Source organism: Parasteatoda tepidariorum, chromosome 4, assembly GCF_982258835.1.
Source record: "Parasteatoda tepidariorum strain Cologne lab strain chromosome 4, Ptep-v5.0, whole genome shotgun sequence".
Taxonomy (NCBI): domain Eukaryota; kingdom Metazoa; phylum Arthropoda; class Arachnida; order Araneae; family Theridiidae; genus Parasteatoda; species Parasteatoda tepidariorum.
Genome location: NC_141758.1, coordinates 112,991,382 through 113,063,470, shown reverse-complemented (window position 1 = coordinate 113,063,470; position 72,089 = coordinate 112,991,382). Strand labels below are relative to the sequence as shown.

General features: G+C 31.9%; 1 protein-coding gene and 1 long non-coding RNA gene across 3 annotated transcripts; one reads left to right on the top strand and one right to left on the bottom strand.

The window, feature by feature from the left end:
- Nucleotides 1–16,660: 16,660 nt before the first annotated feature.
- On the bottom strand, nucleotides 16,661–37,069 carry LOC107442030 (uncharacterized). Of its 2 annotated transcripts, XR_015433292.1 has the most exons (6): nucleotides 36,957–37,069; nucleotides 21,314–21,474; nucleotides 20,841–21,238; nucleotides 20,365–20,765; nucleotides 17,397–20,289; nucleotides 16,661–17,326 (listed from the first exon to the last, which is right to left on the bottom strand). It is a non-coding gene; the product is annotated as an uncharacterized LOC107442030 (long non-coding RNA). The 2 variants fall into 2 exon arrangements; XR_015433291.1 differs by lacking the exon at nucleotides 36,957–37,069 and having other exon boundaries at nucleotides 21,314–25,970.
- A 4,181-nt stretch (nucleotides 37,070–41,250) lies between these two features.
- LOC147812573 (uncharacterized) lies at nucleotides 41,251–57,262 on the top strand. The gene is made up of 6 exons (XM_087162357.1): nucleotides 41,251–41,375; nucleotides 49,204–49,268; nucleotides 52,444–52,551; nucleotides 54,602–54,646; nucleotides 57,016–57,051; nucleotides 57,101–57,262. Exons 1-6 carry the CDS (start codon nucleotides 41,276–41,278, stop codon nucleotides 57,260–57,262), a joined length of 516 nt encoding a protein of 171 aa, XP_087018483.1. The 5' UTR covers nucleotides 41,251–41,275.
- The last annotated feature ends 14,827 nt before the right edge of the window (nucleotides 57,263–72,089 follow it).

Genomic DNA, 72,089 nt, shown 5'->3' with positions numbered 1-72,089 from the left:
CTATCAAACACAAATTATAACCGTTTCTAATGATGACCTATAACTTTTTTTTCCAAACCGTTCAGTTTCATCCAACGAATAAAGTTTTTTTTTTTTTTTCTAATCTCAATATTTTTTTGATTGACATTTAGATAGATTTGTGTCATATAACGTTTCATTCTTTGCTCTTAAATTATATATGGAAAGCCAAAATTTAAATTTTCGACTTCAGTCAAAACAAAAATTATTAAATTATGTATACAGTCAAACCCCGCTATAGTGAACCTTCAAGGGACCTACATTTCGGTTCATTATAACCGGAACTTCACTATAACCGTTCCGCAAACAGTTTTAACTAATAGTTTCTAACATCCCCTTTTTTTATTACATATCATTTAAGTAAATGACCCATAAAATGAAACACAAAAATGAATGAAAAATAATACGCAGTAACAGAAGTGTGTTAACTTTTATTTTTTATAACGCTTCATCTTGTATACAAAGAAAAATCAGTAATCTTTAGCTGATGAGCAATCCTCAACATCAGAAACGGAACCACTTCAAAACTCTCCGATAGTTTTTCCTGAATTTATGGAATTCCGGTTTTTAAATCTGCCTAACCATCCATTCGAGCACATAAAAATAGTCTCACTAAATCGCTTAGAAAATTTATCGGCTTTGACTTGAAGCATTTGTCGAGATACTGGAAGATGGCGGCTTCCCTGAATGCTGAACTCATTCAATAATGAAGCAAACAAGAAAAAATGCTTATTGCTACATTCCATGCTACAGATGGTATTTTAAAAATCGGTATCTGTATTTAATTTGAAGTAAAAATTTCAAAATTATTGCAAAAAAAATTGAAGAAAATAAATCAGTCGAAAACAGAAGAAAGTTCATAACACCCAACTTCTTTTTTTTTTGGTTCACTATATCCACAAAAAATAACATTATAAGTGGGTAGCAAGACACGGGAGCGAACATTTCATTTACTTTATCCGGGAGTTCACTATAAACAGTGTTCACAATAGCGGGATTTAACTGTATTAAGAGCGATAAATTTCAAACACACAAAAATAAATTGAAATTAAAATATCACCGGAAGTCCTGAAAACTTATATAAATTTAGATATTAATATGACTCATAATTTTGGTTAAAATAAAATAGTAACAATATAACTTTAAACATAATGTTTCTCTAATCTACTTTCCAACTATTTGTTTAATAAAGATACTACGTAAGAAAAATATGTCATCTTTTATTCATATAAAAAAAGAGCTATAATTTTTCTTTCGCTTACTAAGCAAATATTTCTTTTTTTTCCCTACTACTTACAAAAGTGGTAAAAAAAAGGGTAGTTACTGCGGAATACCTTTAACGGATCTTTTGTTAAGGTAAGAAATTGTAGGGTAGAACCGAAACGGTTAAGAGTCATTTTTTTTCTTCTCCTCAGGTACTTTTCCAGGTTTTAAGACGCTATTTAATTAACTCAAGGGACATTTGGGAATAGAGAACCCTTTTTTTTCACGTATTTTTTTTCGTCCAAATTCCAAGGAATCAATGGGCTGGTTTTCTTTTTTATTGGAGAAAGTTAAGTGAATGGTAGTCAAATGCGATTACTTTCAATACCTTGGAATCAAAATTACTTCTAAATTAAATCTTTAAATCCTGTTTTTCGAATAGAGGTGATTTTTAAGACCGGTTTAAAAGTATATTAACTGATAATTCATTCGATTTTATATTTATCTTTTAAAGGACATGGATTTTGCATGAATGAACACATTTTGAGATAACTCTCGATTTTCTTAAAACTCATAATAAAATAATTTTAATTCCTGTGTTTTGTTTCAAATATAGTTGATTATAAGACCAGTTTAAAAGTATTTCAACTGATAGTTCATTCGATTTTATATTTATCTTTTGAAGGTTATAGATTTTACATGAATGAACACGTTTTGAGATAACTCTTGATTTTTTTAAAACTTATAAAAAAATTAAAATCTTGTTCTTCGAATATAGGAGACCAGTTTAAAATTGATATTATTTTGGTTGTGGATTGTATATAAATGTAAAAAGTTTCGGGACAGCTAGCGTGTCTCTCAGATTTCATTATGTTATAATTTTTCATTTAATGAGTTAAGTTAAAGCTTAAAAAAACACTCTCTTACAACAGCAATATCGCATAAGCTATCAAAAATTAAACACATCCTCCGATATTTCCGTATTCAATTTTTGAGATACAGCTGTTGTTAATGCCACAGAGATGGAATTGATTTTACTGCACCAAAACCAAATGTAATTACGTTGTCAACAAAGTCTGACCTAAAATAACACAAAAATGTATACTAGAAACAGCTAGGTTAAAGCTGATAAGAAGTGTGTTCTCTAATATTTATCAAAATTGCCTTTTCACTAAATGCTAACCTTTGTTGTTGTTTTTTAATTCTGTTTAACGAATTTTTTATTTTCATAGTATTAGTTCAAACATTTATGAAGTCTGCTTTTTCACTAATCTTTGTTCATTATAAATAATATTATATAATAATTTTAGCAAGATAAGATAAAATAGTGCTAGGCTTAACAGATATGACGGTTTCATAATAATTTGAGTTCTCTTTTTTCATGATCAATGTGCATCGGTTTATGTTAATTAAGCGCATTCAACAGTTGATGTAACATTTTAAAGAAATCTGGTACAACAGCAAAAACATACAGATCACATTTAACTAAACAAAATAATACCCCATTTTAAAATTCTCATATTCCCGTTTGCCACACAATAACCAACAAATTGAAAATGAATAATTACATAAACTAATTAATAATTCACGAAAGAGGCTTCACTTAAACTTAGAACTCAATTGATAGAATCAAATGCAGCCATCGTTTTTGGAAGATTTTAAAAAAAAAATTGATAAAAATAAGTACTTTCTTGTAATTTAATTTGTAATTAATCATATACTAAATATATACCTTAAAAGAAACATGAGTGTACCTTTTTTACAATTAATATTTCATATGTGTTCATTTTTAATGCATTAAATCATTTCGTATCTAAATAAATGTTATAGAATAAAGCTCTTTAATCAAGAAATAAATATGTGAATATACAAATAATACATTTTTATCTTTTCAGTTCTTTACTTTGGAAAAAAAGAAATAATTCTTATTTGTTTAATAAACATTAATAAAGTAAAAACGAATATTTTTATCAATTTCTTTTATGCTATATTTATTTTACATTTCGTATTATGGAATAAAATATTGAATTAACTATTTAAGCTCTTATACGCAGTGTTTTCTGTTTCCTTTACAACAAATTCTACAACATTAAAACAATAACAATTAAAATTAAACTAATTATACTAATATTTTTCAACTCATTGTGATAATTTTTTTTTCAAAAAAGAGATCTTTACAGTTTCAGGTGAAGCTTTTTTTTCAGAATTGTGGTTAAATGTAATGCATTTAAATATGTTATTTTTATTTCGAATTTAAAGTAAAAGAAGTAGTACAACGTTCTTCCCTGTTGTTCAAAAAAAAAAAAAAATTATTTTATTCAATTTATTCAGCTGCAATATATGAGTATGGAACACTTTTCATTTAATAAAATATTTTAACTATTTTATTTCATATTATAACCAGTGTTGCAGAGACGTCCCAATTTTGATTTTACGACTATCAATGCTTAACATTGTTATCTTGTACTGCACCCCAGAAAATGAAAACATTCCTGGATCAAGCATTGAGAAAAACTAGCCTTCACGGCTGTAAATAACCCGCAATTACGTAACATGGTGAGGAAAACCACGAAATCCTCCTACGTCAATGGACTTAATTTTACGTCAGCACTGTGATCGGTGCGAGCCGGGTGCCGAATTTATATCGACAAGTCATCGCTAAGTTTCGAACGCTCTATCCCCTGAGCCACCACAGCTCAACGTCTATCTTTTTATTTTATTTTATTTTATAACCCTTAGTTGAACAGCCCATCCAATTTTGAGTTTACGACAGCTAATATTCAACTCTGTAGCCTTGTACTTTTGAACCTAATCCAGAAGACAAGGGAACTGCTGGATCAAGTATTGAGTGAAATTTCACCTTCGTGGAGGACTCTTTGATGGATCTAACCCTTAGAGTTACATCGCGAGAAAAACCACGAAGAACTCCTACGTTTAGCCTGATTGCAAGGGGACTCTAACCTGATCCTTCACTGAGGATATTTCACGTCAGCACTATAGTCTGTACCAGGCGAGAGCAGAATTCGAATTGACCAGTCATTGCTGAAATTGAGACTTATGTCCTAACTCGGAGGTGAGGACTCTATCCCCTGAGCCCCCGACTCTCTTATTTTAATGATTGTTTTTATATCTTCAGAAAATAAAACATAGATTTCTAACATTTGTTTTGCATCTCCACTCACTTGAGAAGACAGAAAGAAAAAAAAATTAGCATACCATTACAGAGATTTAAAAAAAAAATTTCTCGTAATTAGAAATAAAAATATATTTTTTTAACCCATTTTAAATTTTTTAATATATATTATTACATTACTTTTCTATAGATTTATGAAAATTTACCTAATAACTGATAGATCATTAATATTAAAAACTTTTTTATGCTGATAAAAATGAAGCATGCTTTAAAATTTTAGGGCTCGAATTAAAATAAACGTATCACTTTTTAGTTAAAATTATGTATTTCACTAAATATTATGAAAACTGTAGAAATAAGTGATGTTACGTATGAATGTAACCGGGTTAACCTGCAAAACATCTGTTCTATTTTTTAGTTCAGATAGAACTGTGTGTGGCATGTTTCAAAATCAAATCAGAGTTAACATTTGTTGCACAACATTGTAAACATTTGTAAATGAACAAAAGAAAATCCGAAAAAAATATTTATTGATAAGATCTCTTTTAAATTATGAACAAAGAAAATACGAAAAATATACGAATAAATTGGCTTAGTTATTATTTAATACTTATTTATTCAACATGTTAAAAAGTGAACAGAAATTTAAGTACTTGGAAGTTCTTTTTAATTTCTTTAAAAAATGCATATAATATAAAAATCCGCATCGTTTTATGTTCAAAGTACCGATAAGTTCAAAATGAAGAATAGCAGACATATGAAAAAAAAGGGAAGGGGAAATAATAATAAAAAAAAAATAACAAACAACTGGGAAAGAAAAGAAAAAGGATAATTTTATATATATATATATATATATATATATATATATATATATATATATATATATATATATATATATATATATATATATATATATATATATATATATATATATATATATATATATATATATATATAGTTCAAAATGTAAAGAAAAATACAGAAAAATGAAAAAGGAGAAAAAGAAAAATATTCATTCAAGAAATCTATTAACAGTAGAATGGCCCTTAAGTATTTTTTAACAAACATTGTTTTGAAAATCAAGAACAATTAGATTTGCTTGATTTTAAGAACCACTTAATGAATGAAGTAACATAATTAAATTAAGTTAGTAGCGCAAGACACTAAGAAACGCCATGAAAAATTAAGTCTTTAAAGTGCATGTTTCAAAACTAAAAAAAAAAAAAGAAAGCTATTGTTATTTATGTTTGCTAAAAAGTAACAGTTATCAAAATTTGACTAACTAAATTTCCGAAGGAAAGAGCGTAACTAGCACGGATACGTTCATGAAACGCTTCTATGTAATTAAATAAATAAAAAAAACTTTTTTATTTAAGTACGTAGAAACATATTGAATTAAAGTTTTGCCTCAAATAAGATTATATTTCCATTTAACGTTCAGAAAGAAGACATAAAAAAACTTATGAAACCAGTTTAGAGGATTCAATTATCATTATGAAAAGTATTTTATAAAAATTTTATAAGATTATTTTCTTAAAATATACTTATTTTATATTAGAAAGCTTTTTTTTAAACAAAACCTCGCTTTTGGAAAAAAAATCTGCAAATAACGTGAGCAAGACGTCATTGATTGTTAAAAAATGAAGCAATATCATTGGCTGTTAAAATTAAATTATGGTTTGAATGTGGGAAGAGGGGTAATGTAAGAGAGGCTCATTGGTAACTGTTATTAGTATTTTGGCTAAGAAATAGGATTTCATGTGAATTCCTTTCTTATTCTAATTCGTTGAATGTAAGCGTTTGTGAAAAAGGTCAGTTCATAAACTGTGACTTATCAAATTTAATGTAACGCACCGACCACAGGTTTAGACTAATAAATTTTAGGACAAACCACCAAACAAACGGTAACCAATAATATTTAATGTAGTTTACAAGTAGAAAGCTCGAAAAAACTAAATCCTCAAAAAATGGGGAGAAAAGAATTAAAGCCAACTGTCTGCGAAAATAGACCCATAAACCATGTTTCAATGACGTAATACCAAAGACGATTTCCTCACCCGCAAGAAATTTCATATCAGAGACGAGATGCAATGAAAGCTGCAAAAATAATATACATTATACTGACATTTTAATTAAGAAAATTTCGCATTCAATAAAGTAAAACTTTTGTGAAATAAAGTTCGAAAATAATAACGAAAATAACTGAGTCATTGTAACAATACACTGAAAGTATAACTGTTACAAAAACAGTTATAAAAACAGATTAAAATATAAAGCTCTATTCATTTGTGATTTTTTTTCTTAAACAATATATATATAAATTTCAACCTACCACGACAAATTAATAATTAAAAATTATTTAAATGATTTGTTTGTTAGCTGTTAGCATACTTAACTCTTAAATGTTTAATTATTTAAAAAATCTTTGCAACTTTACTTGTTCATTTACTACCACTTTTTAAAATCTTTTTTTCAGCGACCGTACAAGTTGGCAGGTGTCAGAAGGCGAAACGCAGAATAAAACTACGCCACTGGATTCATCTGAAGCTTTTAAAAAAATGACTCATGAAGTTTAAAAGCATGATCGGTTTCGCATTTTATGTGATGCATGTTTTCCTAACATTACGATAAAAACAATATAGTTTCTTCAATCTTGAATATATTACTAATAGTTAAGAATAAACTATAGTGAGAGAAAAAAAAATTACTTTCGATAGCACTTCCCTTATTTTATCCCCATCTAACTGACAAGAAGGATAAAATCCGCTTAATAATGGTCGGCCAGTGACAGAAAGGGATTTTCCCTGCTTTCTTTATGTCTCCTTTTCTTCATACGTGGAGGGAGTTTTTTTCCTTCTGGAAAACCAGGGGGGGGGAGGTGAGAGAAACATTAAATGTGTACTCTTCTGAAAATGACAGCGGGGAAGAGGATCTTACTTAATGCAGAGAAAAAAAGTATTATTTTCATTTCAGAATTATAAAGAATTTTCGGGCCATCAAAAGTGACTTTATGGGCACACTATTAAAGTAAATTTCAATGTAATGTATGTTGTACAATGTACTTCTGCCAGAAGATAGGGACCGTGAGAAACAAAAAATTATACCAGCTCAAAATATAGAATATATCATCAAATATATCATAGATCAAAAATATAGAAGCTTTTTATGGAAAGTAGAAGAGAGAGGAAATTAATTTAATTAAATAATTTAATTTAATTAAGTAGTTTAACAGCCAACCCAATTTTTGGGTTGACGATCATTAATATTTAACTCGGTAGCTTTATAATTTTGAATCCAATCCAGAAGACAAGGGATCTCCTGGATTAAGTATAGGGAGAAATCTTGCCTTCGTGGATGACTATTTTTGATGGAACTAACCCGCATTTGCGTTTCATAGAGAAGGAAACCACGAAAGCCTCAAACAGTAAGCCTGATCGTAAAGGGACTCTGACCCATGATCCGTCTACCACTAAGGATAATTTACGTCCACACAGTGGTGGGTGCGAGCCAGGTGCAGTATTCGTATCGACCCGCCATCATCGCTGGGATTCAAATCCGGTTTACTTCATTGGGAGGCGAACACTCTAACCTCATAGCCACCAAGACTAAACATCTATCTTTTAACGTATTGGTCATGAACTTTTTATGATGGGACTCACCCGTATTTGCGTTACAGGGAAAGGAAAACCACAAAAACCTTCCACGGTGAGCCTGACTGCAAGAGAACTCTAACGCATGATCCGTCTACCACTGAGGTTGATGCGAACCGGATGCGGAAATCGAATCGACCAGCTGTTGATGGGATCGAATCCGAGGCGACCTCATCAGGAGGCATGCGCTCTATCCCCTGAGCCACCGCGACTCATTCGAAATTATCGTGATTTATTGAGCAAACAAATCTAATTCTTAAGATACGATATTGGACATCAATGCTTGCAACAAGTTCCTATAGAGTGATGCATACTCTTCGATTTGGCTTTTAACGCTTTTATGAAAACTAAAGTCTGAATCTCGTGGTTTAGGTGAGATATGACAGAAACACAACATCAGAAATGTTAAGATAGGCAATTAATTCTTAAATCTGTACTGCACAATCTTCTTTTTTTCAGTCATCAATATATTCAATGAAAATTAATATTTGATACAGTTAAAAGCATTCAGTTATAAAGAATATTTAAACATAGTGTACTTCGTCTTATTTTTTCCAATACTCCCCCCCCCCCTCTATTTTTGGCAAATCGCCCGAGAATATAATATTGTGTTGTGAAAATAGTAGTATGAAAGGCAAATCGCCCGAGAATATAATATTGTGTTGTGAAAATAGTAGTATGAAAGGCAAATCGTTAATTCGATGCGCATTCAATAGATGGCGCTGTACCAACTGCTTTTTATATTCTTTTTGTGACTATAAATGGATGCCTCTTGTCTAGCATCTACCCCTTCATTACTTATTTTAACAGAAGTATTTTTTTTATTTTTAAAAAAAGACTGTTTGCCATACGAAATAGATAAATAAAATAATAAAAATTTTAAGCTTGACAATAATAATGATGCTTTAATTGGAACATTTTAGAAGCGAGTCTAAAAATTTTGAAGTAATGATGATAAAACGACGATTAAAGCCAGTGGGTGATTTTGAGAAGATTTGACTTTTCAATTTTTTTAAACCATGTTTTATCCTGCTTGATTAAAGATTTACAATGAAGAGAGTTAATGAATGCACAAGAACATTCATTAATAAAATAGAAATAAATTTATAATTGAGTTAAATAGAATGTGAGCTTAAAAGCCATTCCGGGTTCTTATACCAATAAACTTCACGCACCCAATCTATAAAAACTAATTTTGTCGGTTCAACTAGTTCAAAACTAGTTTCAAATGTAAATACAAGTGAACAACAGGAAAATTTTAAAAAATTACCATTTAACATTATTTCATTCTTAAAAAAAAATTTTATAATTAAAAATATTATAATATTTATATAATAAAAATTATTATTCAAAACTATTTCATTCTCAATCAAAATTGCATTTTTATTTTTCAAAAAAACACAATATTTTATCATGAATCATTATTTAAATTAAACATTGTTTACCCTACATTAAAAATTTCTAGCATACATTAAAAACCGCTATGTATAAATTATAAGCATTTTAACCGCTTCCCCGACTATCCCGAGTCAACTCGACTATGTATATGTTGCAAATATTTATTATGCCGAGAAAACTCGGGCGTAGCAGAATCTGTCAGTATGTTTCGTTTTATCACGTTTTTACTTACACAAAATTTATTAAATAACCTGTAGTGTTTGGAAGTTTGCCAAATTTTGTTTGGGAGTTTTCCTGTCTGACTGCACGTGTGTTTTGTGCCATTGTATATACCAGGGGTGGCCAACCTGCGGCTCGCGAGGAACATGCGGCTCTTTGAAGGATTATTTGTGGCTCTCGATAAATGTACACGAGTTCCCTTTTCATTTTTGTCCTATTATATTATAAAAAAGTATTATCGTTCCGTATGTGTTTCAAAATGTCTTTTAAATTACTGAGAACAAATATGGAAGACTAATTGCAACTTCGTTGAATTCAATGTGAGTTTTCCCTTTCCAATATAATTGTGAGACAAAAAGCATCTGGAGAATTAGAATTAATAGAGATGCAGGAAGATCAAGTTCTACAATGAAAATATAAGTCGACGTCGATTACTGAAGTTTGAAAATTTGAATCAGAATCGAAGTATCCTGAAATAAAAGAGGCCGCTTGCCGAATTATTTCAATATTCGGAACAACGTACTATGTGAATCATTTTATTCTTCTTTAAAATTCGTGAAATCCAAACACCGATCAGTATTAACTAACCACCATCTCAAAGAATTACTGAGAAGTGCTGTCACCCATTATTCACAAAATTTTAAAGAATTATCAAGAGAAGTAAAATAAATGCGTTTAATATTTAAATTCAATACACATATTTTGTACTTTTACTTAATATAAATTTATATAAAAAAAGAAATTTTTAATACCTTTTTGCATACCTTTCAAATACGTATTTATTTGTGGCTCGCGAAAAATTGCAAGTTTTCAAAAATGTCTCGACTATCAAGGAGCTTGGCCACCCCTGGTATATAAAATGGCTGCTGAATTTACAAAGCAAAAAGAGTTTAAAAAAATGGAGCACCACTTTGGGTTATCCCTTCTATTAAGAACTATCAAATCCCTATATCCCATCTATTAAGAACTAATATTTAACTTTTTTCATTTGCCCAAAATAACTCGGGATATAGTAAACTGTTGGTAAATTAAATGATTTTTACACATAAAAATAAAAGTTCAACTTATAACTTCTATATTATGATTTGTTTAAGTTCCTTGTATTTATTGATGAAATAAAAAAAATATGTTGATTTTTTAGAATTTTTCTCCCAGAAAAAATTGGTAAAAGAAGCGGTTAAGTACATTTAGCTAATCTTTGTAAACGTATTAAAAAGACAAGAACAATATAATTAAATAATACAGCAAAAAAAAAAAGATTTTATTCTTATGCATTAATAAAATAGTGTGAAACTTATAAAAGTATGAATAAAAATTATAATTTTTATTTTTTTCTAGAAAAAAAAACTGCAACATGGTAGCTATAAACTGTTTTAAACACTTTTTGGTGTCAGTTATATTTATTTTAAAAGTAAATATAACAATAACGAAAGTAAACGGATTCAGCTAAAAAAAAAACATTTTAATCTAACTTGAAAAATTACTTTTAAATCGGAATTAATGTTTTGTGGCTTGCAACGTAAGCTACAGTCTATTTGTAGGGAAGGGCAATTGTTTTCTCATTTTCCGCAGATAAGGAAATATGTGTCTGGTTTTTCTTTTTACATTTATTCCTGATAGTAATTTTGAGAAAATGACATTTTCCTTCTTCCCCTTAAATCTAGAATGAAATAAAAACAAGATAAATCTGAACATTTATTAAAACTAAACATACCAACAGTTAATCTATACCTATTTCTACCATTGCCTGTCAAATGTTTAATGTTTCTTGATTGAATGTGTAAAATAGGGATGTTAGGAAGAAAATAAACTAAAAAAACTTAATTATCATTTAACAAAATTGTATATTGCCCATTTTTATGTATTGCAATTACAAAGAATAAGAATTTTTAACTCATTGCTCAGCCCATTTTTTGCATATGCAGGTAGTTTCTATTGTACCTTTTCCGTAAACATATTTCTTCTTCTTATTTCTATAATTCCTATAATTATAAGAATATATAAGAATTATAATTATTGGAATATATAAGAGTTATAATTATCCGTGGAATTAATGTTATTAGTTCTAAGAACGTGTACTGTCCTGCACGTCTTGTAGGAACAAGTTTTAAAAAATTAAAGCGAAATAAAATACTAAATTAATATGAATCTTTTTCTGCACTTGTTAAATTGAGAATCTGGAATGAAAATTTGGAAATGAACAACGATATCCTCTGAAAGTAAAATGAAGGATTCATATTGTTATTGTTGTTATTGTTACTTTACGTCGCACTAGAGCTGCACAATGGGCTACTGGCGACGGTCTGGGCAACATCCCGGAGGATGATCCGAAGACATGCCATCACAATTTTGATCCTCTGCGGAAGGGAGAAGGATTCATAAGTCCCGGGAATAGTCAAGAAAAACGAGATTCAAAAAAAAAAAAAAAAGTCAGTGAATTGTCAGGGGAAAACGTAATTTTACCTCAAAACCGGGAATTGTCATTATCAGAGAATTCGACACTCGATCCAATTTGATTTTACTCTTCCGTTTTTCGTAATATCATTACTTACGCTAGCCCAATACGGGATTTAAAAAAAAAATCAATTCCCCCCCCCCCGAAATAACCACTATTTGGGGCATCTTTAAGATCCTTCTATTATTCATAACAGTTTCTAAGTGTTGTCAATTGGGTGTCCGATTTAAGGAGCTTGATAATCCTGGTGTTATCCTTAATTTATTATGACAAAATGTTTAATAATTTCGGATAATACATTATTTATTACGAAACAAAACGTTTTTTTAATCACCTGTTATATTTATCCATTTGACATCGATTGACGAAACAATATTTTTCTTTTGAATAAATTCTGATTCTATAGAAGTGCGGTATCATTTGCGAGTATTTCTTGATGTGGAATCACAAATCACATCTGCTTTCATTGAAAATTATCCGTTTTTATAACGAAATAAAAGGAGAAGAATGCTTATTTATCTAAGCATACAATTATTTATTACAAAAAGCAGACGATTATTTTATGAAGCAGATTGCACTTTCCTTAAAAGTGATACATTTCAGCTTCCACTATGTTTGAGTTTGTTTTTATTCTTTCACTTCGCAATAAATTTCGTACACAATAAATAATTTTTTTTTATTCATAAATTTTATGATTTAAGTTTTTTATTTTTACTTTTTATTCCGTTGATCTCATAATATCCTGCCTTGCTCGGGGCCTAAATATTTATGTTAGTGCCTTTTTAAACTCTCGTTTATGTTCCATAACTTCCAAGTGTTGTTTTTATTTAGTTTTGTTTTTATTTCTTTTATTTTATCGTTTTCCCCCGTATAATTAGATATGAAATATATTGCGTTTTTCAATCATTGGTTTTGTTTTATATCAGTTAAATTGGAGATTTTAATTATTTTCAGAAAATAAATACGTTAATTTTGTATTTGTATATTTGCAATACATTAATTTTGTATTTTAAACCTTTCTTTTCTAAACTTGCAAATCTTTTCATTCTTTAAAATGTTCCTTTTCTACCATTTAGTTTTAAATTTAGGAGAGCTTTTTTTTTTCTTCCTTATTTTAAAATGTGTTACACTTTTCCCTTGCAATTCGGGTCCGATAAAACATTGATTAACGACATTTTTTGGCCGATCCAGAAAACCGGGAAATTTAGACAGTGATGGTACATCCCGGATAATTGGTTCTCTACTGTACTTTAATTTTCAGGTCTTTGAATTAGCATGTATAAAAAAGGAAGCTATATGTTTTTAATATAATTAAAAAAAAAAGAATTTCCAAATAATTGATTTCACTTGCAAATGAGATTTTTTCATTATTAATATAATATTATAGATAGATAATTTGTCGTTTAGAAAATGCCATTAATAGAATTGTGTTGATATTAAAATGGCTTAGCCTTAAAGGTTGAGCAGCTCCAAAGAGCAGGGCACGTCGACCAGAGTTCTATTGAATCCAAATTGTGATTTGGATCTGAATAGTTGTATGATTGTAATTCTGTAGATTTTGTTTTTGGGATCGTAAAATCTATAGGTTTCCTAAAATAAAAATTTCCTCGGTGTAACATTAATTTTACGTCAAATTAATTCACTTAATCTGAGTTCATGTAGGCCTTGTAAGGTTAATAGGGCTCTCTTTTTATTCTAAAGGTAGCTATTTGTTTATTTAAACAACTTGTAATAACAATATCTCGTTTTAAAAAAAATGTGAGAAGTGTATTTATACATTCTTTCTTGCTTTTATTTAAAAGATAAAGAGAAAGAATGAGCAAGTTACATAGCTAAGCATTCACCACCACGAGGAAATTATTCGAACTTTGGATCGGGAAAAAAAGAGAAGATATACTAAAAAAATGGGAAGTGCTGAATTTAATTCCACTTCTGTAAAGAAAGAACAAGAAAATCTTCTAAGTATGAAGAAAAACTAAACCATATTCGTTATTTTTCATAAATATTGTAAGTTTCTAAATTTGTTTAATTATATGATTAAATGCTATATTGAATTTGCATAAATTGTAATAGTATAATTTTTTTTTTAATATGACCCCTATTATAGCAACCCTTCCATCATAAAAAAAACATGTCAGTTCCTTTGTGTGTTTTGTTTTTGAGTTAAAACGACAGAACCTAGCTGCTAATGTCATAGCTCGATTAATATTTGAAGAAAAATAAATCAAAATAGGTTGTAACCTCATTAGATTACTAAAAGTATAATCACAGCAAAAGAAAACCATTAACAAGAAATGATAAACTCACCATGTGAAAGCACTACTGGAAGTAGCAACCTAACTATCAAAAATGAAAAAAAATTAAATGGATAAGCACTTTAAAAACGCTACGCATCATGTTTAAGTTAAAATAATGCTCTATTACAGCCTAAAACTTAATTGAAATCAGTCACAGATTGGATAGAAATAGTATACATCAAGATATAGAGGGGATGATTTTATTATTCGATATTACATCATAAAAATCAATGTTTTCTTAAATATAATGTATTTAAAAATATCTTTTCATTATCGTTACAATGTGCCAATGCTAAAAAACCTTCAGATAAAAAATAATTGGAGTTGAATGATTTTCTTTTTAAGTAAATATTTACTAGATTATGTTTAGTTATATTTATATTAAGTAATATTTACTAGTTAAAGTTCATTTCATCGTTTTTTTTTCTATGTATTAAATATTTAAATTCCCATATCTATTCTCATTATTATTCTTTTCTAGTACTTCAGTATTATGAGTAAATCTATCTATATTATATAAAACGCTAATACGTACGTATGTATGTATCAATAAAACCGATGATATTTCTTTTCTCGCGTTGGCAACAGTTTTCTATTTTAATTGATAGGTTTCGACGCGCAAGAGCACGTAGTGAGCATCATATGGCTAATCTATATTACATAAAACGCTAATACATTTTAATTGATAGGCTTCGGCGTGCAAGAACACGTAGTGAGCATCATATGTCTAATCGGGAGAATTCTCACCGAATTAACAAAAAAATTCTCACAAAATTATCTTCATCGAAGCCGATGCTTTTCATCCGGCGTTCAGTACTATTTCATATTACTTTACAACACATGGTTTTAGTCCTCCGGTGGGAAAGACTTTAAAACAAAACTTAGTTTTTTTTTCTCAACAGCTGAAATTTAGAATAGTGTGATTAAGAAAAATATGCGAAATTTTTGCAATTTCTAATTAATATTGAAATGCACAGGTATAGAATTTTCTACAGTGAAAAGTTTTCGGAACTTCAGTGTTCAAAAAAAGTATACAAAATCTAGACGCTAAGAACGTATCCAATGAGCGAGCAAAGCGAGTATCGGATTGCGAAGCAATCCGAAATGAACTGCGAAAGCAGTTCCGGGGGTTGGCGAGCTCGAGGGGGCGAAGCCTCCTAGTAGTTTTCTATTTCTAAACTTATAAAATTTAATTCCTTTTTCCGCAATAAAATAGTATTAACAAAGTATGGTTATTGTTATTTTTTCTCCTTATTTCTGCAATTTATTTATCCGTGCTTGAAAAGAAAAATTCTAAAACAGCAAAGTTAATGCGTTATACATTTTTAATGAAAAAAAATTAAAATGGTGAAAAAAAAATCTCAAGTTAAGCATCACCAAAAAACGAATAAACATTTTCAAGAATCTAATTGTATGTGTCCTACATTATCGCCGCAGCCCAAGTGCTTAAACTTTCACTTATTGCAATTTAATTTAGCCACTTCAACGAATATCATTTCACTAAAGCTTTATGCAAAAGAAATTCTAATTCCTTTCCACTAAAAAAAATAGCGTCGCTAAATAGAACTTATCCTCGATCGCATTTCTAACAATTTAGTGAATTGTAATTAATTTTCAACTGGTATTCTTTACCTTGCGACCATAAAATTTGCCATTTTCTTGTATGCTGCAAATAAACCTTATTACCAATCAAAATTAGACTAATTTCAGACTAGCTATATTGCTTACATTTGAAACTAGGTCTCTGTATTTCATGCCAATGAAAATTACAATTTTGCCTTAAATGGCACTTTTAATTTAACTAAGTATAAAAAGTGTAAGCAGTACTCAAAATAAAGCCCAGAATATCTTTTTCTAATGATCAGATTTTTACTAAGTGCCAAACGTGGCGGTTCAAACGGGGAGCCTCAGAAACGAGAATTGGAGCTAACTATTCAGCTACAGAATTTGTCACAAATACTTAGTTATTAATTATTGCTAGCTAATGAAGTCATTCTTTTGAAAAATTAAGATTGTTACTCAGTTTGTGAAAATCCGGACACTGGAACAAAAAGTTACTCAATGTGATATAGTTTATTTTGTGCAATTGCATTGAAACAGATACCACAGAAACACTTTTCGCGCCGTTCACAAAATATGAAAAGCTAGTGTTTGAGTCTTAACATGGAAGACCTCCGAAATCTGGTTAATCTGAAAACAATCATATTATCGAAGTTTAACTATATACCCTTACTGGGTAACTTTAATACAACTTTTAATTCATCCTAGAAATTGACAACCAACGAAAAAGACAAAACCCAAATATCAGGAATAAGCTATTTATTTATGGCTAAGAGTAGAACAAGACACAGAATTGCATGTAACTATGCATTATGTAAAAGAAGTCTTACATAAATAACAAAATGTAACAACATCTACAATGCAAGCTTGAAAAATTCGAAAGGCGTTAATTGTCATTGCAGGGTTTAGAGTAGGAACCACGGAAGTCTGTTCTCGAAAACTTTCAACAAGTTTGCTTAGTGCAAAAAGAGATATCCAACTGAATTTAATTTATTGCTCAACCAGGGTTGGATGGCAGACTCATTTCTGGGTTTACGATTATGACTGTTCAGCTCCATAAGATCGCACACTTGAAACCAGAAGACGAGAGAACTCCTGAATCGAAATAGCCTTCATGGAGGATTTACGCTGCAACTAACCCGCATTTGCGTTACATGGAGAGGGAACCATGAAAACCTTCCACGGTTAGCTCGACGGTATGGGGATTTTAACCCACGAATCAGGATATTTTACGTAGATCACAAAATTCTGAGATTCTAACCACATCTTTGGGAATGAAATCATCTTCGAGGAACAGATCAGTCTCATCTCATTTGACAAACAAATGGCCCTTTCAATTTCATTTTTAATCTCGGCAACACTTGAATCTGGAGAATGGCGCAAAATTCATTCTCTGCTAAATTAAATTTATTATAAGTAAAAAGGTCTTGGAGGAACAATAGAAAAATAAAAGTTCATCTCACCTACTAGGCCAGCAAGTTAATTGAAAGTAGGCAGCAACTTATTTGAAAAGACCTTCAACTTTTCAGAGATTAGTCAGATGCTTTATTCGAAACAATTCATCTTTTGCAATTTCAGCTCCCCAAAGCGTCAACCAGCAGCATATCAAGAAGAAGATTCTGAAAAATACCAGAGACAGAAGCAGTACCGATGCACAAAAAAAGGCTGAATTAAGCATAATCTAATCCAATAATAAGGCAGATAAAACCTATATTCAAAACTAATATTGTTTGAGATAAATTAAATCATTGAACAATATTAGAATATCTGCAGTAATAAACGTATCACAGTAGATAAGTTAAATACAAGTTATAGTATAGTTAGTATATATTATATATTTGTAGCATACTAATAAGTAGTATATTAGTATATATATACAATATTAAATATGTATAATAAGAAGTACTTTTTATGTTATCAGAATATGAGAAAATGCTTCATTGGCTTACATATTATAAATTTTTATTTTGCGCTTTAATTTTATCCATATTTTAACTCTTTTATCAATTCCAAAAGATGTTGATTTTAACAAAAATCAAAAGAAAGCAAACAAAGATAGAAATCCAGTTGAGTTTTAATTTAGAAATGAAACGATCAGAAGTATAAATCTATATATAAAAATAATGGTAAACACTTTGAATACTCTTTAAATCGAACAAGTTTTAAATTTAACTCTATATTTTTGCAAAATTTTCCTATCTTGACATCGGTGTTTTCATCCGTTAAAAAATTACAAAATCTGGCTCATACCCACTCTACTAAATTTTAATTTCTTCCTCATGGAATTAAACTATTTCGGTGACTTAAAATAGGTTAACACTGAAAAGCAAAATTTTATTAATTTGACACATTGAAATTTTTGCTATACTATTCAAATACCATTTATAGTAATTCTAGGTCAACAAACACATCAGAACGAATGATTGATCAACTCTACAGATGTTTGTGGGCCAAGGACTTTAGAATCTTCAGAGACTACTCTTCCTCGCAAAGTTATTAGATTCTTTTAAATACTTTGAAATCCTCATTAATGTACTCAACCCACTTTATTCACTTGGCCTTCTTGTTCAGGTTAAAATTTATTTTAATATTCTGAACATTAAGGAGGATTTGTTCACTTGGCAGATGCATACCGCAAATTCTATACAGTTAAATGCAGTTGTTAATAACAGATTTATACAGCTTACGAAACTCATTGTACACATGTGCTTTCACGAATGGTTGCTTTACACTGCTTCCAGAATCTTCAAAACTATATTTTAAATTAATAATTTCTGTGTCAAAAAATTCTTAATCGTACAGATATATCGCACAGATTTAGAAATTAATATTAAGAAACCGATTAAAGGTTAATTCAAATTTAAAATAACATCGTTAACATTCTCACAATGCAACTATCACTTAACTAATCTAACACAAGAGAAACGCTTTTCCCCCTTAGAGAGAAAAATATTATGAAAGTCTAAATTGATAAATTACAAGCATTATAAACGTTCTTGTTCTAAGACTAAACGTTAGTGAAGAGCTCGGTGGTTTTTCAGGGCACGGACTTGCAAGCTTTAGTTACAGTCCAGGACCTTACTCTATCCTACCTCAGCCCTTCAGATTTTAATTTGATCGGGATAATAATTTAAATAATTTTAAAGCCAAATATATTTAGCTGTAAGCACCAGAGTTCTTCAGTGACTTAGGGTCACGGACATGTGAGCTAGCATCACTGTCCAGGACCACCCAGTTCTTTTGACACCCTGGTTCTTACTGCACCGTAGTCGAGAGAACGGAAAAGTTCCGAAAAGGCTGAACAAGTGTGAAGCTCGAAGAGGGAGAAGAACGGCCGTTTACTACTCCCAATTCGGATTTCACACTTGTTCAGTCATTTCCTCTGAAATTTTCCGTTTCATAACACGTTCATCTGTGTTTTACAACGACATCGCAACGTAATTGCGAAAAGTCAGGAGGTTTTAGTAAATATCAGACAAAAACGCAAGACACGAAAGTTTTAATTGTGAACGTTCACAGTGTTAACAATCCTTGATGCTCAAAAAGTTTAACATGCTCACATTAATTTTAAGGCTATGCACTATTTAATAAACCGATATAAGAAGGTTCTTCGACTATTTACTGTTATCAGTGTGACCCCACAAAAGTAAAAATAAAACAACGCATTGCTGCTGGAAATCGTTCCCTTAAAGGATTAACAATTTTTCTGTTATCGAATTGAATAAAAAAGAAAAACGGAAATGTTTCATAAAATCATCATTATACTTTTGTTATTGTGTGGCTCAGAAGCCTGGACTACGTAAAAACCAAATAGATTAGTCCTATTCGAGAGAAAAGCTTAGGATTCTGACGCACAATGAATATCAATCTTACATTAAGCCAAAGATTCAGTCAAATTTCCAGTTTAAATAGAAATGGCTTTGGATAAGATAAAAATAAAGGTTACAGTCTCACCTACTAGACCAGCAAGGAAACAAAAGATTTTTTGTGAAAAGAAGTCGTTCATATCTTTAATTAGTGCAGCCCTTCCTCGACTCGTCTGATTCTTTATTCCTATACAGTTTTAGCTTCCCAATAAGTGTCCATCATCAGGATATCAAGTAGACTGTCAAATCAATTCTGAAAAATACAAGACACAAAAGCAGTACCTATGCACAAAACAAAAGGACAAATTAAACAATATATACCAATAGGGTAGAATAAACGAGTATATTTAAAGCAGATAATATGGATCGTGTTTTCTACACTAGGGAGCGCAGCAAGCTCCCGACTGTCTATACTTCCGGGTTACTGCTTTTGGAGTGCTTTGAAGTCCTTTGGATCACAATGTGTTGATCAATACGATGTTTTGAGACTCTGAAAAATGAAAAGTGCATTAATTTAAAAGTTCTTAGAAGAACAAGGACTAGAAATGCTTATCGTCTCACTTACTAGGCCAGCAAGAAAGCGATTGAGCATTGCTTTGTGAGTAAAACAGTCATTTAATGTCTTCAAATTTTTCCGTTCATAGACTCGTCTGAGGCTTTATCTAAAAATTGATCCTGTACAGTTTTATCTCCTCGAAACGTGTTCATCAGCAGCATAGCAAGACAATTCTGAAAAATACAAGACACAAAAGCAGTACCTATGCACAAAACAAAAGGACAAATTAAACAATATATACCAATAGGGTAGAATAAACGAGTATATTTAAAGCAGATAATATGGATCGTGTTTTCTACACTAGGGAGCGCAGCAAGCTCCCGACTGTCTATACTTCCGGGTTACTGCTTTTGGAGTGCTTTGAAGTCCTTTGGATCACAATGTGTTGATCAATACGATGTTTTGAGACTCTGAAAAATGAAAAGTGCATTAATTTAAAAGTTCTTAGAAGAACAAGGACTAGAAATGCTTATCGTCTCACTTACTAGGCCAGCAAGAAAGCGATTGAGCATTGCTTTGTGAGTAAAACAGTCATTTAATGTCTTCAAATTTTTCCGTTCATAGACTCGTCTGAGGCTTTATCTAAAAATTGATCCTGTACAGTTTTATCTCCTCGAAACGTGTTCAGCAGCATAGCAAGACAATTCTGAAAAATACAAGACACAAAAGCAGTACCTATGCACAAAACAAAAGGACAAATTAAACAATATATACCAATAGGGTAGAATAAACGAGTATATTTGAAGCCGATAATATGGATCGTGTTTTCTACACAAGGGAGCGCAGCAAGCTCCCGACTGTCTATACTTCCGGGTTACTGCTTTTGGAGTGCTTTGAAGCCATTTGGATCACAATGTGTTGATCAATACCATGTTTTGAGACTCTGAAAAATGAAAAGTGCATTAATTTAAAAGTTCTTAGAAGAACAAGGACTAGAAATGCTTATCGTCTCACTTACTAGGCCAGCAAGAAAGCTCTTGAGCATTGCTTTGTGTGCAAAACAGTCATTTAATGTCTTCAAATTTTTCCGTTCATAGACTCGTCAGAGGCTTTATCTAAAAATTGATCCTGTACAGTTTTATCTCCTCGAAACGTGTTCAGCAGCATAGCAAGACTATTCTGAAAAATACAAGACACAAAAGCAGTACCTATGCACAAAACAAAAGGACAAATTAAACAATATAAACCAATAGAGTAGAATAAACGAGTAAATTTAATGCCGATATTATGGATCGCGTTTTCTACCCTAGGAAGCGCTGCAAGCTCTTGGCAGTATCAAAAAATTGATCCCGTACAGTTCTAGCTATCTGAAATTTCATCAGAAGCATATCAAGCAGTAAGAAAATTCTGAAAATTACATGAGAAAAAAACAGCATATGTGAACAAGTTTTGAAAATAAAATATTAAATTAGATTTAAAAGTTTAAATTTTATACCAGATCTAAATGCTTTCTATGTAAACAGTATTTATATTTTACTGTAATGCGTGAAAAATGGAGTTTTTAAATTTATTTTTCCTTTCGTAAAAAGTCGAAATTTTACATAAAATCTAATTAGATACATATTTAGTATAAATCTAGAAATTTAGGATTATTTATATTCATCACAGGCAAAAGTCTTCCAATATTATGCTAAAAATGTAAATATGACAAGTTTTAAAATAAACTACACATTATTACACTATGTTTTCATGCTTTATAAAATAACAAAAATGAATTAAGAGATTAAGTTCAGTAAAACACTAACAGAACTGAAAAATTTTGATGGCATATAATGGTTTAACATTAAGAATTCAACTTTTACAAAATTACTAACAAAAATTGAATGCATTCTTTTCATCAATTGAAAAGGGAAATAGTGAGTTCTAGCAAATGTAATTTACGGTAATCCTTGCAAACTAAAATGTCTCCCAAAACAAATCAGAAATGAACTGTTCCGGAAAAATTAATCAAAGTTTGTTTTGCTTCAACGTGAATCTATTGTAAAATTCTTTGACAGCTTTTTGTGAATCGAGTATTTACGAATTTCATTTTAGTTCTACTCTTCCTTCTTCTAAGTGGTTTGAAATCCTCATTAATGTAGTCAACACTTTATTCTCTAGGCCTGCCTCTTGTTCGGGTTCCAATTTCTTTAAAGGTAGGTACTTTATTTACGTAGCAATAGAGCTGCACAATGGCGACGAACTGGGGAAAATCCCTGATGATAATCAAAAGACATGCTATCGCAATTTTGATCCTCTGCAGTGGGGATGGCTCCCCTGCTTTTGGTAGACCAACTACCTGTACGTGAAGTCGAGAACTTTGCGGTAGAACAGCTTAAAGAGGACTGATACGGTGCACCCTCGATCCTTTTGCAGGTTGTTCAAAGTGAACACGTCTTCACGATCAGTCGAGTGCGGGGCCCAATTTGTTTAAAGACTCCGGATATTGAGAATTTGTCCATTCGGCAGATTTGTCCAGCAAATCGTATGCAATTTATCGTGGTTGTGAATACTCAGCTCTGTACAGCATGTACAGCTCACTGTATGCGTGATTTCATTTAATATTACGTCCAGAATCCGCACAACTATTTTTTTTTTTAGAAAAAAAAGCTAGTACATTTTCAGACAATTTTGATATAGCCCAAGATTTTGAACCCTATACAAGAACAGGTTATAGAAGTTTTTGGTAATTTTAATCTTCAATATTTATATTTTCTAACATTAAACTAAAAACATTTCGGTATTAAGAAAGTGTTGTCCGCACATAAAAATCTGAAGCCCTTAAAAGCTAATCTTAAGAGTCCGATTCAAGCCGAGCTCAAAATTGGAATATAATCATAATTAATATTTTCAAAATGTTACATCCTATCCGTTATCTAATCTCATCTAAGAACAATAAATATCCCTTTCGACCGGAAAACAGTGTGAACGTCGAAATTAATGAATTCCAAGAACCTATAAACGTTCTTTTTCTCTAAGATTAAACGTTAGTAATGGGCCGGGTGGTTTTTCAGGGCACGGATTGGCAACCTTTAGTTACAATCCAGGACCTTACTCTATCCTATCTCAGCCCTTTAGATTTTAATTTGAGCGGGATAATAATTTAGATAATTTTAAAGCCAAATATATTTAGCTGTAAGCACCAGAGTTCTTCAGTGACTTAGGGTCACGGACATGTGGGCTAGCATCACTGTCCAGGACCACCCAGTTCTTTTGACACCCTGGTTCTTACTGCACCGTAGTCGAAAGAACGGAAAAGTTCCGAAACGGCTGAACAAGTGTGAAGCTCGAAGAGGGAGAAGAACGGCCGTTTACCACTCCCAATTCGGATTTCACACTTGTTCAGACCACTCCATTGAATATTTCCGTTTCATAACACGTTCATCTGTGTTTTACAACGACATCGCCAAGTCAGGAGTTTTTAGAAAATATCAGACGAAAACGCAAGACACGAAAGTCTTAATTGTGAACGTTTATAGTGTTAAAAATCCTTAATGCTTAAAAAGTGAGTTGTGCAGGTTGTGAGTTGAGGACTTTTTTAATGGAACTAACTCGCATTTGAGTTAAGTCAAGAGGAACATCACGAAATCCTTCTACTGTTAGCCTGACGGCAAAGGCGCTCTAAACCACGATCCGTCTACCACTGAGAATATTTAACGTCAACACAGGGGTTGGTGTATGCCGGATACGGACAATTCGTATCGATCACCTCATTTGAATTGCATCCCCTGAGCCACCACAAGAATTTTTTTATCAAATGATTGAAAAACAGAAATCGTATTATATTAAAATATCATTAGACATGTGCTCGCATGTGGCTCAAAAACCTGGGCTCTGTGAAAATCAAAGTAAGCTAGTCATATTCAAGAGATAAGTTGGATTCTGTGCACATTAAGTAACAATCGTATATCTGATTTCTCCCTCAACATTTAGAGCAGTAAAATTCTCAACCTTTTTTTCGTCGCGGTACACTTTTAACTATTTCGAAATTTGACGGCACACAAAGAAAAAAAAGTTTATAATTTCTTACTTAAAAACTTATAAAATAGTCTATGATTATAATTTTGAATGTGAAATGAAATATGTACTACTCAAACAGTAGGTCTATGAAAGGATGAATTACAGGTTAACTTTTTTTTGTTGCTATTTATAGATTGTTAGCTTGTTTTTATAGTTATTAATTGTTAGTTTTTCTATATTATTTTCTGTGATTTCTTGTTAACTTGTTTTCTTCTAATTATTGTTAGCTTTTTTGTTAGTTATCCTGTTCATAACTATTAATTGCATAGTTTATTTCAATGGTTAGCATTTATTTCCTTTTTTGAGCTAATATTTAACTTGCTTTTGTTTATTTGTAATTTTAATAGTCATTAACTTTCCTAAATATTTGAATATTGGCAGAGACAGAACTATCGCCGATAAAGATGTTTACGCCTTTAAAGCGCGGAAAAGTATATTTACTTTAATTTGATCTGCTCACGCAATAAAAAAGTATTATAATTTTTTACTATAACATTTCTAAAATTTGGAGGCACACAAAAGTGCGGCTGCAAAAAAAAATTAAATATAGTTTGAGAATATCCAGAGTCTCATTTTAAACAGATTGAAACATGAACCAGACTCACGTGGGTTGGCTGCATTAATGGAAATTTCAAAACACTAGAAGTGAACAGCTGGGAAATCTTGGCGAGAAAGAGGACATCTATCAGACATCTAAAACACTTTAACGCATCACAGAGAGTTGCCGTAGATTGTTTAGAGTAGCTAATCTGAATAGTTATAACCCATTTAACGCCTCATAAAATCTCAACCCTTAAAGTGTATCTCAACACTAAAAGTTACTAAAAGAAGCACTTTGAATGTTCCGATATTCTACTTTTGATGTAAAATAGTTGACACCAACTTAGCTGTTAAGTAAATACTAAAACTTACGACAGTATGATAAGATGCACATTACTCAATAAACTTATCAACTTAAAATAATAGCATAGGAGGCAAACACACAATTTAAAAATTTACAATTTTAGAAATGAGGCCTGCATACAGATATGAATTCGAATTAAGCTTAACAGGAAGTTATATAATGAATAAAATTTACAGCTGTTCGAAAATTATAATTATCCTTATTATGTAACTGAAAACACACATTTTGAAACAGTGAATTTTTTTACTTAGAATTTCAGCAGCATGGAAGAAATTTAAGCTTTGTCCTACTTTAATGTAAGCAAACTACTAGCGGTATCCAAACTATGCAAAATAAAAGTTGTTAACGACAATTCTCAAATAGTGTATAAAGTGGTGTTAAAGCTAATCCATTGAGGTTTTCTATTGCAGATGTAAGATATTTAAAAAAATTAATGCAGACAATTATAAGATTCTAATTTGATTTTTATTTGAAAATTTCTACATATTTGTTCTTTGTACCATAGAACACAGATATTAACCAACATTTCTTGCAGAAAAGTAAACAATTTGTAAAAATAGCTTAAGCTGCATTACTTTAATTTACGATAATATTCACCTGATGTAATTGCATAAAATGAAAGAGCGGGTGCTGATTGATGTGTACTTTGTTAAGGTTAATCAGTACAAATAGAAATAATTTGAAGGAACTATTTGATTGGAACAGTTGAAAATTTTAAAAAATTTTCTACCATTTACCAGCTCTAGTACAGGAAAAGTCAGCTTTTTATTAGGCACAGTTGAAATTTGAGCACTCCAGGTGTTCGCAATGTGTTCTAAATTTCGATTAAACAAAATTTTAATTTGGTGAAAAAAATTGTCAAAAATTTGATAGTCCTGAAACCCTAGAAATTCTGTATTGTCAACAAGCACTGATTTAGTTAAGAACTCTAGCTTATGTAGAAATAGATTGAATAGATACACTGAAGATTAAATCGCTTTCGTGATTATAGGGCGATAAATTCTCCTTGCATAGGTCAAGAAACTATTTAGAATTACATTGTCATTGGCCACTGAGCCCTAGAGCTATCAATGCTCTAACTAGTCTGAGTTTTTAAATGCAGGATTCAATTGTCATGAATTCAAGCGTATTAATGTAGGTAACTGATTGCTAGATTCACAATGCGTAAAATAGAAAAAGGTTGACAATAACACTACTGAACAAGTACCAGTATGAAATATTTGTTTCGTGTTATTTTCTGCTTAATAGAAACTATCATTAATACACTAAACTGATTGCTAGATTCACAATACGTAAAATAGTAAAAGTTTGAGAATAACACTATTGAACAAGTACCAGTATGAAATATTTGTTTCGTGGTATTTTCTGCTTAATAGAAACTATCATTAATACACTAAACTGATTGCTAGATTCACAATACGTAAAATAGTAAAAGTTTGAGAATAACACTACTGAACAAGTACCAGTATGAAATATTTGTTTCGTGGTATTTTCTGCTTAATAGAAACTATCATTAATACACTAAACTGATTGCTAGATTCACAATACGTAAAGTAGTAAAAGTTTGAGAATAACACTATTGAACAAGTACCAGTATGAAATATTTGTTTCGTGGAATTTTCTGCTTAATAGAAACTATCATTAATACACTAAACTGATTGCTAGATTCACAATACGTAAAATAGAAAAAGGTTGACAATAACACTACTGAACAAGTACCAGTATGAAGTATTTGTTTCGTGGTATTTTCTGCTTAATAGAAATTATCATTAATTTGCTTAATAGAAAATATCACTAATGTACTAAGCTGATTGCTAGATTCACAATACGTAAAATAGAAAAAGTTTGACAATAACACTATTGAACAAGTACCAGTATGAATATTTTTTTCGTGGTATTTTCTGCTTAATAGAAACCATCATTAATACACTAAACTGATTGCTAGATTCACAATACGTAAAATAGAAAAAGGTTGACAATAACACTACTGAACAAGTACCAGTATGAAATATTTGTTTCGTGGTATTTTCTGCTTAATAGAAATTATCATTAATTTGCTTAATAGAAAATATCATTAATACACTAAACTGATTGCTAGATTCACAATACGTAAAATAGTAAAAGTTTGAGAATAACACTATTGAACAAGTACCAGTATGAAATATTTGTTTCGTGGAATTTTCTGATTAATAGAAACCATCATTAATACACTAAACTGATTGCTAGATTCACAATACGTAAAATAGTAAAAGTTTGAGAATAACACTATTGAACAAGTACCAGTATGAAATATTTGTTTCATGGTATTTTCCGATTAATAGAAACTATGATTAACTTGCCGTAAATTTAAAAATTTGCCAGCTACAGGTTCAACAAATCTAGATTTTTTAGTTATGTTCCTTTAATTATTCTACATTACATATTCTTATTTACATTAAGCAATCAATTATGTTCAACCATTATAAAATTAAAAGTAAATAATTTTAAAATTAAAATATGCAAATAAATGTTTCTCATATAAAACTAATTAAAGAATGATTCTCAGAGATGTCATCGTATAAACATGCTTTAGTTAAACTGGGATATGGCCGTAAGTGGCGTGCTGACCCACGAAGCAGTTTTAAGGCTTTGAGCGTCGTTAAGGTAAAAAATCACTAGTATTCTGGAGAGTTGACAAGTCTAGGCCAATCGGGTAGCAAAACCTGCCACCCAGAAGCAATTCTTGCCGTCCCTTACACCTAGAACCCAATCCTACACACTTACTGAAGCCCATCTCTAGGCTTGCAGTTCGAGAAGGGGGTTAGAGCAACATTAAAAATTAAAATGAGAAAATAAAACCAATTAACTTGGGATGTTAATTGCTAGAATTGAAATAGATTAAATGGGTTATTTAAAAAGGGATCTAATACTTAAGATGTTGCTATAACTAAACGAACCGACTTTAAAGCACTTAAGTTACAAAATGTAATTTAAATACTGAGTTATTTGATTATTTTCTTTTCTTGCCACAGCCTCCTGAGAATCCTGTGAGATAAAATACTTTTCTACAAAACGTTGAGTTCAGAAAAATATTCGTTTTCTCGCTGTACTTCAGACGAATTATATAGAAATGGCCCCGACTCCTTTTTTGTCATTCAAATCTGTTGCATAAAAATTTTATTCTTAGATACTTTGAAATTTTAAAACCGAATCATGAAGTCCTAAATACTAATTTGAATTAACAAATTTTGAATTATTTCTTAACTTTAAACAAGTTACAGCACTCTTTGAAATTTAATATCGTTAAAATTATTGTAGTCATCGAAATGAACGGCACTAAGCACTATGAACGTCCAAGTTGTGCAAACATTTAAAGCTATTTGGGTTTTTCAGGGCACGTACTTGCAACCTAATGTCACAGTCCAGGCCCTTACTATTGACCAACCAGCTCTTAATGTTTCACTAATGCAACGATGCTGCTATCTTTAGAATTCTAAGCATCACGAAAGCATATATTAATCATTTGTAAGCGCTAGGGTTCTTCAGAGACTTGGGGTCACGAACATGCGGTCTAGAATAGCAGTCCAGGTCCACCCTGTCATTAGAAGTAACTCTGGCCCTTACTCCACCGTTCTACACCAGCTTGAAAATTCAAGTCCCAAAAAGGATGGACGAGTTCGAAGCGGGAGCAGAACGGCCGTCTACCGCTACCCAATCGAGCTCGCCCAACCATTTCGGAACCTTATTTCAAGGCTGTTTACCCATGTTTTCAATAAACTTTAATTTCTTTAAATTTTTGGAAAATCTTTCAAACTGTTGAAATCTTATCTCAGAACGTTCATAGTGTATCATTTTTTTTTTTTGTTACTTTCGAAAACTGTTGTGGGAGAAACAACGTAACCCTAGAAGTCTATTCAAATTACGAAAATTATAGTAGTAGAAAGTAATAGCATTATTTTGATTAAAATTTATATTCTTAAATTATATGACCCTAACACATTGCAGATTAGTTTTAAACAAAAACTTCTCTTTAAGAGAAATCTTGTCTTGCATAAAAATTAAGCTTATGAAGCTGAAACAAAATCTGTTCTCTAAGCTAATTCGGATTTCATAGTATAGTAATAATCTTTAGAACAACTATGCTGTCAAAAAGTGCTTAAGCCTTCTAATATAATCTCTAGCTTAAATTTTAAAAAAAGCTTATGTTATTTACTTTTGAATTAAAGAAAGTTGGCTTAATGCTTTACCATATGAAAATTACTTTGTACTGTCTAAAACAAATTCGTACAAAAAATATGCTAACTTTGCTTTACTATCGAATTTAATAAAACAGTTTTTTAAAAAATCAATTTGGAGAGGTGAATAAACAATTCGTATTAAACTCTAATATTTATAAGAATTTAATGTATTTTAATGTTAAAATTAATTTTGAGCCACTTCTAGAAAATGTGGTTGTTTTCATAAATAACTTATAGTTAGGCAACGCATGATTTTTCTATATTGGGTTGATGCTTAAATTCCCGCGTTTTTTTTTTGTTTAATTTAAAAAATTTGCGTTGAGAATGAAATGTTTTGGCATAATTGTTTGTTATTCGAAAGAGAATTTTTCGCTCTATGAAATAGTGTATTTCACTTTTTTGCTGACTTTAATTTTGTTACTTTTTAGAGCATTTAATTGGAACGTCAAGTCGACAAAAACGAGCATTTCCGACAGCAATTTCTTTCTGCGTTTAATTAAGGAGCCAAAGCAGCTAGAGAGAGAGCAAGCACAGAGCTGCTCAAGTACTTTACATAGAGTTTTGTTCAACAATGACGTCGAATTACGGGCTTGGTTGGACGACTTTTTCGAGACGCTTTTGTGTGATTTCTACTGAAGAGGCATCAAAAAGTCGCGAAACGTTGTGAGGAAGTTGTAAACAGCAACGAGGAAAACATTGATTAAATTGTTTTTTTTTATGTCCAAAAAAAGTTATAAAATTTAGAAAAAAAATGCGAGAACTTGTGCATTAACCCAATATTATATCTTGCAAAATTTCATTTAAAATTACGTAAGCAAAAAAATAAAATTTAAACATTCACTGAGACTAAATATTTTTCCTTAATTTATTCTTAAAATGCAAAACAAATGTCTGTAACGCAAGTTCAGACAATTGTTTTGCAGACATTGAACGCAAGTTCAGGATTCATGCGATAAAGATATAAAGGAAAGCTCAAATCTACAGCCCCAACAGTGACCATTATTCTAAGGCAGTGTTTCCCAAAGTGTGGTACGCGTACCCCCAGGGGTGCGGGAGCAGTTTAGCGGGGGTACGTGTTCTCATGCGAAATATCTTACAACAAACGAAAATTTCAAAATTTTTTATTTAAAAACAAATCTAACCATGAAAATTTACAATTACGTATCTTTGTATTAGCTATTTTTTGATGAGTTAACAGTTAATAATGAATGGTGTCAACAGCCAGTTGCAATTTTTAACTTTCGTGCGATTTTTTTATCACAGCGAAAACAATATCACCCTTCTCACTGATGCAAATAACAGAAACTCTGAAATAAACTTAACAAAACTTTGTACCAAAGAAAAAGAAACATATTTTTAAAAAAATACATTCAGTTTTTTATCGGCGGTACAGAGCGTTGCGAAAAAATTAGAAAGGGTACACAAAATTCATAAGTTTGGAAAACACTGTTCTAAGGCCGTAATGGCCAAAGGATGGCAAAATCGTAAGGCTCACTATGCATTTAGATAAATTGTATAGAATTTCGTAACTTCAGAACCAATTATGGCACAATTTTGTCGACAAATATAATTATGGTAAATCTATATTCTTACCACATTACGAGTACCTTAGAATGATCACATTTAAACTGAAGCTTTGAGCCTAATTGACAAAGGTTAATAAGTTCTTAAGTGAAATTTATTAGCAACCTGAAATTTTTAAGTCGACAAAAAGGAATAGTTTGTCACCAATCCTAAATAGTTTAAAATCGAAGTTAATTGAAATAAAACGAATTTTTGCAATTACAAGCAAAATTAGTGGAGGAAAGATACTTATTTGCCTACGAAATTTGAAATAACTTAGTTTGGGAACGCATAATTTTTGCATATTATGTCAAAAAATTTAATTTAAAATAGAACGAGCGATTTACGAAGAAAAATTCACCGAAACATTTGTAGTTTTTCGTTATTGAATTTATCTTTATTCTTGAAATGTTTAACAAGTGCTACTAACAAAAATTAAAAAAATTAAATATCCTTATTCTCTAGAGTATAATACAGGGTGTTTACAAATTCCCGAACCCATTTTGATGTTTAATAACTCATAAAATAATGAAGATATAAACAAACTTATCGCATTTATTGATGGAATAACTCATTTTCAGGTTTGAATATTTTTGCTTTCGTAAATATCGTCCGCGCGCGTGGTTAATTTCAGAAAATTTCATTTTCCAGTCTAAATATCTGTACCTTTCTAAATATCGTCTACTTATTAATTGCATTTTTCTCTTTTGTTTTTGGCAACTATTGCAATGTTATGTTTACTTTTGATGTGTTCTATGTAGTACTTTTCTGTGATGTTTAATTCGAGCAGATATTAAGGAGAATGCATGCACCACAAGAGAAAGCACAGATTTTATGGTGGTTCATAGAAACGAAATAGATCGTGCAAGCACAGAGAAATTGCAGAAGAATTTACCAGAAAGATCCTCCATCTAAAAGCAGCATCTTGCGATGGAAAAATAATTTTCTAGAAACTGGAAGTATCGCAGATAAGAAAAGTTCCGGACGCCCCTGCACAAGTGATTTTGACGTTTAGCGTGTCAGACAGACATTTTTAGACAATCCTAGAAGATCTGTGAGATCAGCGGCAAGAGAATTGGATATGTCAATTTCGACGGTGCACAAGGTTAAGAAAAAATTAAGACTACATGCATACAAAGTTCAGATTGCTCAAGGTTTGGAAATTGACGATAGGCCTAGGAGGATGGCGTTTGCAACAGATAAAGTAGGAAGGATAGAAGATGCTGATTTTCTGAAGCGCATAATGTTCTCCGACGAAGCATCCTTTCATGTTTCTGGCATTGTTAATCGCCATAATGTGCGCATATGGGGATCTGAAAACCCCCATGAATACCATGAGACACAAAGGGATTCCCCAAAGGTTAATGTGTGGTGTGGACTAATGCACGACCGAGTCATTGGGCCTTTCTTACAGAAAAGACTGTCTCATCAGTCGTATACTTAGACATGCTGGAAAACTTCATATTTCCACAACTAGAAGAGCTTTAGCCACGTGTTTTTTTGCAACAAGATGGTGCACCACCTCATTCGGGTATCATCGTTCGTAGTTCCTTGAATGACCTTTTTCCAGGAAGATAGATTTGAGGAGACCCAATTCCTTGGCCACCCAAATCACCCGATGTAACCCCGCTGGACTTTTTTCTTTAGGGATTTATATAGGACAATGTTTACAGGAGGATCGTGTCAAACATTGATGACCTAAAAGCCAGAATTACAACCGCAATAGCCTCCGTGGATGCAGACATGCTTGCAGCTACCTGGCCTGAAATTGACTATCGACTTGATATTCTCCGTGCGACGAAGGGGGCTAACGTGGAAGTTCATTGACAAGGGTCATGAAACTTTTTGAGTCTATCAAACCATTTATGTTATTAATTTTAATCGATCTTTATTATTTTATGAGTCATTAAACATCAAAATGGGTCCGCGACTTTATAAACACCCTGTCAAACTGAAGTTAACTAAACTGATAACAGCCAACGCACTGTATGGAGCTGCCGTATATTTATAATATTTTTAGAATAGTAAAACCAATTTAACATTTGACACAGGGCCGTGCGGCAACTTCGTTCATTTCTAAATGGTAAACTATTATCTTACCTATTTATTCGTATGGCTACCTTCAGGTGCCTTCTAAAAATACCAATTGAAGTGCTTTATTTACATAAATGGGGATAATAGTAAAGTTTACGTTTGTCAAAGAGGAAGGGGGGACTATTTTCACTAACTAGTTCTTCATTTTGTCATTATTCCTCCAGCTTATTTCTAGTTTTCAAATAATTTATAAACTTTTACTTATCGGTTCATGTTTAATACCAATTCTTTACAATAAGACATTCTTTTCAAATTCCAGTTTAAAAAAGTGGTTCTAACAATTAATTTTATGTAAAATGCTAAATTAATTTTTTTTAAATTAATCTCAATCCCAGAATGATTTTAGCAACATGAGAAAAAAAAGGCCATATAAAAGGTTATAGTATAAAAACCCGATCTCAGTAATGAAAAGGAAATTAAAAAACTGAACAAAAATCAAAATCTCTAAAATCTCGCTTTAATTGTTTTCCATGCATTAACCTTTTCCCCTTACAGCAAGCCTAGACAGACGGGCTTAGTGGATCTGTATGGTTGTAGGATTGGGCACTAGGTGCGCTGGACCGCACACGCGTCTTCTGGTCGTCTGCTGTGCGGTTTCCGTGCCAGAGGGACTTATGCCTTTCGGACCTCCAGTCCAGTTTTACGCAGTGGCCCCGAAAAGCCGCAGACCCGCTTCGTGGGCCGGTTACACTCCAGGAAAGACTCGCGCTTTAGGCACCGCTTGGCGCGGTCAAGAATAAACGCTTCGAAAACCTTAAATATGGTAATCCTACCTATTAATGCGTCAGACCTTATCTTACAGCCGCGTGCAACCCTGTTTTGTTGATCTAGGAAGTTTTGGTCGAGGGCAAAAAATTTAGAGAGAAAAGTTTGGTGGGCCAAGTAAAAACATCTAAAATTAAAAAAAAAAAATTCATACAAGCTTTAATTTAAATATTTAATGAAATGAATTAAATTGCGATTTCATTTTTAAAAGATCCTAATATTGAGGTCCCAAGTGAGATGTATTTATTTTGAGGCACAAGGCCAAATGTTTGTCTGTTAGTCTACTTCTGAAATGATTTTTACTAAGGTTCATAGTTGAAAACACTTGTTCACATATATAAAATGAAGCAAACATAGCACTCACTTTCTGGGCATGAAATATTAAATTTGGAAAACTAGCTTTTGGAAATGACTTGTAAAACTCATAATTTGGCATATATAGAAACAACTGCTTCAGATGGCGCCAATCTACGGCTACTCTATAAAAAAACTTCTGCTTTCGAAGTTTTAACAATTGAAGCTTTTTGAGCTAACTAATTTAATCAATTTATGTTTTGTGGAACAAAAATAGAGAAAATAAAAGGTCATCAGTACTTTGTTAAAATAGAAATAACAAAAATAACTTTAAACAAAGGAGACAAGAAAATGAATTGGCAAGTTAAAATTGTAGCCGCGGACCGAATAAAACATTCTAGCTGGCCACAGTTTGCCCTTCCCTCGTCTAAGAGGTACATGGTTGATGTTGATTGCGATGCTATTTTATTTGAATTAACATATTTTCCTGTCCGAAAAACAGAAATTTAATCGAACTTAAAATTTATCACAATGTCGCTGAATTTTCTAGAAACTGTCAATTTTTTTAGGATCGCAATGAATTTTTTATTTTGAAAAATGCAGAGCTGTTTATTGTGAAAGATGTATTAAACAGATATTTTTCTTTAATATCTGTATATGACTTCATAATGCTAAAACAGTTTTCTAATACTAAAACAGATTTCTTAATAGCTATCAAGTTTAATGAAGTGATTAAATTTCCAACGTATTTAATACCTCATTATGAAATAAGAGAACATGAGAGAGCACCGACTGTGAAAAATTTGCGAGTTTCTTAAAAGAAAAATTTAAAATATATAGTTTCCTCCAATGTTTTATGTAAAAAAGCAGAGTAGAACTCATATTTTACATATTTATACAAAGAAATGTCAGAACATTTCTATCATATCTTATCGATGCAATTAAATGGACAAATTACATATTAATCATAATCAATAAATACGAAGGTCATATTGTATTCACAATTTTCAATTCATTACTAAATACTTTTAAGTATGAATGTTCTAAATAACTTTCAGATAAGGTGAACAGATTTCAAAATAAATATGCTTAGTATAAATTTTATTATTGCATACTATTAGTCAATTAACTTTATGAAGTAGACCCAAGAATTCAATAACTGCTGCATTTTTTCACTAATTACTGAATTTTTATTCTCAAATTACAGAATAATTATAAACAATATAATAAATTGGTAAACGTGGTTGGTTTATTACTGAACAAATGTTCGACTTTATTTCAGTTTCTTCCATTTCTGAAGGAAATACCAGGTAATTTTCAACTATTTTATTAGTTGGTTTAAATTTGGTATTCATTTTAGTGGATTTTATTATGAAAATATCTTTAAAACAAAAAATTAAACCAAAAAAGTATTCAATTTTCATTCAAAAGTATTCAATTAAGAAAACAGGTTTTGAAATCCGAAAATGTCAAATTCTCAAATAAAGCAACAAATATAACATTTATTAGATATTTTTAATATTTTAGAATATACATGATGCATCACTAGATAGCTATAAAACACAGGAGAATTGTTAAACTGCAATGTTTAAATCAATACGAATATTCAAAAATTCACAATTTCTTTCTTAAAGCGATTTTCTACAGAATATTTAATTATTTTAATAAGCTTTTACACAATATTAAAATTAACATTGAACTAAATTATCTATACATATATACTTTGTAAATTTTTGATAATTGACGCAAATTGTATATAAATATTTGCACTTCGAATGTTCATTATCAACAAAGTCTAAGCTGGCTACTCAAAATATTTGGAAAGAATTAATAACAGTTTGCAAAACCTGCAAGATTAGTTTATGTATTGTTATTGACACTTCACACAGAAGAAAGCTAAGCCTGCAGCCAAATTATACTATATTAAGACATTTGGCTAATCCATGGCTTAAATCATATTAATTATACCAAAAGAATAATATGACCTCAATATATCACAATCGAACACTATGTATAAAAAATTGTGGGAAGTAATTCTGTATTTTTTCATTCGCAATTTTGCAGCACCAACATAATGCTTTTTAAAATTTTGAGTTATAAATGCTATTTTAATAAGTAATTGTAAATACAAATGAGAGATTAAGACTTAATGAGAGATGAGAAATTTATTTTCTTGAGAAAAATCTGGAATAAGATTAAGCAAACTAAAACATAAATCGAAACTCTGGGAAAATTTTACACTTAGTTTGCATCTTGCATATGCATGTTTATCTTGACAACCAATATAAAAATAAACGAAAATAAAACTTTGAGGTTTTATTTTAAAACAAAGACAAGTAGATAAAATTTGCTATTATTCCTTTCCTTCCGACAAGAACTAATATTATAAACATAGTAATTTAAAAAACAAGCTTCTATTATACAAAAGTTCTATACAAAGTTTTTGTCAACACAAATTTATCAACTCATGTCATCTACTTTAATATTTTAGTAACATCAAAGCAATCTGGAGGTTATAAACAGGTTATTTATATCTAGAGTTTTTAATTGCTTTGCTTTTTAATAACAAAAACAATACAAATTTCTTTTAATTAAACCCTAATTTTGCATTTTTATTTGTTCAGAAGTCGTAAGGTAGCAAGACTAAAGTGAAATGACATTTTAAAAGAAGTATTCAACTGTATTGATTTGGATGTTCGAAAGCTTTAATTAAACAATCATATACACTACTAAATAACCAAGAGTATAAAAGAAAACAAACTTACAAGAGAAATAAACTACGACGAAGCGAAAACGCCCATCCAAAGTTTGATCATAAACCTAGAAACACAACACACTTTTCCGTACACTCAAAAGATACAGTGTTTTGTACAGAAAGAAAAGAAACACAAAATGAATCGCTTTTATAGAACGACTACTTCACGTGAGAACGCTTCCGTCCACTGTTTTTTTTTCTTCTTTACTTTCAAATTTGCGGAGATGCTAAGAGGCCTCCCTGGCCGAGCGGTACCGCCTGTCAAACGCAGTGTGAAGCGTTGAGGTAGCTGGTTCGAATCCCTTCATAACCCTGGATGTATTCGTCGTGACGTCCTTCTCTAAATTGTTCTATCTGTCCTTCAACTTGACAAAGGTTTACAGGCTTAAATTGAGCAAATAAGCCTGCGAATGTATGCAAGTTCAATAAAGCAATAATAAAGAGATGCTAAATTAGCCTGCGAGGAGTATCAACCTACCACGAAATGATCAGAAGCGTTGAGGTACAGAGTTTAAATCCCAACACACCCATGGGCTTATTGGTTTTACATAAATTTGCAGGCCTGTGTGCTCAATTTAGGCTTCTAAACTTTTGTCAACTGGAAGAGCTGATAGCACAATACTCAGAGGGACAGCGCGAAGATACATCCAGGGTAACAGCGGGATTCGAACCCGCTACCTCAACGCATTTAACAGCGTTTGGTGGATGAAACTGCTCAGCCAGTTTGGCATCCACCTTTGGGTATATCGTTGTGCTGTCCCTTTATCGTTTGTGGTATCTGTTCTCCTATTTGAGGTGAGTCTTTGCATATAGCACTCAAACCTGCATATACTTTTGAATAAGTAAATAAAATAAATTTAAGTTGTGAGAAGTAGTAAGGCCTATAAGACCTTTTGCTATAATTTTGAATTGTGGAGTGAGGTATAGTGTAAATTATAATTTTAAGGAGGAAGGAAGTTTTATAGGGGGAAGTTTCCGTAACCATGGTAACAGGAGAGGAAAATCATGTGATTTTGAGACGCATATTATCAAAGAATATAGCATGTTCCTATTAACAGATTAAATTACAGAAAATTAAAAAAAAGTACATAAATACGTTGACATGCTGCAAAATTTTAAGATGTGTTAAGGTCTTCCATTAACACCCGAAATCTGGTACTTGTTTCGCATAATATGCTTCATTCAGAAATTTAAAGTATTTAGAATAATGCAAAAATAAATATACATTTTAGCTGATTTCTAGATGCTTCAATTAACATTTTTCTGGGTAAAAACTAACAGTTAATTAAAAATGAAGTAAAGCTATCAAAATATAATATAAGCTACTTGCCGAAACATTTAGTTTTTGTCTCTTTTTCTCACACAAAAATATCAATCTAAAATTCTTCGCACTACAACTATTGGCGACGATCTGGAAAACATCCCTGAGGATGATCCGAGAACATGCCATCGTAATTTTGATCCTCCGCTGAGGGGATGGCTCCCCCGCTTCGGTAGCCCGAAGACTTGCACACGAAGTCGAGCGAGCACTTTACGATGGAACAGTTTAACGAGGACCCATACCGCACACCCTCGGTCCCTTCGCAGACTGATCCAAGTGTTCACCCACCTGCACACTGACCGCAGACAGTGATGCTTGACTTCGGTGATCTGCTGTAAATGCACACAGGGGCAAAATATATTTTCTATTAGTGCAGATTTATATCTTGCTTTATCTTGTAAATACAAATGGGCGATTCTCAAATGATTCGCAGCAAATTTGATATACGTTTGTTCGAGAACGCGGTGCATCGTTCGACACTTTCTGACTTATACCTCCCTCAAACCACCAGTTTGTGGAATATTATCCACTGTAAAGAAGGTTTAAGTAAATATATTTTTCCGACTTTCAGCTTTATTTAATCAAAAAAGAGTTTCATACGTAATTAATAGCAGGTTGTTTTTTAATTATTTAACTGTCTCATTCTCTAAGTTCTATTAGAATAAATATAATTAATATGGATCATTTCATTTTGTGATGTGTTACATTATCGAAAAATAAGCATTCTTAAAAATACAAAACGCTTTCGCTTGTTGATATTAACGCTTTTAAAACTCATCTTATTAACTAAAACTATATCAAGTTACTATTGATTTTTAAAAAAAACCTGAATAAAAGATAAATTAAATTTATGTACTAAATGCCGATTCATCAGAACATTTTGATAGTGATAAATCTTGACTGGCATCGTTTTAATAATACTAAATAAATTTCATTTTTCTTCAGCGGAGTCTCTAGAAGATTTCTTTAGGATTTTTCCTTCGGAGGATTTCCTATGAATCAAATTACTTTATATCTGATAATGTAAAGACACCGAAAAAGAAAACAAACGGTTTACAAAACATTCCAGTCTGTAAAATACTATTATTATTCTTTGTAATTTAAATATATGCGGCTCTAGTTCATACGATTTCTCTTCTCCCCACACTTTCCCCTTTGCGTTATCATGGTAACCGCAAATCTTACTTTACTTACTTTTCTTAATCTTACTTTAGGGCAGTGGTTTTCAATAGAGTCGGGATAGCCAGTTTGGTAGGACACTGGGTGCATGTTCAAGAGGTCGTGGGTTCGGCCACCGTGTGGTAAATGGTGACTGATGCGCGTTAAATCTGTCGAGTCTCAAAGTCCTCCATGTTCCCATAACAAATCAATACCTCTGGAAGTCTAGGAATTTCCTTGTCTTCTGAATTGGTTCAAAATGAAAAGGCAACGGAATTAAACATTAGCAGTCGTAAATCCAAAATTGGGTCGGCTGTTCAACGGCGGATATAAAATGAAATAAAAAGTAGTTTTCAATAAGAATTTGGAATGCACTGGCATAAAATTTAGGATGCTTAATGCACTTACATAAAACTAAAAAAAAAGTACATAAAAAAGTTGACATGCTGCAAAATTTTAAGATGTTTTAAATTCTTTCATTAACCACCGAAAGCAGGTACTTGTTTCGCCTAACACGCCTTATACAGAAATGTAAAGCATTTAGAATAATGCGAAAATAAATATAAATTTCAGCTGAATTCCAGATGCTTCCATTAACATTTTTATGTATGCTTATTAATGTTATATTTTTATATCTGTGTTTTTTCTTTTTTACTCGTTTGATTTTATTTTTATTTTACAACCCTAGTGATTCACTAAGGAAAGCGAGAAATCTTTGAGAAAATCACTGCGTTTACCTTCAATAAAAAAAAATATTTAGTATATTGCGAATAATACGTTGAATTGTTTTACGCTGATTTATTGCAAAGTTCCATAAAATAAATAGCTCCTTGTATTAAAACGTATAGCAATTTACTGGAAACGCCGAAGACGCAATTAATCTCTGTTTCTCATTTAAGAGAGAAAATGTAAAAGTGTTGTTATATATATACCAGAGACTGCTTGCGAAAAATAAATTAAAAGCAAATGAAGCGAAACTGTTCTCACCTTTAAATCGCTTTTTAAACAAATTGTGATAATTAATTTTTTTGCGAAATATGAAATTCCAGGCAAAATTACTTTTTCGGATCTAGCGGTATTTTCTAATAAATTAAAAAATGGAGTGCGTACTTTACATTTAGAGTTTCATTGTTTTTATGCGACTGAAACCAGTTTGAACTCGTTTACGTTAGTGTATCAATAGGTTAAATTAGTCGATATATGAAATAAATTCAACGATAAGATAAATTAGACGATATATTATGTAAATATAGATTATTTACAATATCAAGCATTATATTATAATAATGAGATCAAATTGTGAGAAGCACTGCAGTTTTTTAATAATGACATGATTTGCACCCGTTTATACGTGATATTTTTATAGTTAAACATACATGTAATGGGTTTTTTGCCCGGATTTTTTTTTACGTACTTCCAGTTTGTATTTATTTTTAGCGTATGTTAACCCATGGATACAGGAGCGTTTTAATAAATGCATCCGTGTAAAAACAATACAGCTGTATAGAGTATCATCTGATAATTATAATTTTACATAGAATCTTATAGTGCTTCTAGTAACATGGCTGTAAAAGAAAGAGATCTCCATACGATTTGAGAGTATTTAACAAATCCATTGAAAAGTACGCAACTGCATGAAACCCATTTAATATTCTTTAACTTCCGTGGACTGCATTGCGTGCGTGTAATAATTCTTCATTATTAAAGATAGTAAATAACTTCAATGACATTAAGTCCATTTTTCAAATTCTTCGAATTATGTCTCTTTATTTTTAAATTTCCCTACGGTTGCCTATATATATATAGGTTTAAAATAAATACTTTCGAATTTTACGTGAAAAACTTTGAGGATGCATGCAATTGTATTTACTGTGCTTTTGGCAATTTTGTCCCCAGCTTATGGTGTCGGCGATTTTGAAGGCTTAGGTCTCTACAAAAAAGTCATGTGTGGTATGTCATTTATATATTTTTTTTATATATTTAATAATGCTTACATACTTTTTTGAGGGGGAGGCTAACGATACTCGTAACACTCGTCCGTGCCGCTTTTCATGCTCATTAATAACCGCAGACGATTTTTTAGATTACGAAATTAGACTCGAAAACGTACTTTCTCTGAATACCTTTTTTTTCAACGGATTCGGATTTCTGATCCCCAAAACAAAGGGGTTAGCCGTAATCTGAGAAATTGAGTCCCAATAGTTTGGTCAGGAGGGAAATTGTAAGTTTTGACATTTTAATTTTTATTTAATTCTTTGGCTATTTCGCCATATCTCGACTATTTTTAAAGCGAATTGTAACATTTTTATAATTCGTATACCCAAATTATAAAAATTATTATGTAATTTGTATAACCAAAGTTACTTCCTTTCATAAAATAACTAAGTAAATATTTATTATTTTTTATAATTTTATTTAATATTAGCCAAAAAAAATTTGAGTTGCAAAATATAAAATTTTTTCATCATCTCAAAGAATATAAGCTAAGAATATAAGTGAAGATTCGATCATTAGATCAAAAGTTATCCAGAGTCACCATTTTTTTTATTAAATAAAATCTAAATTGCTTCGAGAGCGATACAAATTTTTGGCACAAGAGCCATGATTTGGCTTCACATCGTCAAAATTTAGGTTTTAAAAAATGAATATAACTTGTTTTAAAAGCAACCATAGGAGTATAATTAAAGAAAATTGGTTAAAATCAAAATAACTAGGTCAATTCGCTGAAGTTTGAACTGAATCGAACTATAACATCCGATATCTTTCAGGTAAAGTGTGAATGCAAGAATGCTAAAGTCACGGTTAAAATACTGTCATCTTGAAAATCTATATATATATTACTCTTACACGGCGATAAAAAAACGCCTCATTACAACTCTCCGAATGGCAACGCTAGAAAATCAACCAATAATTGCCGCTAAAAATGTCACATGCCAAATCTAGGTTGGGTGGCTCAACATATAGCGCTTCTAAAAACGGAAACTGAAATAACCAGAGTGTAAAATATTATGTGCTTATGCGCATCGTATTTTTTGTTAAATAATTTATTTATTATATATCAGTTTATAGATGGTAACGAGAAGAGTTTTGTGGTTGCTATGGTGACTAATTAGAAGGTAAATTGTTTTTTTGAGTGAGTGTGAGATTTATTTTTTGGAACTGCAATGCTGTAATTTTATTGTTTAGTTAATAAATCTTCCCTTTAAATTAAACGTGATAGCAGTTTCCTTAATTATTTTATTCGAAGTCCTTGGAGTTTTATTTGAGGTCAGTTTATTTTGTATTTTTTGACAAGAGAGAGCATTCTCACCAAACGAGATTTCTTCCGAAATTCAATGTTTTGTTTATGCAGGGTTTTTCCATTGCAATTTCTCTTATTTAAATTTTTAATAGATTTAATTATAGCCAAAATTTTAACCTTTTTAAAGAGATATCAGTTTTAGAAATTTATATCTTAAGATTTTATACTATAGCACATTTCTAATAGGTTTAACGAATTACATGTCATTTATTTGAATTCAAATTTATTTTAATAACTTAGTATTTACTAAAAAGATGTAATTTTTTTTAAAAAAAAAGTTGTTATATGAATTTGAATGATTGTTTTGAATTCTTAAAATTTTGTGCATTTGCAATGTACCTAAGTTAGTAGCCAGCGAAGCGAGCTTGGTTTGCGAAGCAAACCATATAAGATTGCGTAGCAATTTTCGGGGGTTGGCGAGCGTTAGCGAGCAGGGGGCAGAGCCCACTAGTATGTATTATTTTGTGCTTATACAATTTTTTCAGTTCATTATTATTGTTAAAAGCTAAATACTCGTTCTTCTTTACGAGTTGAAACCTAATTCAATAATCAATAAATCGGTAATAATCAATAAATCATGCACAAAATTGAAAGAGATATCCAGACACAATTAAATCAAAACAATTCCAGTTATATTATTTATTATGTTTTGCTCTTCTTCATGGCTTTACGTTATTAGATTAAGCAAAGCACATTTTTAAAAGTCCGTCCTATTAAAATTAATAGCATTAATATTCAGTATCGTTTAGCATAATGCTATTGCTGGAGGTCAGCACTTGATTGTCAATTATTACCATAATCAACAGTTGACTACGGTTCTTATCCTATTCGGTCGGCTGTAAAAGCCTATTGTCACAGTACTTACAGCAGGAATCGAGGTACCTATATTAGTACCCAATTCGAATTTCTAGATAGTTCAATCAAAACGCTTTGATGGTTTGTGTTGGTTTCAGTGCGATTCATGATGGTTCAACATCATTCGGTGGTCACCATCATCCAACATTTTTCATTATGGATTCATGGTTTTTGATATGCCAACAAACTTCCATCATTCTCTGATGGAAAATGCTACTTTAATAATATGGTGGTTAACAATCAAGAGGAGTTTGATTCCAATGGAATAACAATCCATGATGATCGTGATGGTTTAATGGATATTCTTGTTGGTTCTCAGCCATATACCATCAAAATAATTTGGATTTTTTTGTGTTGAACCATAATAAATCAGTTCGAATTCCTACATGATGATGATGGGGGTTCATGATCGTTTCAATATTTGATTTCTTAGAAACTATAATGGAAATTTCTGATAGTTCAACATGAACAAACCATCAAAACAAATAGCAGTTCTTATGTTGGACCATCTTAAATCAAGTTCGAATTCCACATTGGAGAGACGGTTATTTATGTCAGTTGCCCTCAAAAATATAATAGTTCACGATGGAATTATTGATGGTTGCCATCAAGATTATGATGGTCCATCAATGGAAAGCCATTAAAAAGTTTGAATTTTGTATACGTAGTATAGTTCGTTCACCAGGAGTTGGCACTTGACCCCACCTCCTCGGACGAAGAGTTCATTTCGGCGCGGGAGTAAGAGGACAAAAGTGTCCGCGCTTGAAATTGAGTCAACCCTTAATGCTCGCCAAACGTAAACAGTGAATTTTTTTTTCAATCACTTACTTCGGGCCGGGATAGCCTGGTCGGTAGGGCGCTGGGCCTATATCCAAGAGGTCGTGGGTTCGATCCTCGCCGACCGAAGACTCCCCGTGTAGTAAATGGTGACTGATGCACGTTAAATCTGTCGAGTCTCAAAGTCCTCCATGTTCCCACAACAAATCAAAACCTCTGGGGGTACTGATCCAGGAGTTTCCTTGTCTTCTGGATTGGTTCAAAATTACAAGGCTACGGTGTTGAACGTAAGTAGTCGTAAACCCATGAAATTGGGTCGGCTGTTCAACGACGGTCATAAAATAAAATAAAATCACTTACTTCGGGCCGGGATAGCCTGGTCGGTAGGGCGTGGGCCCATATCCAAGAGGTCGTGGGTTCGATCCTCGCCGGTCGAAGACTCCCCGTGTAGTAAAATGGTGACTGATGCACGTTAAATCTGTCGAGTCTCAAAGTCCTCCATGTTCTCACAACAAATCAATACCTCTGGGGGTACTGATCCAGGAGTTTCCTTGTCTTCTGGATTGGTTCAAAATGACAAGGCTACGGAGTTGAGCGTAAGTAGTCGTAAACCCATGAAATTGGGTCGGCTGTTCAACGACGGTTATAAAATAAAATAAAATCACTTACTTCGCTTTATTATCTGCTATTATATACCTTTCGTTACTCTAGCTAATTAAATATAGTGCAGCAAAATGTCTCAAAAAGAACAAACCATTCACTCAAAAAAGAGAAATATCATCAAATTTTTAAAATATTTAATGTTAAATAGTGCATATAAGGATTTCGAAATAAATGCTTTTGCCATGCGAACGCCAAATACACTGGTTATCATAAATTAAGGAAAAATCACAAAAATAGCGATAACTCTTTCAAAAGTAAGCCAAACCGTGCAAAATTTGCATATGTTGTCCACTAAGAGTAGCTGAGTAAAATTGCAATATGCAAATTAGTGGCGCTGCACTCGGCTTACGTCATCTGCCTGGAGCATAAAAGTCCAAGTTTGAGAGAAAGCACACAAATTTTACTGTGATTGCGACATTGAAAATCTGAGATAGCCAATTCGTAATAATGACCTCTAGGCATCATTTGCCTGAAGAACTACGATGGAGAGCCATCGGGAGACTAGAGGCAGGGCAGAGTCAATCAGAAGTGGCCAGATGGCTAAATGTGAGTCCATCTGTGGTTCATAGACTTTGGAGGCAATTTCAAACCACAGATTCGGCATCTAGGAGGTTCAGTCAAGGACGGCCAACTGTTACGACCAGTGCCGATGACCGATATTTGACATTAAGTGCACGCAGGAATAGAACCGCTACTCCGACACATCTTAGATCCTCTCTTGCTGCAGCCACCGGAAGGTTGGTGTCAACGTCAACTGTGCGCAGAAGGCTCCACGAAGGTGGTCTGTATGCGAGACGACCAGCCATTTGCGTGCCGCTCACATCACGCCATAGGAGAGACCGTTTGCAGTGGGCCCGACAACATGTCCACTGGACGTCAGATCAATGGAGGCCTGTTCTCTTTACGGATGAGTCCAGGTTTAGTCTAGAAAGTGACAGTAGACGTTATTTGATATGGAGAGAACCTGGGACCCGTTATCATCCATCAAACATCCGTGAAAGAGATGCATACGGAAGAGGCAGTGTCTGTGTTTGAGGAGGCATATCCTTAGGAGGGCGCACATACCTCCATGTCTTTCCAAGGGGAACCGTGAATGCTCAGGTTTATCGAGACAACATCCTTGATGCTTATGTGCGCCCATATGCCGGGGCAATTGGTGATTGCTTCCTGTTACAGGACGATAATGCAAGACCACACAGAGCTCGCATTGTTGATGATTATCTTCAACAGGAAACAATTACTCGCATGGAGTGGCCAGCTCGATCCCCGGACTTGAATCCTATCGAGCACGTTTGGGATGCTCTAGGGAGGCGTGTATCTGCCATCAATCCGCCCCCTCAGACCCTTGCCACGCTTGCAACTGCTTTACAAGAGCAATGGCTCTCACTTCCTATTGAACTGATAGACCGCATAATTGAAAGCATCACACATCGCTGTTTGTGCTGTATTGCTTCTAGAGGCAATCATATTCCATATTAAAGGTACTTTTTCTATTGCAAACCGATACTTCCAATTTGTTTATTTTATACATGTGCTAATTTCTATACTACTATTAATGTCTGATAATTTCTTTTTATGTTGTTTAATACCTTACTATGTGTTGTATATTGTGGGTAAGTTTCATAAAATTCCATGTGTAATTTCTTGAGTTATCGCGATTTTTGTGAATTTTCCTTAATTTATGATAACCAGTGTAGTAATCTTGTGCAGGATTGTTCTCATCATTCTCCCCAAATTAGCGAAATATTATAGTCGGATACCACGTGATGTATGCGGAGCCAAGTGCCAACTCCTGGTGAATGAACTATACATATCAAAAAAGTACGAACTTACATAATATCAGTCTGACCAAAAAAAAATTTTTTAATTTTTTTTTTCAAATTGAAAGTACAAAGAGGTCATCAGCAATCGTTAAGATACGTGCCCACACTTAAAATATAAATTAAATAAATTGTAAAATGTTAAGTGCAGTTGACAAAACTAATGGCAACTTTTCCATAAAAATCAGTAGGGCTCAACAGAGAGATATTAAATCTACTCATGAGCGAATCACAGAGTAAATTTTTTTTTCGCTCCCTGACTGCAGAAATTGACATGCTGATGCGATCAAAATTTGGTCGAAACATATCATAGCTCCATTGGTATCAGGCGAACCATGAGAAGTTTTCTTGATTTTTGCCTGCATTTAGCACCAATGCTGGATAGTTTTCTCTTAGAAGAATTTCCTCGGAGAGGAATATGACCCTTTTTCTCTCAACAGGTGTTCTCTTGTCTTCTGGGTTCTAGGGTCAGACATTGAAAAGGGAAAAAATCTGCCTATCCGCTGAGTGGATCGGTGTTCAACGTCGGAAAATCGTGAACTGGTAACCTAAAGAATGAAGAAAAATGTGAATCACGTAACTATAATCATTATCACGCGTAGTTTACTACGATAGAAAAAATACCCGTAACATTTTTATATATTTAAAAGTGTCATTGTTGCAGGAAACTGCTAATTTCGAATTTTAAAAAAATTATGTGTTTCAACATTCTATACTTATTCTTAATTTTCTATTCGCATTTTACACTCCTGTCGAAAGGTATAAAACCGCCTATGATGCTGAGATCAATTCAAATCGCCTTGGCACATGTATAATGTCAATTTCAAGGCCACAAATAGTTTTCATTTATATTATTCAATAGTTATTCTTCAACTTTTACTGATAATTTAATATTCTTACTGTATTCTTATTCCAGTTTGTGAGACTTACTCTATGTTGAATTGATTGAATTGAACACTTTTAGAAATTTCTCGGAAAAAATGGTTAAATAACACTTTATTGAATGGTTATTTTACCATATTTAATCAAAACAGTTAAGTAACCATAAATAAAATGGTAATGAAACTGTTAAGTTTGATAAAAACTGTTTATTAACTGCTTTCATCTAATACGGTTAAACAACCAGAGTTTTATCGCAGTGGCTAGAACCACCTCATGAAGCTACTTAGTTCTTTGCAACTGTGTGCATATCATAGCCGAGGGGACTTATCTGTCCATCTCATGACCGGCAGAACTGGAGTTCGAGTCCCAGTGTTGACACTACGTTATATTCCCTTCAACACATGCAGAATTTCCAGTGTCCGGCACTCTCCACTGCTCATTAGTCATTACCTAACTTAAAGTCGAGTTCCTGTATCTAGATAAATCATTATTTTTTTTTTTTTTTTTTTTTTGCGTTTTTAAAAAATACTAGTTGTAAATGGTTAAAAAAACGTACAGTTTTGTATTCATGGTTTTATGACCATACTTTTTGTAAATGGCTTCAAAACCATAAAGGAAAAAAAATGTTCTTTATCGTAAACTTTACGGTTAATCGGATTGACCGACAGCAGTCGGTTATTTTACCGTAATTTGAGAAGGAAAATTTTAACAGTGTATCATTTTTGATTTGCCATTCCTGTGGTTTTCCTTTCCTGATTAATATCTCTGTAGGTGATACCGAAAGGCGTTAAGGTTTTAAATAAGTTTTACCTTACTTAAAGTCGAGGATACTGGATTGACCTCTGGGGTTACTGGATTGGAGATCGATCGTTCTCTGATTCAGATCAAAATTTACGATCTGTGGATGAATGAATGGATGTATGAATCAGTCCACTCTATAAACGGGTGTGACGTATTGTGTGGCAAAAGACTAATTCTTGGCCATGGATGGCCCCACTGAAAAACACGAAACGCACACTCTGTCTTAAATTTGGTCGTTTCAAAAAGCAGGCTTGTCCGTATGGCAAGTTGCATTAGAAACAACAACAGCAACATAAGTTTTACAATTTATGACTTTAATTGCCGCTCACAGTCAACTACTCGTGCGGAAAATAGAAACTACAAGGATTAAATCGACATCAGAAGAGTTGTAACGCATGCGAAAACTTTTGCTCCGCGAGCATGTTCTGTTCTTTCAAGGAACAAATGCAACTAAAAAGCGAATTGGATTCAGCCAATCAGCATAGGCCAAGTTAAGTCAACAAAAAAGTTTTCTTAGAGGTTTTGTTTTGCTAACATTAGTTATAGACGTTATTAAATGCACTTTCATCAGTGGTGAAATGTATTAAGGATCTTAAAAATGCATCCATTTATTCCAAATTTAAAAAATTCAAAATACTAAAATTTTTTTAAAGTAACAATTGTGGCTATTTGTTTACAGTCGCAGAATACGCAAAGTGGAGAGAAGAACTGATAGGATGCATGAATCATTATGACGGACCTGACGTAAGTCATTCTTTTTTTTTCAAATATCGACGTAAGTGAAAATTAATGTCAACACAAGTACTTTTTTTTAAATTTAAAACTATGAGTAGTTAGAAAAGTGTGACATTTTTATCATTATCTATATAAAATAAAAACGCTTAGACGTGGTCATAAAACCGATGAACTTTTTTTTCGGGTTAACAGCGGAGAATTTAAGCTAACTTTCTGGCCATATTATTCGACGCACTATAAGATTCTATGTTCAATCTTAATTCTCAGGTGATACTCTATGCAGCATTCTTGTTTTGACGCTGCTGAAACCGGTTTGTAGTTGTTTATGCTCGTGTATCAATTAGTTAACATTGTAATGCAATACGTTAAAAAATAATACATTAATTAAAATAGGAAGTATATAAAAAATCTCCTGGAAAAAAAAAACATTACAAGTATGTTTAAGTATAAATGTGTTGCCTATAAACTCTTGCAAATCATGTCATTATTAAAACACTACAGTCTGTCTCATAATTTGGTCTCATTATTATAATATACTGATATAATACCTGATATAATAAATATTCTATATTTATATAATATATCGTATCATTTATCCAACAGTCCAATTTATATTACATATCGCCTAATTTAACCCTCATACACTAACGTCAACAAGCGTAAACCGGTTTTATCCGAGTTAAAACAAATAAAGCTGTAATAGTATCACCTGATAATTAAGATTTTACATAGAATCTTACAGTGCGTCTCACAATTTGACCAGACACTGTAGTGAAAGATTAAAAGCGAACTATTTAATACAAGGGTGAAGTAACGTAATTTTAACAAATATATAATATATAAAATGTTATACAATATATAATGCAACATATTATAATATATATAGAGAAAAAATATTTATTGACAAAAGTTTGAGTATCGTGCATTTATGCTTTCATTACAAACTGTCTCACTCAGAAAGATGTGCTCCGTTTCAAAAAACCAGGTTATTAAATTCACCTTTCGAGGAAAACAGCATTCGACCTAAGGAGAAAAAGTAAATGTTTATGAAAATTTGTAATGAAAATATAAATGAAATACTGTATACGGGCACTTTCAAGGTGGGGGGGGGGGGCGACGGTTTATCACCATGAAAACAGATTATAAGAAAAAATGACGAGAACATACTGATCAGGGCTGGAAGAGCTCATGATTTTGTTTTAAAAAATTCGGATGTGACGTAATCGGGATATGATTTTTTCAAATAAAACAGTTTTTTATTTCATTTACCTGTTAAATTACGTAATCGGATGTGATTTTTTCAAATAAAACAGCATTTTTTAGCATTTATCTGTTAAATTAAGTAATCGAATGTGACTTTTTTTCAAATAAAACAGTTTTTTTTTAACATTTATCTGTTAAATTACGTAATAAACTGTGATAATTGTAATATATGTAAATTACATTTACGTACATACAACCAGATTAAAGTATAACACTAAAAATCTATTGCTTCCATTTTATTTTTTGAAACACATCCCAGATAGCAAAATAAAGTTTATTTTCACTCAACAAAAGCCTTTTTAACGTAAGCCTAAAAAGGGTTTTTTAAGAGGTTTACGTGTAAACCTTCCAACTCAAAAACGAGATAAGTGATCATCTGCTCTATTCCACGCACATTACCCTCATTCGAAACCTTGGGTAAACAACCTTCTATACAAAAACCTTAAATCGAGTTTGTCTTAATGTTTTCAAGCTTGAAAAAAATCCTTGAGTAAAGCTTGTCTTGTCTTAAGATGACAATAATATCACATGTAGGTAATTATAAGGTTTCTTTTCGCAACGTCTTGTATTCTCTGCTAAAATCTACCTTAGTCATGATAATTTTAATGAACAATGCCATTAGATCTAGAGCCCCTGAATTAGACAGGCTGACTCATCGTCTATTTTTGCTCCAAAGAGCTAACATAAGCACAATACTAACATAACGTTAACTTGTGAACTTTTTTGCTCCAATATTGCTTGATAGGTCAGCTCTGATAGTATAGGAGCCTTAATTGGGTATAATACGAGGGTTGCAAATTAAATAGTGGCAACTTAACCTTGAAACTCACAGAAGGGCGGGCATGCGTAAATAGGGTATGGATGGGGTGAGGTGGGGCTGTTGTCGATGTGTAGAGTGCAAAAAAAATCGATATGCTTAGAAGGGTAGTGGTTGCGTGGCGTTAAAGTGAGGAGTTTCGTTTCCATCGCTCTAAAGCATGTTGTGAAAAGGCTTAATGACGAAAAAAGACGAGATGCTTGAACCCATCGTGCTATTGTCCTATACGGTAAAACATTTGCTCCACAGGCTTCCACTAATCCTCGATAGCATTCTGTTGCAATTTTGCCACGGGCAACCTCGAATGTAAGCCACGACCGCTGATTACCTTTTGAAAACATGCTTTAGAGCGGTGGAAAAGAAACTCCTCACTTTAACGCCACACAACAACTACCCTTCTAAGCAAATCGACTTTTTTTTCCACTCTACACATCGACAACAGTGGCACCTCACCGCTCCCATATTCAATTTGCGCATGCCCGCCCTTCTGTGAGTTTCAAGGTTAAGTTGCCACTATTTAATTTACAACCCTCGAATAAAAAAAACACAACTACTTCCACTTAGTAGGAATAACATTTACCATGACGCAATGCTAAATTCTATGCCACTATCCACATAAATCAATTATTAATCAAAAATCGAATATCAATTACTTTTCTTTATAATGCAATAAAATCTGGCGAGCAGCTATTTAAACGATCAAACACTTCGTTTGTTTATTTGTGGCTTGAAGTTAGGCTCGCAGAAAATGCCGTTCATGGGTTAAATTTAGTAGGAATAACACAACCTGTGACGTAGGCTATAGTATACCCAATTGGATCCTATCGGTTGTGTGACGTCAGCTAAAACGTCATTACGGAAACTAAGGGACCATTTCACCAAAGTGACAATACTTTTTTTTAAAAAAAAAGCTTTAAAAATAATTAATTTTTAACTATTTTAGGATGAAAGGTTTGAAACTGCATTATTTATTTTTTTCATTGAAAAAAGGTTTTTAGGGCAAACATTTTAGTGACAATGAAAAAAAAAAATTCTGCCGTAAGGTGACATGCTTTCCGGGCATCTGACTCAGAACGAAAAATAAAGTGTATGGATTCTTTGCAGGTTTGGAAATTAGTGAAAGGTTGCTACGAGGGATTCAAAAAAGAGAATAATGTTGTAGAAACATACATTCAATTTAACTGCCAAAAAGAAGTAAGCGAAGTGGCGGAGGTAAGAGTCTTCTTCAAATATTCTATTCTGGAAGTGGTGTAAAAAATGAATATTCTATAAACGGGGCAACGTCTCGAAGCCTCTCCTACTGGTTAGCATAATAAAAAGTAGCTGCCAAACGATAGGGTTGGCTTCCTGAAACTCGGACAGAGAGAGAATTTTCCCATTCGGTTTTTCTACAGTAAAACCCTTTCGCAAGACTCAGTTGTTGGCCAAAGGAGCCACGAACTCCATAAGTTCATGCAAGATGCCTCCGTAAATTCTCCTTCGCAATAACAATTGAGTGCACAGTTTCATAGTGACTTTGTTAGATTCATACTGAAATTTGAAGTATGCATCCCCTCAAGATATGTTTTAAAATGTCTAATGTAATGTGAAGCCACAGAACCAAAGAAAAGAGAAGTCTAGTTCTTAGAATACGTGACTAACGACGCGGGGAAACTGCTCGGTTCGGTATGCTATACCAGAAAAACGGCTTACAGGCACGGATAGCCTGATCTGTAGAACGCTGGACCCATGTCCGAGAGTTCGTGGGTTCGAACCCCTCCAGCCGAAGACTCCCCGTGTAGTAAAGTGACTGATGAACGTTAAATATGTCGAGTCGCAAAAGTCCTCGATGTTCCCATAGCAAATCAATACCTCTAGGGGTACTGGATTAGAGATCGATCGTTCTCTGTTTCAGGTCAAAATTACGATCTGCGGATGAATGAATGGATGTATGAATGGGTCCGCCCTATGAACGGGTGCGACGTATGGTGTGGCAGAAGTCGAATTCTTGGCCATAGATGGCGCCACTGAAAAACAAGAAACGCACACTCTGCCTTAAATTTGCTCGGTTTCACCAAGCAGGCTTGCTAGAATGCCAAGTGACATTGGAAATAACAACAACACAGCTTATAGGGTGAGCAACAAACTCAGATAGTTGTTGTTGTAGTTCATTTACGTCGCACTACAGCTGCACAATGGGCTATGGGCGACGGTCTGGGAAACATCCCTGAGGATGATTCGAAGGCATGCCATCGGTATTTTGATCCTCTGCAGAGGGGGTGGCTCCGCTGCTTTGGTAGCCCGACGACCTGCGTTTGACGTCGAGCACTTTATGGTAGAACAGTTTAACGAGGACCGATCCCGCACACCCTCGGTCCCTAACGCAGACTTATCAAAGTGGTTACCCGCTTACTGCTTGACTTCGTTGATCTGCACTGAAACGTGTCTTAACGATCAGTTCACTACAGGACTATTATCAGGTGATACTATACAGCTTTATTGTTTTTATGTGACTGAAACCGGTTTGCACTTGTTTACGTTCGTGCATTAATTGGTAAAATGAGTCGATATATAATATAAGTTCGACGATCGAATAAATCAGACGATATATTATATAAATATAGAGTGTTTATTATATCAATCATTATATTAGTATATTATAATAATTCGACCAAATTATGAGACGCACTGAAGTTTTTTTTAAATGCTTTGCACGAGTTAGCATACAGTATACTCTTACATTTAAACACGCATGTAATGGGTTTTAATTCAAGAGATTTTCTATATGCTTCTCATTCGTATTTGTTCTTAACGTATTGCATTACAATCTTAACCAATTGATACACGAAAGCAAGCAAGTGGAAACAGTCACATAAAAACAAATAAAGCTGTTAAAAGCTAGTTATATGATCCTGCATCTAAGTGGTTCAGAATTCACCATGCACTCAATGGTTTTAGAAGAGGAGAAATCTGTAAAAGGTTGCGTGGGTGCGAAGGCCGGGGGATAATACTACCATTAACTGTCGTCTGGACTCAATTATAGCAGTGTAGTGAGCAAAGCATTGTCTTTTGCATCGTAATTTCTTGTAGATGAATCCAAAACTGTCGCCAATAGCTCATTAGAGAAGGTTTAGTGCGAGGTTCGCAACCAAATTCATGCTAGTAATCTCTTACAGTTTTTAACCATAATTTTTAAATTTAATGGGTGGTTTAATTATACTAATCTGCTTTAATAATTTTATTCACAAATATTAGTAAAAAAAAGTTTTTTCTTTCTTTGCAGCTTCTACATTGTATCATTCATGAGCTTACCACCTCTTCTGAACATGTAAGTAAGATTAAAAGAATTCTTAGATTTGAAGGACACTTCGATAGGAGCGAATTAACAGCTTCCGTTACCAATTTTTTTGAAGAAAAAAAAATGCAAAACATCAACATATTTTCTGATTTCACTAATAAATATCAGGAACTAAAACAAAACATAATACTCAAGTTGTCAGTTCTCAATGTGTAAAAAATATCTAATGGACCATCAGTTTACTATCCCAAATGATCTAGGGCAAAAATGAAAAAAGTCAAATATCAGTCTTTGAATATGTTCATATCTGCATAATCTGCATTACTTTCACTTTCGCTCGCAAACGCCATTTTTTTCTATGTAAATTCATCAACCATCGTCTATACAATTGTACAAAACACGTCTGCAGTCCCATAAATAGCAAAACTCCCAAACAAAAATGGGCAAACTTCCAGTCACAGCAGATTATTATTATTTGTTACTTTGCTTCCGACCGAATAAAAACGTGATAAAACAAAACGTATGGACGCATTCTGCTATGCCCGAGTTTACTCGGGATAATAAATATTTTCAATACATACATACCCGAGTTAACTCGGGAATGATCAGGGAAGCGGTTAAGTGCGATGGGTCTGTGATGGGTTAAACATTTCCCGAAAAGAAACGAAAAAGATTTTTTTTTATGTAAATTTAACATGGAGTGATTCAATCTAAAAGCTTATAAATCAGTATTTCGTTTTGTTTTGAAAAAGATTGATCTTCATTATTAAAATTCATTTTTGTTTTAACTTTATTTTGGAGGGAGTTGTTAACCGCTTCCGTGATTATCCCGAGTTAACTCGGGTACGTATATATTGCAAACATTTGTCATCCCGAGAAAACTCGGGCCTAGTAGAATTTGCCAGTACATTATGTTTTATCACGTCTCGGTCGGAAGCAAAAAAATGCTGTTGTTGGAAGTTTGCCAAGTTTAATTTGAGAGTTTTGCTGTTGGACTGTGGGATTGCACACGCGTTTTGTACAATTGTATATACGATGGTTGAATAGAAAAAAGGGTAAATAAAAATGGCGTATTCCTTCACTGACGTATGAAAAGTATTACTTTGTGTTGTCCCTTGTTTTATGAGCTATCCTACAAAGATTAATATTTAACTTCCCCGAAATAACTCGAGATAATAAACTGATTTTAAATAAAAGGTTTCTTACACATAAAAAAAAATTCAAATTTCAACTTAAAACTTGCAAGTTATGTTTTGCTCCAGTTCTTTGTATTTATTAATAAAATGAAAAAAAATAGGCTGATTTTTTGCATTTTTTCTTTTTTCAAAATAATTGGTAACAGAAGTGTTTAAAAACCCACTCTAATCTATCTAAAAAGAATTTGGTGTTGGTCTGAGCCATTGCATATATTTTGCTTCGCAGTCCATGAGGATACCATCAAAATATTGATTCTCGAAAGAATAGCTTTTTAACTAGATACGATTTTTTAGGACAGTTTTAAAACTTAACGTTAAAATATTTTAAAAGGAAATGAGTTTCAGAAAAATTAAATTATTTTTTTGTACGAAAAATTTGACGAAACAGTTTTCAAAGAGCCTATTTTATGATTTAATAAAAGATCAGTATTCAATAAAAAAAATTTTTTTTGCCAAATTTAAATTGTTTGCTCTCGTTAAGATACAGTGAGTAGCTATCAACCAAGTCAGCTGCCATCTATGAAAAGGTACCCCACCATAGAATCTAGTTAACATGCCTTACATACTAGTGAATTGGAATTATATTTTTGTAGTGGTAAATACACTACAGTACTCCCCCACCAGAATTATAGTTGTGATAGAAATCTATGAACGGATACTACCAGTTGATTCATTGCTGTTTTGTGAGAAGACGGGAGAGTTGTATTAAGATCACGGTCGTGGTCGCTCCTGTGCTGCCTTTAGCTGTCGAGTGTATACATTGTACCATGTGTGTGTGATCGCGACAAAGAAGCAACAGCGTGAGAAGGACAGTGTCGCAGTCGCAAGTAGCAAGTCAACTGTTCAATGTGGACAATCCATCGAAGTATCGAAGGGGGCGTTACTGTTAAGATACGCAAGTTCATTTCAAAGTGGGAGTTTCTGTCAAGGTAGGCGTGTTCACATCACGTCCGGGTCACCAATCTGGGGAGTGAGTAGTTATCGACCCTGTCAACTGTCATCTATGAATAGGTACCCCACCATAGAATCGAGTTAACGTGTATTACATGTAAGTGAATTGGAATTGTATTTTTGTAATGGTAAATACACGACAAAGCTACCTTTAAAAAATAATGAAATATATTTATTTGTAACCACAAAGTTTTATCTTTTTTTTTTATGAGCTATGTTTTTCCAATTGTTTTTTTCTTCTTTTTAATTTAGGGCGAAGAGTATAAAATTCGACTCCAGAAATGTCATGTAAGTATGCTTGCATTTTAATAAGTTTTGCATTTTAATCTTTCACCAGGTTCACTTTTTTTTTATCTGTCGTGGTTTTAAAGACGACACGAGTCCCTTTTTAGTTGTCAGTTTAATTCAATGGGAATTGAGATTTAATGGCCCAAGGTTCAAAAATGACACTTTTGCCTTTGATGCACAGTGGGTCCAAGGTTTATCCAAGGTTCGATAAAAAAAATTTCAAAATTTGGACGTTTTTTATTTAGGGGTTTTTATGTGCAGGTAAATTGATTTCATAGTTGAAATTTTAAAATACACTAATAATACTCCCCCAAAAAATGACGGCTGAAATAGGGCGAGCAAAAATAACAAAAATTATATACGTTTAAATAATTAAATATGAATGAAAATATAATAATTACCTCGTGGAGCTTTTTGGAACTAAGTTTCAAAAGTCATTCAAACATTGTGAAATGTCAAATGATAAGATGTAAACTATAAGTTTGTCAAGAGCATTAACTAATCCAACACATTGAAAAATTGTGCTATCATTTCAGGCTAATTACTCTGATAAAAATGTAACAGTAAGGTAAATTTCCTATATATATTTCTGAAATAAAATTTAAAAGTTACTTATTAAAAGAAATTTAACATATTTTTAATTACATTTTACTCTCGTCAGTTCAAAAAGTAAATTATAATGTTTGGAATGATGAATACTTAATATGGGCTACATTAAAACTGCCTTCACATAATTTAATTGAAAATTTAATTTTTGACTTTTGGTCAAATATCATGGTCTTCTGTCCACAGTGCGTTGCTATGGCGGCTGCTGCTGTTTTTCTTTTTCTTTTCACTAGCGGGCATTTTTAATTTATTAACATAAAAATAATTTAAAGTATTTTTATATTTTTTTCCATTATGAACGCATAATGACTGGATTGACGGTGATTTCAATATAAATATGAATACTGAATAGGGAAAAGTATTTTGAAACAGGTACATAGGCAGGATCAAACCGAGCAACAAACATCAATGGAGACAGTTTTTGCAACCCATGATTTGAAATGCTTAACGGAGTCCTTCCAGAAAAAAAAAATTGACCCATGGGTAACCTGTGATTGCAACTAGGCGATCACAACTTTTTTGTTGATTTTGTTTTTTAAGTTTCTTTTAGTTTTCAGTTTTCTTAGTATATTAAAACTACAGAAAACTCGATACCAAATAATACAGATCATAAAACTCTGCCTTGATTGAGTATATCGATATCGTTTAAAAATATTAGTTAGTTAGTTACGTAAAGTTAAAACTTAGTTTTTGCTAATTTTTTTCTGAAAAACATGATAAATCATTTCTTTTTATTTTTGGATTACATAATCATTCCTACACTGTGCAGTGCAAATAATTATGTTGCCGCTCAATTTTGAAGCAAAAATAGAAAAATTCATATATTTTTTTTAAAAATAAATTTGCAATGAGTAGTTTTTTATAAAGAAGTGCTAAATAAATAAAAATAAAAATTTGAATTTTTTTCACTTGCGTCGCTTTTTTCTATTATTCGGCAGTATATTGCTGGAGCACTTTTCACATAGCATGATTCAATAAACATTAAAGATACAGAGTCTGTTGTTGTTACACACATCAATACCAGCAAGCAATTTATATTTATATCCATCGTTGAACAGCCGATCCAATTTTAGGTTTACGACTACTAATTACTTCAACTGACTTAGGTTACTTCAACTCCGTAGCCTTGTAATTTTGAACCAATCTGGAAGACAGGGAAACTCCTGGATCAGTAACCCAAGATTTTGTTATGGGAACATGGACGACTTTGTGACTCGATAGATTTAACGTGCATCAGACACTCTTTACCACACGGGGAGTCTTCAGCTGGCTGGGATCTAACCCACGAACATGGGCCCAGTACCCAACAACCAGTCTATCCCGGCCCAAAGCATCCTATGTGAGACCAAGCGAATTTAAGGCAGTAGGGTACGTTTCTTACTTTCAGTGGTACCATCTACGGCCTAGAATACGATTTTATCCACTCGCACATCACAGCCTGTTTTGCAGGGAGGACCCATTCATATTCCATTCATTCATTCATTCACAGACAGTCATTTTAACCTGAACCAGAGAACGATCCATCTCCTATTAAGAACCTTCAGAGGTATTGATAGGTACTCGGAGGACTTTGTGGCCCCGACATATTAAACGTGCACCAATCAACATTTAATACATGGAGATTCTTCGGATGGCAGCATTCGATCTCACGAACACGAGTCCAACATCATACCGACCAGGTTATCCTGAGGCCGGTATAGCACTGGTTGGTAGGGCAATGAGCCCAGATCCAAGAGTTCGTGAGTTTGATCCCCACCAGCCGAAGATTCCCCGTGTAGTAAATGGTGACTGATGCTCGTTAAATCTCTGGAGTCGCAAAGTCCTCCATGTTCCCATAACAAATCAATACCTCTGGGGGTACTGATCCAGGAGTTTCCGTGTCTTCTGGATTGGGTTAAAAATTACAAGGCTACGGAGTTGAACATCAGTAGTCGTAAACCTAAAATTGGGTCGGCTGTTCAACGACGGATATAAAATATAAACATACCAGGTACCAAATTTTTTAATGACATGGAGGTTGAAAAAGAGCACACACAAAAAAGTTTGCTTTTCATCTATGTATGGTTAACTGTTGTAAGTTTGTAACAGTTGAACCTGATGGTTAATCTTTGCCGGCCAGTGCTCTCTAGGCTTATTATGTAAATAGCGCGAAAAAAAAAGCCACAGTTTTGTGAAGACGAAAAGCGCTTGTGACCTAATTTTTATTGTTTGAAAAGTTACTGCAGAGTTGTAATGTCAAGAAAATAAAAAAAATTAAAAAATTTAAAATCAATAGTTTATGCTGAAGAAAAAAAATCACACTGAATTGGCGATTTAAAGAAATAAATATTCTTTTTTTTTTTTAAATTTTAGGCTTTTTTGTCCATTCTAAAGCCCATTCAGATAACGTAGTTTTTCGAAACTCTTTCACCAAAGAAATTTTTAAAAAAAGCAACAGTCCTACACTTGAAGCAATTTTAAACCACATATACCGTCTTGCGGAGAAGAATTATCTGAACTTTAGAACGGACAAATGACTTAAATATTTTAAAAGTTATTACTTTTTTTTTAAATCTCCAATTTGGCGACATTTTTCCCCCAGATGGAAATTATCAAAATCACTGCCTTATTCTCAGTTTTAGCAAGTTTTTATTAGCCCAAAAAATGCGGCATTGCGTTAAACTTTTAAATAATAAACGTTTAGGCCACATATAGTTTTCATTTTCACAAAACTGTGACTTTTCTCCATATAGACTGTAGTGTATCTACCACTACAAAAATATAATTCCAATTAACCAGAATATAAGACATGTTAACTCGATTCTATAGAAAAAACGGGCAGAACTTGACCCAATAGTCATTGTTTTAAACTTACAGAAGTTATAAACCTAGCATAGTGTTCGACAAATAGCATCATTTTACAAAATTTGACGAAAGTTATGTATTAAATTTGACGAAGAATTTGCAGACCATGCAGAGGCAGCATTGTTTTTCCAAGTCAAGCAACGTTGAAGTGATGTTTCTAGCAGTGAAAAATAGATTCTAACAAAACTATAGTTTTTACTCTACATTTATATGCTATAGCATTTTCAAAATGAGTATATAGGGAGCTGACTACATTGTGGCAAAATGGATCCTACCAATCATGAATAATTGTTACAAACAAGCAACAATTATAATTCGCTGATGTATGCATTAGCGCTAATATCTGTATTTAGAGCACGAGACTCTTAATATCGGGGTCGTGGGCTCGATTCCCAGTTTGGGCGTTTGTTTTGCGTATGATCGTGGAGTCAGTAGAGTAGGTAGCATAAGGCAAAGAAATTTGTAAACTGAGGGCTCCGGAGTTCGATCCCGGTCTAGGGTCAGTCTGGAGCCATGATGGCTCAAGGGATAGAGCGTTCGCCTTCCAATGAGTTGAACCGGGTTCGAAATCAAGCGATGGGTGGTCGATACGAATCCGCATCCACCTTGCATCGACCACAGTGCTGACGTGAAATATCCTCAGTGGTAGACGAATCATGGGTTAAATTACTCCTGCTGTCAGGCTAACCGCGAGAGGTTCTCGGGGTCTTCCTCTCCATGTGAAGCAAATGCGGGTTAGTTCCATCAAAAAAAAATCCTTTACGAAGGCAAATTTCGCCCATTGCTTACAATATCTAGGAGTTTACCTTGTCTTCTGGATTGTGTTCAAAATGACAAGGCTACGGAGTTGAATATTAGTTGTCGTAAACCCAAAATCGGGTCGGCTGTTCAACGACGTATATAAAATAAAAATAAAAAATTTAAATGGCAACGGAGAACAACTTGACCAAGAATTACTAACTAAGCAGAAATAAAAATTTCCTTGGACGGAGTAAAATATTTTTTTAATAAATTACATTTTGTTGTTTAATTATTATTAATATCTTTTTTCTATTTTTTTTTTTCAGGATTGCCTTCTTGCTCTGAAAGAAATAATATTAAATGAAAAAAATCAAAATTGAGAAACAGCATTAAAATGTACAAAATCGAAATTTTATGCATTTTCGTTTGTTAAAAATGATTTAAAATGTTTGTAATCTGCAACTTACAATAAAATTATGAATCTCTGTGCTAGCTTATGAATTTTATATTTGTTGCATTTAAAAAAGGAAATGGATTATATACATTTTTGATTTTTGACGATTAGATGTTCGCATTATAATTGTACACAGAGAAGGAAATTCTGGTACAATTACCGGACTGCCAGTGTCCTTTCTGGTAATAAAAAAAACTGCAATTCTGATGGCAATAAAAACCTAAATTCACTATTCATAAATGCTGGGATTGCCTGGTCGGTAAGGCGCTGGGCTCATGTCTAAGAGTTCGTGGGTTCGAATTCCACCTCCTGAAAACTCCCCGTGTAGTAAATGGTGACTGATGCACGTTAAATCTGTCAAGTCGCAAAGTCCTCCATGTTCCCATAACAAATCAATGCCTCTGGGGGTACTGGATTGGAGATCGATCGTTCTCTGATTCAGGTCAATATAACGATCTGTGGATGAATGAATGTATGTATGAATGGGTTCGCCCTATAAATGGATGTGACGTATGGGTGTGACAGAAGTCGAATTCTTGGCCATAGATGGCGCCACTGGAATGGCTCTAGATAGCCCTCTGCCTAAAACAGGCATACGAAAACAGCAAGAACAACTATTCATATGATATAGAGTTGACTGTAAATTCTAATCTTAAAATTTATAGTTCTTGTTAACATACATTTACTAAAAAAATACAAAACTATAAAGCAAATTTAAACGAATAAATGGTTTTTATACCATAACATAATGTGTCAGGATAATATTACCAAATTTTACAATATTTAACAAATTATTATAATACCACTTTTTATATTAATTTTCGAAAATAACTACCAGAGTTCTTCAGTAAAAACTACCAAATTATTTGTAGTTTCCAAAGTGAAAGAAAAGCATTAAATTTTACCATATTCTGACATATTCGATTATAATTTTTTTTCTCAATGTTGCCTATTTGCTAATGCAGTAAGGGGAAATGTTGAAGCAAAACGTTTTGTCAAAGCAATAAAAAAAAACTCCTTATAATTTTAAGTTTTAGTTGAACTAGTACCCTAGTTCAATTAGGGACACATTTTTATTTTAATTGTTTTTCTTAAGGTATCAGACTGAGAGAAAATTATCAATTTCAGCGAAAGTTTCTATCTACTACTATTATAATTATAATTTTCTATATTTGAAATTTCAATTTTTATATTTCTACATTTCTATATTATATTTTTACATATCTATATTATATTTTTATGTTTAGATATTTTCTCAAATATAGTTAATCAATATATTTGAAGTTCATAAGCTATTAAAAAAAAACTATAAATTTTTAAGCTCCGATTTCTAAAAAGGATTTTTTTTTTGTATGCTGACAAACGAAACTGAAACTCCCCAAAACGGAACTAAAATTATTTTTTATGTTTGAGTTTCTTATTATTTTCTTTATTTACAAAAATTAAATTTTGAAGAAAAGAGAAATTAAATTTAAATTAAAGACAAATAGAATTGATAATGGGGTTTGTTTTAACGAATATTTTACTCCATTTTTTCAAAATTCGAATAACTTTGTTGTTAGCACTCTAAATATACTAAAAAGCATCCTTTACATTTGCTCAGCTATTTACATCCTCTTAAAATGAAGCTATTGTTAAAGGATACTATCAACGTTCCTCTTTAAAATTCTTCGGTTAAGCGAGATTCTCTGACAACTAATTAGTTTCAGTGAATCACTTTTTTTTAAAAAGACTTTAAAGTATTTCAACAATTTTCAATTGAAAAAAAAATACGTGGAAGAACATTGAAAACTTTTAACCAATAAAAATAGCAGCAGCACTTAAACTACGTATTTTTTTTTTAAATATCTCTGAGAAGCAAAAATCCCGTTCTTGAAATGTATTTGTCGTTAGAGAAAATATACAAGTAGAAAAAAAATTCTAGTAAATTCTCCGTGTTGTATAAAAAGGACATTTCTATTAAAAGAAAAGAAAGAAAGAAAACGAAAAATCTATTACTTTTTTTTATTTTATATTATTTACGTCGTTGAACAGCCGACCCAATTTTTGGGTTTACGACTTCTAATGTTCAACTCCGCAGCCTTGTCATTTTGAACCCAATCCAGAAGACAAGGGAACTCCTGGATCGAGTATTGGGAGAAATTTTGCCTTCGCGGAGGATTTTTTTGATGGAACTAACCCGTATTTTCGTTACATGGAAAGGAAGACCGCGGGAACCTCTCACAGTTAGCTTGTAGCTTGACGGCAAAGGGACTTCATTCCGAGATCCGTCTACCACGGAGGATATTTAACGTCAGCGCTGTGGTCGGTGCAAGTCGGATGTGGAATTCGCATCCACCAGCTATCGGTGGGACTCGAACCCTGTTCACCTCACTGGGAGTCGAACGCTCTATCTCCTGAGCCATCGCGGTTCAAAATTACTTAAACTACTCAATTGGTATATCTATATTCTATATCTATATTCTATATCTATATTCTATATCTATATTCTATATCTATATTCTATATCTATATTCTATATCTATATTCTATATCTATATTCTATATCTATATTCTATATCTATATTCTATATCTATATTCTATATCTATATTCTATATCTATATCTATATTCTATATCTATATTCTATATCTATATTCTATATCTATATTCTATATCTATATTCTATATCTATATTCTATATCTATATTCTATATTCTATATTCTATATCTATATTCTAAAAATAGATGCCTATATCGCGCCTAAAACTAGGTTAAAAATTTATATAGCTTGTTTAAAATTGAAGCACTTGGTCATAATTTATATATAACTTGGTTAAATTCCAAGCACAAGATTTTATATGAAGATACTTGGTTTTAAGTCAAAAACAACCCAATTAAAATTAAAGTAACTTCACTGCATTATTTTTGTTTTGTTTCATATATAAACTTTTGTTATAGTAACAATAAATAATCCTTAATACCTTTGCCACTTTTATAAGCACTCGAACGTAAGAAATAATTTTAAAAAAATAGATAAATTAATAAGATCTGAAAAATTAACGATACTAATTATTTATTTTTCCTCAAAACGTTTACGAATGTTACGTAGGGCGAAATGTTTCAAATAATAGATGTAGAAGGAAGTCATGCAGTTTTCCTTGTCATGCAGTCACCTTGTCATGCAGTAAACCTTGCAATAGGGGAAGATTAGTTCGTTGTATTTCTGCCCAACAGCCAAAAAGACAATACCACCACATATTTAATTAAAAATACAAAACTTAAAAAGCAATTTTAACCGAATAAATGGTTTTCATGCTAACAACTCAAGACTGGTACTGACAGGTGAAAAAAAAAATTTTTTTTTTAGAATAAGTTTGTATATATCCTATAATCACTATATTATTATTGTACAGTCCGCAAAAAAAAAAAATGAATCACCCTGAATAACTTTCGTTCTAATGATCGGATTTTCGCGAACTAAGTGTCAATCTTAATGGTTCCTGGGGGTGACCTCAAATATGCTAATTAATTAGTGCTAACTATTAATTAAGTTACGAAATCAGACACAAAAACGTACTTTCTCTGAATAAACATGCATTTTTTTTTAACATATTTGGATTTCTTATCTTCAAAATATAGGGGGTAGCCGCAATCTGGGAAATGTGGTCCCCATAGTTTCGTCAGGAGAGCGATTCAAAGTTCGTACCCCTTAATGTTAATTTCGCTTTTTGCGTTTTCAGTCATATTTTCAAAACTAATGAAGCAATTCAAAAAAAAATTGCACCCACTCATAAAACTCATTTACCCAAAGCTAATTTCCTGCAAAAAATAATTTTTAATAATTATTTATTATTTTTTATTATTTAATTAAAGTGAGGATGAAAAAATATTGAATTATAAGGTATGAATTTTTTTAAACCATATTAATCTACATATTTTTCAATTGAAAAATCTAAAGTTTCAACTGTTTTTATTTATTAGAAGCTGAGAAAAATTAAAATTAATTATTTTTAAGAAAATAATTTGGCGACAATAAAGAAATAACTGATTGGGGCGATTAATATTAAAATGTGATAAACTTGGGAGGAACTTGACTTCGCGCGCGTAGCGTAAAATTTCATTCATATTTTTTTCGCTAATAATCGTTTGCTAATCTTTTTATTTTTATTTCTTTCACACTATGAAATACGATGTTTCTTTTTTAGTCATTTAATAATTTATTTCCAATTTAGTTAAGAATTTTGAATAAAAAACACTTCATTCAACAAATGTCTAGTTTTAAAAAAGCGTGCTTCTGATAGAGTACACCAGATTGTGCTTATTTAATGTGATTATTTTTGATTTTTCTTATTTTGTTTTTCAATAACTGATACAATTTCAATAATATACTTACGTATGCATAGATTTGGAATAATATATTCATCAATTTCTTGAATATATATTTTATAAATATTAATAAAAATACGTAGCCAACATTTTTAAACATCTCTCACAACATCGCAAATTTCTCAACATCTTATAGGGTAAACTAAACAATGAAGGAACACTTAAGCTTAGCTTGCCTTTAAAAAAAATTCATAAAAATTTCAAAATTTGTAATTTTAGCTAAATGATGGTGTCGACATATTTGTTATTAAATGCAAATTATATAAAAAAAAGTTAGATAACTTACATAATATTGTTTTAAGCTTTTGGTGGTTTAAATAATAAGTAGTAAGATGACCAAGTGAAGGAACAGTTCTTACCAGTGAATAAACACTAAATTTTCCAGTGAATGAACACTTAATTTTGAGAATGTTTGATGCTCGTTAGGAATCCATGTGCCACACAAATGTATAAAAAAAACAATATTTTTCTTGGAATTACGACATATAACCATAGTTAATGTGGACAATCTTACTTTTTTTTTCAGTCATGGAATGGAAAGTAAAATATGTTTGAATACATAATTTTAAAAAAAATGTTTTTCATTTTGTTCTCACAGTTTAATAGTTCGTTCTAAATTATGAATGTTTATCATTGTGTAATCCGATGATGTTTTTATTATTATTATAATTCGATCATTTTTTGTTTACTCTTTTCCCCATATTTTTTAAGCTTTTTTTTAAAAATCTTTTTAAGTATTTTTTTTCTCTTCGTCATGAGTAATTTATTTCTTTTTCTTTTGATTTAACCTTCCTCTTTTTTCCAAATTTTGGGTCAATGTAAATGTATCTCCGAAATTTCTTTTGATTTTCCAGTTCCATTTCCAGAATTCCTCACTGGATAATAAATGAGAAAAAGGAGTTTCGAAGTTTGAGTAAAACCCATCTCTCATTGACTTATATCTAGTAGTTACTTATAAAACCAATTGTTTTTGCAACTAACAATGCCTCAAGAGGACTTATATTAAAATCAATTTTCAAGATACTTTCATTATTAATGTTAGTTGTCTCAGCTTCAGAGCCAAAATTTGATTATGCAATTGTTCTTTTTGAAATAAATTCTTCAATATTGAAGAAAGCACAGGCTATTGGATATTTGGGAGATTAAACTTTTCTGTCAATGTTCCTTTAAAAATTTGCAACATAACTTGTGAGATTTCCTTCTCAAGCTTCTGAAGAAATAGCGCATCGTTACTCTCAAAGCATGTGTTTTGTTGATAAGTTGTCTTGCTCATTAACTCTTGGTGTCTGTTTTGCATGCATTTGTTACAGTCAACGTTTTCTACATCGAATGGAAAAATATCGCATTTCATAAAAGCATTTTAACTTCATCAGTTGATGCCTCAAATCTTATTTAAAAATTGATGTAAAATTTTCTAGACATATTGTTTTACAATTCTTTTGTTTTCAAGATCTAACGAGAGATTTCCATGAATTAGGTAGAAAACTAAACCAGAAAATTTGTTTTGAGGAACAAAACTTGCTCAGTATCAAATTGATATGAGATTTATACCTATCCAGAAGAAGCAAAATATGGAATTTGATTGCATTTTTAATTAGCCATGAGAAGAAACATTTGCAATACATTTGTAAAATGTTGCTGCGGTCATCGTTTCATTTCATGAATAGCTTTTTCCAATGAAATGTGTAGCAGGGACTGATTCTGTAATATCTCAACGAATTCTTCTGTAAGGAAAAACTACCAATGGAGGTACTTTTTCCTTCCTAGGTACTTTAGAATATAAATCCTTATAATTTTTAAGGCCGAAGATTTTTCCCGTTTAAGGGCAGTATTCGACTCTTATTTCATTCGCATTGTAAATACAATCACTTTATAAAAGGATGCCAGGGCTACTTCAGTCCTAAAGATTCTTCTGAAGTTCTTAAAACCAGTATTTCGAATATTATTCTTTAAGGGAAGTTTTGCCTTTTGAAATTATTTCGCATTGCACTGAGTTATCGGTGGATGTCGCCTTAAAAAAAACTTCATCCATTTTTCACCTAGATAATTGTCTTTAAATGGATTTTTCCTACCAGTTCCCGTTAGGACATTAAAGATGGCAATAAGATAATAATTTAGCTAATTATTGGCACAAAATCCTGCAAGGAAATTTTCTATTCAAGCTTTTATTATTATATTTAGTTGTTATATTTAGTTAATAAACATAGTTTATTAAGGTGTCTAAGGTATGATGTAATAACTAATCACTACATTTATAAAGATAAATAATAAATTAATTATTATTATAATTCCTTAAATAAATTTAGCAATTAAATTTTTCATATTTAAATGAAATTGTTATAGGAACTATTCATACAACATTTAACTGAATTTTAGGAGTCCTCTATTTCGCTGAACTACTAATTATCCATGTAAAATCATATTTCACACATACTATTCATTCACTGGGAAATCTATTCTCAGTGAAGGAACATGCCTGTTCCTTCACTGGTTAGAAGTTGTTTTTTTTATTTTTAACATAATTTTGATTTATAATATGACAAAAGGTACAAGAAAATTAAAATTTTCCTTTATTTTCATTAACTTGAAAAAATCCCAGTAAAGGAACACTTGTTTATTCATTGGTTTTTCATCGTTCGGTAATCTAGTTAATAAACACCCCCTAATCTCAGTACTTGCTTATGTTATGATGCTTAAAATAAATAAAACGTAACTTCAATGACCATATTTTGAATTCTTTTTTTCACAATGAGAAAAAAAAGTATTATTCTATGCAATTAATTGTAGTTTAAACGGATAACAACAAACACTGACCTTATAATTTTGTCAAAGAAACAAGGCGTTGAACAGATACTAACAAATTCAAAACTTTTTCCAGAGAAGACTCAAAGACCAGGTAAATAAATGCATTGTTAGATGACTTCCTATTGTTAGGTAGTAAGCTACTGTTACCAATCAATCTAAATTAAAATGTTTAAAATCTTATTTCTAAGAAATATCTATGAAATGCTCCTTCATTTGTTGGTTTACCCTATATCATCCTAATCTTAAAAGAAATTTCCGGAAGTGTATCGCAGAACTATTTTACCAACTATTTAATTAAATTTTAACATTTTAAAAATCTTATTCTTTACCATTTTACGTTTATTATTTCTTCATTAATATACTAATAAATTTTTTTAGAACTTTAATTTAGATTTTCGTTAATTTAGGTTTCTTTTTTAAATTATAGTCAAGTTTTTTTTTAAAGAATTATTGTCTGCTAGCTAAGAATAATACCTTGTTAAGAAATTAAAAACATTCAGCTGTTTAAAATTATTTAAGGCAAAACAGCTGATTATTTACTTAGCATACTATTTTTTTTTTGAAAAAAAGAATATAAATTATTGATTGTCTTTTTTTTTGTTTCTTGTGACTTCAACTTAGATTATCTAAAATAGTGTTGATGTTTTATAAGTCACTACAAAGAGGATAAAGATACCGAACAGCTGTGGAATACGTAGCCAATTTTTTTAGCGTCTTAAAATATATCAGTATCTTAAATGTCGTCCTACTATCTTGGTTGTGAAATTAAATTTTTAATTATCTGACCACGTGTGATTCACTAATTATTTTATTACATCTTTTACTCTTTATGATACCAAGTAGATTTTTTTTCTCAGATAATATACTAAACTATTTTGTTTAATTTTTTACTTTAGCATGATTTCCAAGATATTATTGTAGTATAATTTATTATCAGGAAAATGCCTTATTTTGTTAAGCAGGAAATACTAAAAATTGAAATTTGTAAGGATTCCGAAGCTGTGCCAATTTTAGAGTCATCTGATTTGTAAAAAAAGTGCTATAAAAAATACACAATTTCCGAACTTATTTTAATAAAAAAAATTTTAAAAAAAAACGTGGCAAGTAGGCTAACATACTTTTTACAGAAACTGTGAAAACTAATTTTTCCTAAATTTCGTCAAAAAAGGATAAGAATGATATTGCTCCAAGGGACCTACTCAATAATTTTGCTATTTCCAGAATGAAATCTGTTTGATCGAAACATATTATTCCTTGAAAATTAAAACGAAGGAAAAATTAACTTTTATTATTTATCTAAGCTTATTCCATTTATTTAATGATAGCGGTATTAAGGTTAAGGATATGCGTTGGAAGCTCCGTTTATTATTATACTATAAATGCATTAAATCATGTAGCTTGAATAATTTATTTTAAGTAAATTATTTAATAATTTTAAGCAAATAAGGGTGTAAAATTAAACTCGATCGAAATATTCCGAAAGTATACCCTGAAATATATGTAGAATAAACTTTGGAATCGATATATAAAAAATACCTTTTCAAACAACTTCGAGTAGGACGGAAACGCTATTTTTTTAAAAAGTTGTCCTTGTAACTATTTAATTTCGATTCCTGGTACTAGGGGACATTCCATTTTCACATTCGACTTTTGAAATTTCAATTGTAAACGGAATTTTTTTATGACCTTAAATTAAAATGTTAAGGCTTGCAGCAGAAAAAAAAACATTTTTTTTACTGCATTGATTTTTTTACAAAGTAGTGAATTATTATTTTTTCAATCTAAGAACCAGTGCCTATAACATATGTAAAACGTATTTTAATATCTAGTGAAATAATTTAATATGTTGTGTAACTAAATGGATAATCCCAAGAAACTAAATCGAAAATATAAAAACTTCATTGATTTAAAAAAATAATAGATGATAATAAAAATAGACATGTTTTGAGCGTCCAATAATAAAAGTCACAAGTTATCCAAGCCTGACAAGTCTTGAGAATGGGCGATTATATTTGAAATCTCGAAACATGTCGACTTTTACTTCCCTCTTCATATGCTTTGAAGCCATTTGAGTTTTTATCGTCAATTATACTACTTTACATTTGGATCTTGATCATTATTTTGATAAGGATTTTACACTCGTTAAAGTAAACATATGCATTTTAATATTTTATATCAGGATTCATGTGGTCTTTAAAAACGTAAGAACATCAATATTGTAAAAGTTATATTTAACTTAAAAATTAACATTTTGACACCAGATATTTTGAATTAATGAAATTAAATATTTTATCTTTTAAGTTTTTGTGCCCCCATTTCAGTATCTTAAGGATCTTACGAGCTCTGTTTAAAAAGAGAGCATCAGATATATATAAGAAAAAAAAATAACCATAGTAGCAGTATTTGGTGGTAAATGTAGCTTATCGTAAATGAAGAATATGCTGTGCGACATTTTATGATGAATTTGCGAACGTATAAGTTTCAGAATGTATCGAAACATGAGGATGCTATTTGCTAATCATCTTTATCCAAAGAAAACGATGTAACCTAAATATCTAGTAGAATGAAGCGATTTTTTAAACAATGAATCCTACAATATGCAACATATTATTTCAATATCTTATTCTTAAACATAACATATTTCAATCTTTTTAAAATGCCACTAAACATTCAGCAATTCCTTGAGTTATAGAAAAAAGAAATATCGTAAATTATAGAAAACCTTGTGAATGTGCATTAGAATTATTATGCAATCTACATTTTATTTTTCAAGCACTTTTTTTTTCTTCAAACTTTCTTGCCTAGAAGACTCGATTAAAGCTGTAAAAATGATTATTCCTAAAATTTTTTATATAGCTATAATAAGTTATGTTCATTTGATTTTAGTATAAAATCCTCGAATAAAATATAGTAAAAACAGTGCAATCTAAATAATATCAGATAAAAAGTTCATGTATTTAAAATCTAAAAACTATCATAAATAATTTATAAATCGATTCAAATTTACTTTTCAAAGGAGATGAAAATAATTTTTGTTTTTTTTTGCTTTTTGGACAGAAATCCCCTAAAAAAATTGTTTATTGCCAAGAAACTTCGAGATATTTTCTATTAACAATAAATTAAACCTCTCCGAGCAATCACTGAACATTATTTCAATTTTTTTACTATCAAAGCTTGGTTGCGTAGCAACCTAGTAAAACTAAGCACTCCTCTTTTGAAT

What these genes read in the sequence shown, in the direction of transcription:
- LOC147812573 (XM_087162357.1), top strand. Translation starts at nt 41,276, where the DNA reads ATGCATGCAATTGTATTTACTGTGCTTTTGGCAATTTTGTCCCCAGCT. An exon ending in ATCATTATGACGGACCTGAC is followed by an intron (nt 49,269 to 52,443) that starts GTAAGTCATTCT and finishes GATTCTTTGCAG; the next exon opens with GTTTGGAAATTAGTGAAAGG. An exon ending in TTACCACCTCTTCTGAACAT is followed by an intron (nt 54,647 to 57,015) that starts GTAAGTAAGATT and finishes TTTTTAATTTAG; the next exon opens with GGCGAAGAGTATAAAATTCG.